Consider the following 71,036-nt stretch of genomic DNA (forward strand, 5'->3'; position numbering starts at 1 on the left):
TGGGCTTGTACGAGGTGAGAAGAAGGAGGAGGAAGGTAGGCTCGGACCACCTTGGTCCGAGGAGAAGATTACAAGGTCCGATCGGACCTTGGTTGAAAAGGAGAGGCTCGGACCACTTTGGTCCAAGGAGAAGGGCACCATGTCCGATCGGACATGCCCATAGGAGAGGTGCCTTGGACCATTTTGGTCCGAGGATATGATATGGAAAACATGGCTCGGACCACCTTGGTCCGAGGAGAAAACTACAAGGTCTGATCGGACCTTGATTGAAGGAAATGGGCTCGGGCTTGACCGAGGTGAGATGCAAAAGAGGGTGGTTCGGACCACCTTAAGCTAAGAAAACCATTGTGTCCGATCGGACAATTCATGGAGGAGCTTACCTCGGGCTTGTCCGAGGTAAGGAGCATAGGAGGTGGGCTCGGACCACCTTGGTCCGAGGAGAGCCATGCATATACCACCTTTGACCCACGAAAAACTTGAAGGAGTAATCAACATGCATGTGAGACTACGTCAAACTTCCCGAAACGACTTTAGTGAGAATTGGTCTAAGCATCCGGGAATCTCTCACTCCTCACTCGAATTTAGGATCATTTGTATTTTAAACATTTATTTTGTAATATAAATATAAGGTGAATAATAAAATATCCCTATCTAAAGGGATATCAATTGAGAATCCCAGGTCTATAAATAGAGGGTTGGGAGGATCGTAAAAGGACTTTTGGAAAAATTAAGAGTTAACCTGTGTTCTAGAGAGAGAAAGTGTTTTTCCCTGAGAGAACCCTTTTTTGTATTCTGGAATATTTGCACTGAAGAAACTCAGTTGACACTGGTTCATCTGATCTTGAGTGTGAATACAGTAATAAAATCTCTAAGTTGATTAGGCTATTACCGATAATCGGGGCTGAACCACTATAAAATCTCGTGTTATTTACTTTCATTGATAAAAACTGTCTGTTGTCGTTTATAATTCTCTTGAAGGCTTGTCGTATTTGACGTTCTTACGTCGTTGGCTAAAATCACAGTCAACACCTGGTGTTGGCTGAAAGAAGATAGTGAAAAACAGAGCATGTTTAAGAGTTCTCCCATACCTTCTTCTCTTCACCTTTCTTTGTGATTTTTGAACCAATTGAAAGGATTCAAGCTTGGGAAGCAAGCCTTGGAAGTTTGGGAGTGTGTTCCACCATTGAAGAGCATCATAAGCTGAGCTTGGGGTAAGTTTCTAACCATAGATTTCTCTGGTTTGCCCTGTTTTGGTTTGGTTTTGCAGCTGAGATTTCTAGGGTGAATTCTTGGTTTTGTTGGGAGTTTTGGCTAGGGTTCCTATGCCTGTGATGTTTGGGATGTGTTAGGATGGTTTTTGGGTTCATTTGGCATTAAGAATGGGATTTGGAAGCTTGGGAATCAGGTTGGAATCGAAGGAAATGAAGAAGGTCGGTTCAGGGTAGTTTGGGTCTGGAGGTAGCGCTATAGCGCCCACCCTAGGGCGCTACAGTGCTCCTCAGGAGGCTTTTTGGCATGTTGGTGGTTCTGAGTATAGCGCCGGGGCGCTAGGGGTTGAGTGTTGTAGCGCTACCCTGCTCCTTCCAAGTCCCGTTTTGAGTGTTTTTAAGGGTTTTTGACTTAGGGTTTCAATCCTTAAGGCCCGGGATCGAATCTACTCATCGTGTGGGCGTGTTTCGAGGTCCCGAGAGTGGTGCTTAGGTTAAGACCCTATTATTGTGGATTCTCATTAATGGAGGTTATAATTGGTTATGATTAGGTAACCGCTAAGGAACTAAAAGATCGATCGTTCTCAGGGGTCGTCCTTACTGTACTTCTCGCTCGAACCTGAGGTAAGAGAACTGCACCCTGTGTATATGTGACATGCGAGTTTAGTATTGAGGCATGTTGATTGATGTATGTGGACATGGATTGCATACTAAATTCTAGCGAATGTTGATTACTGTATATGGCACTGACTAGTCAGGGACACTGACCTAAGAGTCAGAAACGGCATGAGCGTCCTAAACGCAGGGCCGAATGAAGATTAGATCTAATCGATATCAGTGTTGAATGGCTCTAAGGCATTAACACTGGACCGACTCTAAGGTCGATGAACTTATAAGCGCTTGGCTAGTCTGAGACTAGTTATACAGAGCCAGGGCATATGGCCCCGGTGACTGCTTGTCACATGGCTAGGGAACGCTATTCCATAGATATGACTCTAGAGTCATGAGGGAGGTTATGTTGGTGACTAATCACCATGCACCTGTCCTGTTAAAGCTAGTCAGATGCTCACTTATCTATTAAGCCCTGATGATCCTATCGTCACATGGCTAAAGGGTGTTGTCCCCATATTAGTGACTTTTGCGGCTGTCACCTATTTGTTTGGACTATTGGTCCTGAATGATTATTACGGTCATTGTTGATATTATATCATGTTTTATTATGTTTTTCTTGTTGGGCATTGGCTCATGGGTGCTATGTGGTGCAGGTAAAGGGAAAGAAAAGCTCACCCAGCCTTGAGTGGAGAGCTTAGGTGGTGATGGGTACATATGTGGCTGCTTGACCACCACGGCCAAGGCATTCTCAGAGGAACTAGGGGGTTTACCCTATTATTGCCGCTTAGGTCGGCGGAGTTGTAAATTTGAAACAGTAATGACTATTTTGTACTGAGAACAACTTGTAAATGTTTTGATTACTAGACTTGTGTGTGAGTTTCTGGATGTGTTTCCAGAGGATTTGCCAGGGTTGCCACCACACAGAGAGATTGAGTTCGTTATAGAATTGGCCCCAGGGACGGAGCCAGTGTCTAGAGCACCATACAGAATGGCCCCAGCTGAGTTGAAAGAATTAAAGGTACAGTTGCAAGAGCTGTTGGACTTGGGTTTTATCAGACCTAGCTTTTCACCTTGGGGTGCGCCAGTTCTGTTTGTGAAGAAGAAAGATGGTTCTCTGAGGATGTGTATAGATTACAGGGAACTGAATAAGTAGACAATTAAGAAGCGGTATCCTTTGCCAAGAATAGATGATCTGTTTGATCAGTTGCAGGGTAAGACGGTATTCTCCAAGATTGACCTTCGTTCTGGTTATCATCAGTTGAGGGTTAAGGAGGGAGACATACCGAAGACCGCTTTTCGTACTAGGTATGGGCATTATGAGTTTTTAGTTATGTCATTTGGATTGACTAACGCCCCTGCTGCTTTCATGGATATGATGAACAGAGTGTTCAAGGATTATTTGGACCAGTTTGTGATCGTCTTTATCGATGATATTCTGGTATATTCTCAGACTGAGTTAGAGCATGAGCAGCATCTGAGGTTGGTTCTGCAGAGGTTGAGGGAGCACAGATTGTTTGCGAAGTTCAAGAAGTGTGAATTCTGGTTGTCTCAGGTGTCCTTTCTTGGGCGCATTGTTAGTAAGGAGGGGATTACAGTAGATCCAGCAAAGATTGAAGCGGTCAGAGACTGGCCAAGGCCAAAGAATGCTTCTGAGGTTAGAAGTTTCCTTGGGTTGGTAGGGTATTACAGACGTTTTGTGGAGGGGTTCTCAAAGATTACTACTTCGTTGACTGAGTTGACACGCAAGGGTCAGAAGTTTGTGTGGTCAGACAAATGTGAGAACAGCTTCCAGGAGTTGAAACAGAGGTTGATTACAGCTCCAGTTCTGAGTCTTCCTACAGACCAAGAGAAGTTTGTGATATACTACGATGCTTCTCATCAGGGTTTGGGCTGTGTTTTGATGCAATCAGAGAGAGTTATAGCTTATGCTTCTCGTCAGCTGAAGGAGTACGAGAAGAGGTATCCTACCCATGATTTAGAGTTGGCAGCGGTGGTTTTCGCTTTAAAGATATGGAGGCACTATCTCTATGGAGAGAAGTGTGAGATTTATACAGATCACAAGAGCTTGAAGTATTTCTTTACCCAGAAGGACTTGAACATGAGGCAGAGGCGTTGGCTAGAGTTAGTGAAAGATTATGATTGTGAGATTCTGTATCACCCAGGGAAAGCCAACGTGGTAGCTGATGCTTTAAGCCGGAAGGGTTCGGGACAGATTCATGGTATTAGGCTGATAGCCAGAGAGTTAGCTGACGATATGACCAGAGCTGGTATAGAGTTGCTGGTGGGCCAGTTGGCCAATGTTACGCTACAGTCTACGCTGCTAGAGAGGATTAAAGAGGGTCAGTTGAGTGATCCACAGCTGATCAGGATTAGAGAGGATGTCTTGGCTGGAGTATCCAGGGATTATACAGTGTCTGATTTGGGGTTGTTGAGATACAAGGGACGGATATGTGTTCCATTAGACACTGCATTGAGGCGGGAGATTCTGGATGAATCTCATACTACACCTTACTCTTTGCATCCAGGCACCACGAAGATGTATCAGGATGTGAGATCGTTGTATTGGTGGCCAGGGATGAAGAGAGATGTAGTAGAGTACGTGGCTAAGTGCTTGACTTGTCAACAGGTCAAGGCTGAGCATCAGAGGCCGGCAGGGTTATTGCAGCCTCTGGATATCCCAGAGTGGAAGTGGGAAGACATCACAATGGACTTTGTGGTGGGCTTGCCCAGGACTGTTGGTCAGCATGATTCCATTTGGGTGATAGTGGATCGCTATACCAAGTCAGCTCACTTTCTACCAGTGAGGACTACTTATACTGTTGACCAGTATGCGGATCTCTATGTGAGAGAGATCGTGCGCCTCCATGGAGCTCCTAGGTCGATTGTGTCTGATCGGGACCCTACGTTCACTTCCAAGTTTTGGAAGAGTTTACAGACAGCCATGGGTACACGACTAAAGTTCAGTACAGCTTATCATCCTCAGACAGATGGGCAATCTGAGAGAACGATCCAGATATTGGAGGACATGCTACGGGCATGTGTGCTGGACTTTGGTGGATCATGGAGTAAGTATCTGCCTTTGATAGAGTTCTCCTATAATAACAGTTATCAGTCTACCATTGGAGTTGCACCTTATGAGATGCTATATGGTAGGAAGTGTAGATCTCCCATTCATTGGGATGAGACAGGTGAAAGGAGATACTTAGGTCCTGAGGCAGTTCAGAGGACCAGTGAAGCTATTGATAAAATTAGAGCTCGGATGCTTACTTCTCAGAGTAGACAGAAGAGCTATGCAGATCCCAAACGCAGGAACGTGGAGTTTCAGGTAGGGGACTATGTTTTCCTTAGAGTCTCGCCATGGAAAGGGGTGAGAAGGTTTGGGAAGAAAGGCAAGCTGAGTCCCAGGTTTGTAGGTCCATTTGAGATCCTGGAGAGGATTGGTCAAGTGGCTTACAGGCTAGCTTTGCCTCCGGCGTTGTCGGCCGTGCATAATGTGTTTCATGTATCCGCTCTTCGGAGGTATGTATCTGATGAGAGACATGTTTTGAGTTATGAGGATCTGGAGCTTGAGCCAGATCTCTCCTTTGAGGAGCAGCCTGTTCAGATACTTGATCAGAAGGATAAGGTCCTCAGGAATAAGACAATACCTTTGGTTAAGGTATTGTGGAGGAACAGCAGGGTCGAGGAGGCGACCTGGGAGCTGGAGTCTGATATGCGGAGTCAGTATCCCGAGTTGTTCAGGTAAATTTCGAGGACGAAATTTCTGTAAGGAGGGGATAGTTGTAATGCCCCGGATTCCCTAATGTGGTTTAACGGCTGGATTTGTAGGCCGGGAGGGCCATAATTGTTTAATTTTTCCATTTAACGTGTTTATGCATGTTGATGAGAATTATGTTATAATATAATGTTAATTGTATGCATGTCGATGATATATGTGAGAGCACATTATGATGTGGGTTTGTTCGAGCTGTTCGACATGAGACGATCGTAGTTATTAATTAGCGGTTTAGTCACAACAGGTTTAAGTGTCAGGACTTAGTTTGAGTCTCGGGGTGATTTTGATGGTTAGAGCGTTACCGAGAGATAAAGGGGTAACGGGATGTGAATTATTGGTGTTTGAGATTATTGAGAATAACGGGAATTGGAGAGCGTTAATTATGATTAACGAGTTAGGAGGAAAGTACCAAAAATGCCCTTGGGAGTCTTTAGAAACCATTAATTGACCTAGGGGTAAAATGGTCATTTCACCCCTAGGATAGATATAACCTTATTTAGCTGAAAAAGGTGATGGAAAAACAGAGTATCTTTGAGAGTTCTCCCGTACCCTCTTTTTCTCTCTGTTCTTTGTGGTTTTTGAGCCAACTTTGAGGATTCTAGCTTGGGAAGCAAGCCTTGGGAGTTTGGGAGTGTGTTCCACTATTGAAGAGCTTCGTAAGCCAAGCTTTGGGTAAGTTTCTAACCATAGTTTCTCTGGTTTGCTCTGTTTTAGTTTTTTTTTGCAGCTGAAATGTTTAGGGTGAATTCATGGGTTTTATTGGGAGTTTTGGCTAGGGTTCCCATGCTTGTGATGTTTGGGATGTGTTGGGATGGTTTTTGGGTTCATTTGGCATCAAGAATAGGCTTTGGAAGCTTGGGAATCGAGTTAGAATCGAAGGAGATGAAGAAGGTCGGTTCAGGGAAGTTTTGGGCTGGAGGTAGCGCTACAGCGCCCACCCTAGGGCGCTATAGCGCTCCTCATGAGGGTTTCTGGCACTTGGGCGGTTCTGTGTTTAGCGCTGTAGCGCTAGGGGTTGAGCGTTGTAGCGCTACCCTGTTCCTTCCAAACCCCGTTTTGAGTGTTTTTAAGGGTTTTTGACTTGGGGTTTCAATCCTTAAGGCCCGGGATCGATTCTACTCACCGTGTGGGCATGTTTCAAGGTCCCGAGGATGGTGCTTAGGTTAAGACCCTATTATTGTGGATTCTCATTAATGGAGGTTATAATTGGTTGTGATTAGGTAACCGCTAAGGAGCTAAAAGACCGATCGTTCTCAGGGGTCGTCTTTATCATACTTCTCGCTCGAACTTGAGGTAAGAAAACAGTGTATGGACACAGTTGCACCCTGTACAGGTATATGACATGCATGGTTTGATATTGAGGCATGTTGTTTGTTATATGTGAACGTGGATTGCATATCAAATGCTAATGATTGCTAATCACCTGTTTAAGACACTGACTAGTCAGGGACCGACTCTAAAGTCGATGATCACGCATTGAGTGGCTCTATGGCATTAATGCGAGACCGACCTAAGGTCGAAGAAACTTACAAGCGCTTGCCTGGTCTACGACCAGATGACTATAGCCAAGGTATATGACCCCGGTGACCGTTTGTCACGTGGCTAAGGGACGTTGTCCATAGTTTCGACTCTAGAGTCGTGAGGAAGGTTATGTTGGTGACCAATCACCATGCACCTGTCCTGAACAAACTTATGAATGAAACACTTATCGATTAAGCCCTGGTGACCCTATCGTCACATGGCTAGAGGGAGCGATGCTCATTACTGTGACTTTTGGCTATTGTCACCTATTTGTTGGACTGATAGTCCTGGATGATTATTATGATCGTTGTTGATAATATACCGTATCTTATTGTGTTTTCTTGCTGGGCCTTGGCTCATGGGTGCTACGTGGTGCAGGTAAAGGAAAGGAAAAGCTTGGCCAGCCTTGAGTGGAGAGCTTGGGCGATGTAATGTACATACAGGGCCGCTTGACCGCCACGGTCGAGGAGTTCTCAGAGGGACTAAGGGTTTACCTTATTTTTGCCGCTTAGGCCGGCGGAGTTTGTAAATTTGAAACTGTAGCGACTCTTTTGTAATACGAACTACTTGTAAACATTTTAAAAGGCTCATGAGCAGTTTATTTACTTAATGAAATGTACCCTTTCCTTTTACTGGTTTTCCACCTTAACCTGATAATAACACTTAGATCACGTTTTTAGCCAAAGGACTCGGGTAGCGAGTCAAATTTCCGGTTCACCGTTCTCCGTAACTGTTCTGGGGTAGCCAGGGCGTTACAGAGACCCTCCTAGGGTGTTGTAGCCACCCTCTCGGTGAAGACCGCGAACCCATGGCCTAGTATAGCGCCTAGGACAACGTTGGCCGCTATGTGCTTATCCTAGTGGCTGTTTTGTTTATAATGTGAATTGTCATGTATGTATTGTATGCTTTGTGTTGAGTTTTCTTGATGGACTTTGGCTCACAGGTGCTCTATGGTGCAGGTAAGGGCAAGGGAAAGGTCGATCAACCATGAGTACGGAGAGCATTGGGCATGTTCGGCGTACCTGGATGCCACGGCTAGGGTCATTTTTGGAAATGTAATATACTAGTTGTTTTGTCGCCTAGATCAACCTTACTTGTATTTTTGAGTTGTAAAGTATTTACTAAACAATATTTTGAGATCCCAATTGTGCAACTTTTCCAACACTTCAATGAATGTCCAAATATTATAATTAATAATGCTAAGCAATTTTTGTTTCAGTTTAATCACACTTCTAACCAAAAACCTCGATTAGTGAGTTAGTGGCACATTTTTTTAACTCACTTAGTAACGGCTCTATGGAAGTAGGGTGTTATAGTGCCTTGAAAACTTGGTTTTTGGCGAAAACCATGCCTAACAATGCATAACTATGTTGATGTGACGGTGCATTGAAAACATGGTTTTTAGGCCAAAAAAATTGTTGCCTAACGATGATGATGCGATGGTGCATTGAAAATATAGATTTTGACCAATAAACGATGTCTAACGATGTTGATGCAATGCTAGTGGGATTGATAACTCTACAAAATAGAGTTATTTTACCACTTTTTATGTGCTAATTGTTGCTTAATTCTTGAGTTTTTAATTGATTTATTAAGTTTTTAAGTAATTTTGAATTTATTAGTCTTATTTTGATTTTATATATTTTTGTGTATTTTTATAGTTATTTTGTTGTAAAATGTTGTAGTTAATTATTTAAAATTAATATTGTTAAATTATGAGTAAAAAGATGCAACTTTGAGCTTAAGTGTTTAAGTAAATTAAATTTTAATTAATATTTTCATGGAACTTTTATTGTATATTTTATTATTGGAAATATTTAGTTTTAATTTAATTTATGTTGATTTTTGTAGAGAAATTGTTGAAATTTTTGCTCTTGAAAAAGTAAGAAAATGAAGAGAAAGGTGGCATTTTCAAGGGAATCAAGGGAACAAAGTGGTATTATTGAAATACCAAAAGTGCCAGGCCCAAGGCCCAATCCGCTCCTCACCAGCCCAGGCCCGCATCTGGCCCAGCAAGCCCCAGCAGCTTCTTCTCATTTGGGCCGCCAGCCACCAGCCGAAGCCCAACTCCCCAATCCCTTTCCAGCTGTGCACCTCCAATTCTCCTTCATTATCAATCCATTTCGGCCAGCTCTCTCCAGCCAATTAACTCCAGCTGCATCAATCAAGGAGCTCACCATTCAGCCCCCATGAGCCGCCTGCCCCAACTGCCAGCAACAGCCCAATTCAGCCCAGCCACCACCCCATGCATGCCTCAAATTCTTGAGCCCAACAATGTCTCATTTGTCCTTTGTCCAAAAATACCACATATTTTACTCCACTTTTTACACATTTTACCCCAAAACATCATTATTACACCCTATAATTTACCCATATTTACCATATTATAATTAATTAAATTAATTTAATCAATTTAATTAATTTAAATTGATTATTTTAATACCTCATTTTTTGCTATAAATAAGGGATTTAGGGTGTCTATTTTGGAGAGAGGTTACTATACCAAAAACTCTACACATTTCAAAACATCTCTATTCTCTTCTTCTTCTTTTTATTTTTTCTATGTATTTTTAGAGGTACAATTTGGGGGTTCATCCTCCAAATTTTCCTATTTATGTTTGTAATTTTTAGTGTGTATTTGTTATTCTAGTTATGTGTTTCTAATCTTTTTAAGATTATTAAGGTGATGATGAAACAATTTGTAACTAGATAGTGTTTATTTTGTATGTTGATTTCTTATTTTGTGAAACAAAGTTTATGGAATTTTCTTCTTCAAATATCTTCTTTCATCTTAAATATCATGTATTTTGAATTGTTAGCATATATTTACACTTTGTTCTTCATTAGTGCAAAACATAATAGTCTTTGTGTAAGATGTGTCATTAAATTGTACACATCCATGCTTAGAACAAAAATATTATGTTTTTCCTTATAAATAATGTTCATTGATTTATTTGTTATTTCATTAGATTGATTTACACTAAATGCTTTGAAATTATAATTTTGAAAAGTGAAGAAAAATCTTATCTTTTTAGAAATAATTTGTGCTTAAAATTATAAATCTATTTAGAAAATGATAGTTTGATTTATTTTAACTATCACTAAAACTTGGGAATCAATGTACTTATAAATATTATTGAACTTATATTTTGTGGATTTTAATCCTTAATAATCTTATTTTACCATCTTCATTTCTATTATTATTTTATGTTATATATATTGTCTTTAATTTCTTTATTATTATCTTTTATTTTATTTTTATTGCTACAAATTTGCATCAATCTTTGGAGCTAGGTTAGAATTTATTAATTTTGGTTTAAAATAGTTTTCTTTTCGATTTTAGACAACTCATTTGGGTTCAATCTCGTGCTTACACGAACACTATATTCCATATATGATTCAAGCGCTTGCGAGTTATAAATATTTAAAACATACCCGTTTTTGGTCAATCAGGGATGGTGCATTAAAAACATGGTTTTTGACCAAAAACGATGTTGATACAATGCTAACGGATGGTGTATGGAAAACATCTTTTTTTTTTTGTCATAACCAATGTTTTTAATGCATCATCGCACATGAATCACAATAGCATCGCATAGGCATCGTAAGACATTGTTTTTGGCAAAAAACCATGTTTTCAATGCATCATTGCAATAACATCATTAGGCATTGTTATGTATCGATTTTTTAGCCTAAAATCGTGTTTCCAAGGTACCTTCGCATCCGCATTGATAGGCATCGATTTTTGGCCAAAAACTATGTTTTTAATGCACCATCACACTAGCATCGCATCAACATTGTTGTGAATCGTTAGGCATCATTTTTGTCAAAAATTATGTTTTCAATGCACTATCACACAGGCATCGCAATAGAATCGCATCAGCATCGTTATGCATCGTTAGGCATTGTTTTTGGTCAAAAACTATGTTTTCATAGCACCATTGCACCAACATTGTTAGACATTGTATTTGGTCAAAAATTATGTTTTCAATGCACCATCGTAACAGCATCATTAGGCATCGAATTTTTTGGCCTAAAAACCGTGGGTTCAAAGCACAATCGCATCAACATTGTTACGCATCGTTAGGGATAGTTTTTTGCCAAAAATTAAGTTTTCAAGGCACCATCACAACTGCATCGTTAGACATCATTTTTCTTGAATATTTAAGAGTTCTAGATCGGAAAAAAATGCAAACAATTCCCAAAAATATTGTACACAAGTATTTGAAATATATAAATTAATGTCTTATGTCAATCTTTTCTTAAGGTTAAGTTTCAGAGTAGATTTTTCATTATTAAAACTTTTAAAATAATTAGAGAGAGTTGTTTCAATGGTGGTGGAGGTGGCGGCGTTAATGGCGACAGCATCATCGTGGTGGTGGGTGGTAGTAGTGGTGGTATCGTTTTAGAGAGAGAGGGGGGAGAGAGTTTGGAACTCTTAGGGGCAATAAAGTCTATTTTTTTTTATAAAATGATATAGTTTGGGGATGCATATTGACGTGTATTTGAATTAGTACACACTATGATTGTGAAATTTCCCTTTTAGAAAAAGGCTTTTGTGTTATTATTATCATTATTTAAACTACTATTATTAGTATATGATGAATTAGTATCACAATTTGATCCATTCAGAGCCATCAATGAAGCTAAGTGTAATAAAAGGCTTGGCTTCTTCCTCAGTGAGCTCTCTTGACCATGCTACTCTTCCTGCATACCCTGCTCCTGGTCCTGTGCACTTGTATTGCCCATAAAACACCGTCCTGCATAGCCATGCCACCCCAAAAGTATAATATATTAAAACTACGAATTGAAAGTGCCAAACATGTAAAATAAAAGGAGGAAATCTTCATGGTGGAAATGAAAAAGGAGTTAGGTAGCTTATTGTGACTTTTGTAGCCACCGATTTAAAATATATATCTATATATATGTAATACAGAACAAGAAGGTTCGAGTTATCTTAGGTTAGGTGGACACATAGGATAGGAGAGTTGAGAGTTTTTATATGGGAGTATTTTGGTGCATTACACGTAGATGTCGCTCTTGAAAAATGAGTAAAAGGACATTTTGTAGTCTGTCATGGTTAGGTCATGACTACTCAATGGCGACCGCCCATTTTTTGGTGTGTGTATCAAAATGCCCAATTGCCTTATATTTATATATTAAACTTACTTTGCAGTTTCAGCCAAGTAGATTCAGCACAAGGTGACAAACACCACAAGCCCATTCCCGTCAATTCATTTGCAGAATAATAATAAGGAATAATACTAACTCAACAACAACAAGAGTATAATGACACTTCTCTTTTATCTGGACTTAAATACTTTCCTTCCTTTCACAACCTTGAACTTGAATCAATCTATGGTGATGATATCAATTCTGATTGTAGCAAAGGGACAAGTTCTAAGAAAGAAGATAGTGTAGTCTGTAACGTGACTACTAGATCAAGTAAAGTAAAGTTAGAAAGAGAGTGAGTGAGTGCGTGAGAGTGAGAAGACTTACATTTCACGACTAGGGTCACCCCAATTATACCAGCCCTTGGGAATGATAATGTTGTCCATATATGTATAGGCAAAGACCACAGTAGAGAAAGGACCCCATGCCCTCCCGAGGTAGAGAGCTCCTGAGCCCGTGACCTTACAGTTCACGAATGAGAACCCCGTGTCTTCCATTATGCTGTTTCTTCCCTGAGCTGTTAGAGCCCCGGTCAATCGTGCCACTGCGTGCACGTGACAACCCTGCAATTTTTCAATTCGCTCTTAAAATCAGACATTTTTATCTAATCTCTATACACCATATACTATACATTACTTGTTAATAAAAAGATCACATTTCCAACGACATCTTGTTAATATAGAAATGTTGGTCCCACAAATTAATGGGCTACGCACTACTTGTATGCTAAAGCCCTGGTGACATTTTTCTATACCCATGCAATGCAATAATGGAATTCAACCAAGGGTTATTATTATACTTCATACCACTTATACCCACTCCACTTTTTGCAATGCCAATACTTAAGAATTGAATTGAAAAAGGTGTTAGGAAGGTGGGAGGGATTTCAAGTTTTTTATTTAATTACTTCAAAAAGTGAGAGCCCATTTCCGAAGATGAAGTCCACAGAGCCTTCTATGTAACAATCTTTGTAGTAATGCCTGCCGAATTGATCATACAAGGTGTCTTGTGCTCCTAAGAATTTGCAACCCAAGAAGGTAGCTGTGTCTGCCGATATTCTAAATGCAACTGCCTGCTTCCCAATGGCTCCTGGTGCTGGCACCGGTGTAGTGTTCTGTTTCCACATTATACAATTAGAGTTAACAAATATAAATAAACAATGTTATTAGCACTATGTGTCATGTGATGCGATTATGTGATTAGTTAAAAGTACATATAGGTAAAAAGAAATATCACCTTGAAAGTAATGTTTTTGGCGATGAAATAAGGAGAATTCACAGCAAAAGTTGCAGAAGCATAGGTTCCCATGGGCTGCCCTCTTGGTCCTGGTGTTTGAGCAGTGTCTCCCCATTGAACAATTGTTTTGTCTGCTCCTGCTCCTTCTATGGTAATAAACGATTTAAATGGCGGTATATTCACTTTCTCCCTGAAATTTACCACATTTTCTTAGTCCACAATTCACACACAAAAATAATAATAATAATAATAATAATAGTAATAGTAATAATAATAATATATTATTATCTATATAGTGAGAGGAAGAATTCCCAAGATCTTTTTCTATTTTTTTTAATAGAAGGAAAACAAAACCATAACGTAACACAAGAAAATAAATTAAAACAATTTCCTGCATCACATTGAACGAAACGAGCATACTGTTGAGTATAGACAAAACCCGAAATCCAGAGCTGAGTAGAACAGAATAAATACCAAGATGAGCAGAGCCAAAAGAAAGATACAAACAGAGTAAACGACAGAGTTCATGTGAGAAACTTAAGAAATAATCAATTATGAAAAACTTTTTCTTTCTTTTTTTTATTGACTTAGCACTCACGTGTAAACTCCTGCATGGACCTTAATGACCACTCTGACCAGATTGATGAACGGAAGAGAATCAATGGCGTCCTGAATCGACGTGAAGTCTCCGGCGGCCTGATTCTTGGCCACGTGTAGTGTAAAAGAAGGGAAGAGCTTGTTCTTTGCTGTCTTGAAAATTGAATGTTTAAGGTGTCCAACAAACTTGATCCACTTCATGAATTGCTGCTCTGAGAATTGGGCTCGAGTCATATTCGAGGGTAGTGGCTTGTAAGTAGGTTTCTTTGGTCGAATTCCCTTGGTATGGCTTAGTGTTTGAACACAATTTAAGAGAAAAAGAATGACAATGAAATATAATATTCTATGGAGTTTAGACATTTTGAATGAGAGGAAGAAAAAGAGAGAATGGAAGGTAGAGGGAATTTGAAGTAGCATATAGAAAATGGCTCTCATTCATGGTTTATATACAAGTTAGTTTGTACTTGCCTACTTGGGGTGTGTTTAGTTGGAAAGTGATGCTGATTTGGAGAACCAACAAACAGAGAAAGAAGTCACGGGTGTTTCTGAATCTGAATATAGAGAGAGAGAGAAAGAAAGAAAGAAAATAGGGAAACAATCTAAGCCACAAGACATGTTACACTTTTTGCTTATTTAATCGTTGTTTATAAGGTACTTTGCACTTTTTAGTTGTTGTTGTTCTCACTTGATTGGTGTTGTTGGTGTTGCCCGTGAGTGTTCTCTCTTTTCTGTTTGTGTGTGACTGTGAATATATTCGTGTTAAGATACTAGTATTATTATGTTAATTGTTATGTTTCAGCAATTTCTCAATATAATAATGTTAATAATATTGTGTAATATCCCCTCCGGTTACCTACTTCCCATCATGGCCCTCAAGTCACTAGGCCTCAAAACAAATCACAACCAGATATTTTGAATGGTTGAGATTAGCTTGGCCTCTTCCATTTTCAAACTAGTACTAGTACTAGTTCATGGAGCAAAGATAGTATAACCAGTACCAGGCCCACTTGCAAGGAACAGACAAAAAGAACCAGAAATTAGTAGGATAGCTCTTAGCAATATCTACTTGTGTGGGGAATTTTGCTGATGTGAAAGAGATCCTACTATAAGGATTTCTTCTTCTTCTCTAATCTTCTTCTTCTTTTTTTCTTTTTTTTAATATTGGTTTTTGATTGAATAAAGATCAATATCTATTCCATACACCCTTTTGTGCTTTTTGTTAGTGTGTCATTCCATTTTCAGGCTTTCTTGACGTGCTTCCCCCACCCCACCTCCACCACCGTCCTCCACAGGCAGCATAGCTTTTGTTGTGGAAAAAAAATAAAAAATTGTAATTATTTGACTAAAAAGCAAATCCACGTGTCGAATTCCCCCTGACACAAGTTGGCAGTCATGCAGCTAGAAGAGAATGATTGTTAAATATTTATTGTAATATATGTTGATGAATTTATGAGTGTAAACAATAGAATGATTTAGTTTCACTTATAGTTCATTTTTGGAAGGACTTAACCAAAATGTCAATAAAGTATTAATCCACTAAGGGCAAACATCAATTGGGTTCCTTAAACTCAAACTTCAGTATCACTTAAGTTCTCAATTTTTTTAATTTATAGCAATTTGATCCTCCATCTTTATTTTTTTTCTCACATAGGTCCCAATATTATATTTAATTAAATAAACTCTAATTTATAAGGGTAAAATGAGATTTTAACAAAAACTCAATAACATAACTCCTATTTTTTTCTCTTTAAGCCCGTTTTAATTAATTAAGTAATTAATTAATTACTACTAAATATATTATTTTGGTAAATTGGCCTAAATATTTTCTTCAAATATTAAGAAATATTAAAAAAAATTCTATTATACCCCTAAAATATTTAATATATCACTTAAATATTAATTCGTTTATTATTTTTAATAAAAATATTTATATACTTTAAATTTTAGAAGCATGAATTATTGTTGACGTCATTTTTCGTCAACTTAATTATGTAGAGGAATTAAACAATTGAACAGAAAGAAAAAAAAAATTATGTGGTTCAGCAGTTAAAATTTGCATACATCCACGAGTCACTTTTATTAACTTGCCTGTGTTAGAGCTTTAGGAATGAGCAATTTCACACAACGTTTTTCAGTACAAAGTTGTGTGTGAGTACAAATGACCATATCCAGACTATTTATAGGCCTGGTTACAAAAATATCTTCTCACAAATTTAGAGAAGTTATAACATATATTCAAATCTAAATTCAAATGAATATTTGAATAATAATAATAATACAACTTAAATGAACTATTTAAATAAAGATCTCATAAAAAAATAGGGATTCAATTAACGGTTTAACCTAATCTCAAAGAAATAGGGATTTCCTAACAACTTTTTCGTGTGTATGTTTAACGCATCTTCGAGCTTAAACATTGCTTCTACGCACTTTTGAGATCACGTAATTTCGAGTTCACCGTTCCAGTTGTTGTCACCTCATTGCTTGACTAGTTTTTCAAACTCATCCTTTTGGGGGAGACTTCTGCCTTAGAGCCGACGTGGCACTGGAACTTTTTGTTTATTTGTGCAAGTATAATGTCAATACTTTTTAACTTAGAGCATACAACTTACGAACTTACATTTCAATGGTATTTATTTATTCTCGAAATTTGGGTGTAACAATTATTAAGGGTGTTTCTATCTATATCCTAGTTTTTTCTCACTATACATATTTCTATTTAAACTCCTCATGAAAAGTAATAAAAAATTTAACAATTCATAAGGAGTTTAAATAAAAATGTGTGTAGTGAGAAAAAAGAATGTATAAATAGACACACCCTTAATAAGTTTAAAGTATGTAATTTTTTTATTAAAAAAAATAAAATAATTACTATAAAAATGATATAATAAATTATTTATAGGTATAATAGAAAATAAATTTTATTATTTTATAATATTTGATAAGAATATTTTGATCAATTTATTAAAATAATATATTTTGTGATAATTAATTAATTAAAATAAAATTTAAGAGAAAAAAATGGGTGATATATTATTTTTTGGTTAAAATCAATTTTTACCCTTATAAATAAATTTTTAATTAATAAAATATAACATAAATAACATTTTGGGATTTATGTGAGCTAAAAAAAAATAAAAGTTGAAGATCTAATTACTAAAAAAAAATAGGAAACTAAGTGATACAACTAATGAAGTTTAGGAATCATGTGCTATTTACACACGTAATAATGGTGTTAATATTGTTGGTTCCCGTGAGCAACAAAATCCAAACAGAATCAAGCAGGTGGTCAATCCAACCAGCTGGTCCAGTAAGTTTGAACCACATGAGCTATCTGTCAAAATTTATTCGCAAATGAAATGAATCGTCCATTGTTTTTTCTATGTACCTAATAATTTTTGCTCTAAAACTAGAGAATTATTGTGCTCAAAGGAAACAAACAAAAAAAAAAAGAGTGACGATAGAGAGGGATTTTTCATTCTCATTCTGATTCTATTCCAACCAGATGCAGAAACCACAAATCACAGGTGAAACCAAGAGAATGAGATACACAAGTTAGTCCCAAGAAAACAATATGCATACGGGTTTAGTTAAGTTCACATCAAAGTTAGAATTTTTTTTTAGGATGGACCAACTTTTTTATGGACTGCCCTTGTCTTTTTATTAAGCTAAGTTTCACGGAAAAGGTTTATATAAAAAGCTAGCAAGACTTTCTGAATCCCAATCAGGTGGCGTGGACACACATAATAAATTTTAAGGAAAACGATTTGTTATTTTTTTTAATTAAGTGATAGTTAATATACAATTTAATACCTTATCTTCTTAATATTTTATACGATCCATCTCCTCTCTATCATTAAGGTATAAATTTTGAAGCTTTGAACTTGTCATCATCAATCAACTACCCCAAATTTGGAAGAAAAAAAACATCAGAGATAATAACAAATATATCTTGTTGTATCTTGAATGATATAGGATATTGATAAATTAACTACCTTGTAATTTTTGGTGAAGTATCTTTATTATTGTCTAGAATATTTGTCATTATATCGAATCATATTATCTAAAAAAGAACCGACTTTAACCAGCAAAAAAGCAAAGCAGTTGTCTCTTTCGCTTACATGCTACCATGGATTTTCAGAGCTCATTTAGTGACAAAAACCAATAATAAACTCGCCTCGAAACAGTAGATTAGTCTCAAAAAAAAAAAGAAGACAGAAACCATAACACTGATCACATTAGAAAAAACAAAATTAAAAAAAAATGCTAAAAACAGCAGCTTTACTAGCCATAGCCAGCTCATTCGTCGTCTTCCTCCTCTCCCCAGTTCCCAAATCCACATACCACTCCCTGTACACTTCACTATCCGATAATGCCTCCATATCCCACCACCTCTACACCCTCACGCGCCGACCCCACATCGCCGGTTCCGCCGCCAACGCTGAAGCCGCCGCCTACGTCCATTCCATCTTCACATCCTCCGACATTCCCACCCACATAACCTCCTACCGTGTCGCCCTGAGCTATCCCGTTTCGCGGTTCCTGAAGTTGATCCCTCCTCCGCCGGAGCCACCCGTTGAGTTCGAGCTCCGACAGGAAGTTTACGACGACGACCCTTACGCTGACGCGGCGAAAGAAGTAGTTCCAACTTTCCATGCCTACGCCAAGTCCGGCACTGCCGTCGGACTAGTGGTCTACGTCAACTACGGCCGCGTGGAAGATTACGCGACCCTGAGGGAGATGGGCGTGAGCGTGAACGGCTCTATCGTCTTGGCAAGGTACGGAGAAATATTTAGAGGCGATATTATACGGAACGCGTACAAGGCTGGGGCTATAGGGGCGTTAGTTTACACTGATAGGAAGGACTACGGCGGCGGCGGAGGAGAAGCTCGGTGGTTTCCCGACGATCGGTGGATGCCGCCAAGTGGGGTCCAAATGGGTACTACGTATAATGCACTGGGGGACCCTACCACGCCCGGGTGGGCGAGTACAGAGGAATGTGAAAGGATTTCGGAGGCTGAGGTTGAGGAAAGTGGTGAAGTTCCGATGATACCTTCGTTGCCAGTGTCTGGTAAAGATGGTGAGTTGATACTTATGTCGATCGGTGGCCAGGTGGCGAACGATGATTGGCAAGGAAGCAAGGACGCCCCAGTTTACAGGGTTGGACCTGGTCCGGGGATTGTGAACTTGAGTTACACAGTAAGTTGTGTGTGTATATTTACATATATATATATATGAGAAATTTGCAGAATTGTATCGAACCGTTGAGCTAAATTGGAGTGTGGGTATGCATTTTCAGGGGGAGCTAGTGATTGGGACAATTGAGAATGTTATTGGTGTGATTGAAGGAGCAGAAGAGCCTGATCGGTATGTTTTTGATAATTTATTCATCCAGAAAATTGTTTGACTTTATAAGAAATAGAGAAGGTCAAACGAATTTTACATTATTAAAGTTGGCTGAATTGGATTTTTTTTTTTTTTTTGGTAGATTTGTGATCCTGGGTAATCATCGAGATGCCTGGACATTTGGTGCTGTTGATCCAAATAGTGGAACGGCAGCTTTACTAGAGGTTTGGGATCTCAATTCTCAACGCATACAAACCGGCCAAGTATTATATTACCACTTCTCAATCTGTACTAAGTTTCATTCTTGTATAAGTAGGTAGCCCAGAGACTGGGGAAGCTGCAGAAAAGAGGGTGGAAGCCTAGACGAACAATCATATTGTGCAACTGGGATGCTGAGGAATATGGCCTGGTCTCTCTCTCTCTCTCTCTTTATAACAGATGAAATGCTTAGTGTGTAATTTAGGTATGGACTACATGGACTCCAAGCCTCCATTCGGGTCTTAGTGTGAGACCCTGATCAGTGATCAAGTTAGTTAATCAGTTTTAAGTTGAGACTGTTCTTGGCAAATCTCACTCTTCGCCATTAACCAGTGTATCGTGACTGTTCTTTGCAAAGGGTATTAGACATGAAAGATTCTAAGCTAAATGTTTATTTGCAGCTAGGATCAACTGAGTGGGTAGAAGAGAACAGGGAGTTGCTAGCTTCAAGAGCTGTGGCTTACTTGAATGTTGACTGTGCTGTATCTGAACCAAGATTCTATGCCTCTGCAACTCCGCAGCTTGATGAATTACTCATACAAGCTACTCAGCAGGTATTGTCACGTTAATACTACCAAGCATAGTTATGTAAGTATGTATTCCTCATTCTAGTGTAACTAACATCACCCTTTCTAATGTTTGTTTACAAGTTTTGGAGTATTAATTCTTCTTGTTTTTGCAAATTCTTATGCTAATCTCAATTATATTCTAAACTGATTTTTTTTTCCCTGAAGGTTCAAGACCCAGATAACTCATCGAGGACCGTCTACGATTTATGGCTTTCTTCAAGCAATCCTGTAAAGGTAAGTAATTGCATGCCCTTGGTATAAATTGAAACAGTTCAGTAGGACTTGGCGCCTGATTTCTCAGTTGTTAACACAACATTAGTAATTCAAGAGATCATGTTAGAGACCCTTTTAGTTGGTTTTCATTTCATCAACCAAGTTTTAAAACCTTGATGTAAACTACCAACTCTTATAAAACTTGTTCTGGTCACATAAAGATTGGGAGGTTAGGAGGAGGAGGGTCAGATTTCGCAGCCTTTGTTCAACACATAGGAATTCCAGCAACTGTGATGGCTTTTGACAACGGTATGGATAATGTAATCGTTTTGACTAGTGTTTAACCAAGTACACATCAATCTGATATATAACTGACTTGAAAAATTGCAGGATTCCCTGTCTATCATTCATTGTACGATGACTTTACTTGGATGAAAAAGTTTGGGGATCCTATGTTTCAAAGGCATGTTGCAGGTCAGGCATGAAAACACCTTTGGTTCTTTCATGCAACAATATAGTATAGCATCTAAAGCAACATATTATCTTCACTTGTTGATCCAAGAAAAAATTCATTTCAATGCATAGAATAAGAGAAGATATAACATTTTATTGTTGTATAATCAATGTTTGCATTAAGTTTTGAATAATATAAATACATCTGAAATGGTTCAATTGATACTGAGAAACAGTGGCAAGTGTGTGGGGTTTGGTAGCTCTTTGGCTAGCTGACGCGGAGGTCTTACCTTTCAATTATCTATCCTATGCAGAAGAGCTTCAGGTATAAATGGACTAGTTATTATCTAGTTATGCACAATCCATACTATTAGTATAAAAGCTTTCAGCAAAATTATCGCAATGATCGAATTTCTGAACTTAGAAATACACAAAGGAATTGGAGATTGGGATCAAAGGTGACAAGGATATCAGCTTAACTCCTCTGTTTAAGTCAATAGAGGAGCTGAGAAAAGCTGCCACCATAATAAACAACCAGAGAAAGGTACTACTGATTGAACTTTTATGATAGTGCATGAAATGGTCCTTGTCACGTATTGAAAATGTGATTACTCTCTAGGCAGTAGTAGAAAACAAAGGTTGGAAATCCATATGGAAGAAAGACCAATCCAAGCTGAGAGAGCTTAATGACAGACTCATGATGGCTGAACGAGCATTTACAGACCGAGATGGACTTTTAGAAAGGTCGTGGTATAAGCATTTGGTAAGTTTCTTCCATATTTGCCCTTCCACATTTCCAATTAGGGCATTTACTTAAAGAAGAAAAAAATTGACCCTTTTTTTTGCGTGGCAGATCTATGGACCTTCGAAGTATGATGACTATGGATCTAAATTCTTTCCCGGCATTGATGATGCTGTTGAAATGGCTAACAAATTGAACACATCGGAGTCGTGGAAACTAGCTCAACATGAAATTTGGAGGGTCTCCAGAGCTGTCAAACATGCCTCGCTAGTTCTTAACGGTGTACTAACATGAGAAAATATATTTATAGCAGTTTGATTCACATAACTAAATGGTTTACATTCACAATTTCTTCAGAAGTTCAAGTTTGATGAACATATGGTCAAGAATTATTCTTTTTATAAGGTACATTATAATCAAATTTAGAGTTCTAGTTTTGTTTTCTGTTTTTAATTTGAGGCAGAGAGAGAAGCGCTTCAGCAGTTTTTCAGTTCTTTTTCATGATACTTGGGTTAATAAAATCCATACAGTGAAGTTACATCGCAGAAGGTTGAGGAAAAAAATAAAAAAGGAATAATAATAAAAACAATCATGAAATAGTGAGAGGTAAGTGGTGTGATTAGAGCTATGGTTTAACAATATGTTTGCTTCTTCGGTAGACAATACTGAAATAACACCCCAAATAGAGTATAGTGTGAGGAATAATCAAGTAAGATGCACTTTCACAACGGATACAAAATGTATCGGAATGGCGTAACGCTCCCACAAATGAGGCAATATAATGAGTTTTTCTTTTTTAAATCTAAAACCTAAATCCTTCCAAACTGTACAAAAATGAAATGGTTAAGAGCTAAATAAAATATGCCCGGAGTTGGATCCTACCATCTATGTAATATGAAGTGGATTCGAACCTAATCAAAGCTTTATTAGAAGAGATATATATGTACAACTTCAACTGACTAAATTATATACACGAGATCAAATGGGGCATTTATAGCTTGTTCATTCACTTCCAGACCTTGATAGCTCCATCTCTACTGCTTGATATCAAGAGTCTCTGATTCAGTTTAACAGACGCCAATGAGAGAATGGAATCGCGATGACAGCCCGCAGGATCGGTAGCAGCAGCAGCTAGAACCGTCTTGGCTGCATTCTTACCTGCTGCCGGAAGTCGTCTCTTCTTCTCCTACTCGATAGAATAGAAAGAACGTCAGCATCATGCATTGTTAGTGAATAAGCTCAACTGCTCAAGGAAACTATTAAATAGAAAAATATCAATTTTCTTAAGAAATCAAATTAAAGATAAACAACCTAACAAAAACAAAACATGGAATAAAATTGTAATTTGTATAGTTGGAATGAAAAATGCTAACAGTGGTTCCTCACCTCAAACAAACTTATAGTCTCCAGAACTCAACCCAATATATGTGAATAATTGAAAACTGGACATATGCGTAAAGAAAGACATCACTAGATATGAGCTGTACCCTATTAACAGTGGATTGTGTATGTACTACATGTGAATTACTTTATCACCAGATTCAGCAGGTTTCTTACACAACTTATCAAATAAAAGGAAAAGATTACTGACTCAACAAACTTAAAAAAGTTCCTAAAGTAAGGATCCCTAATTACTAACATACCTGTACAATTTGCGCCCCAAAATTAGAACTTGTTTTATAGAATTCATCATTTACAACTTCATTTCCATTTGGCCCACAAATAGAGTAACTTCGATCAGGGCTGCAAATTTTGGAATTTTGAATGAAAATCAAGAATTCTTTTATTTAAGCAAAACGGAAGCAACAATTCAGATCAAATCAAACCAAACCTGCAATGATCCCATCGACGAATCTTCAGATCAGTACCCCCAGTTAACAAATCACCCCCAGGTAAGGGAATCAATGAACGAATACCAGGAAGACGTGGTGGGGGTTCTTGCAATTCATTAACTCTGTACTTGGGGTTGACATTACGCCTCACATCTGGTTTAGAATTTCCCCTGTTTAGTGGTTTGCCCAAGGCCCAAAGAATGTCCGACATTTCAGCATCGCTGTCGTAGTTTGCTACCTTCAAGACCTGTAAAGTAAACAAAAATAAAATAATAATATTATTATATGAAGTGTCGCCATCTTAATTCTCACGAAGAAAGATATAAAAAAAATTCTATATACCTGGTGGCAAATTCCATCCTCTGCATTCCAAAGGGAAACTTCGTTGCAACCTGCAGCAACATAAACAAGGGGCCTTACAGCAGTAGATGTAGACGCATTTGGAGGAGGAACAAAAAGGCACATCTTCTCTATGGGGCACACAAGAGGATACTGCCAAGAGTTCACAGGTATCAGGAATCTGAGATCCCAAAGAGTAAGTGCACCCCTTGAAGATCCTGAGACAAACCAATTACCACAAGGACCTGTGACCAAAGAAGATACATAGCCATTTTCAGGAACTGAGTTTAAAGTCCAGGCATTTGAACTTGTTCTTGTATCCCAGAGATGGATTCCACAATTTTGGCTGCTGTACATAACTGTCTGACTGGCTGTGTTATCATTGGAGTGGTTCAAAAGGCTAAGTATGGCACCTTCCTTGATATCCTTCTTTTTGATATCAGCAATACCTGAATATTTCTCAACAACATTTCCAAGACCCCTGGAGATGTAATCAACAGAAAATAAATGGATCATACCATCACATGCTCCTACTACAACTTGAGCAGAACCCCGGAGCATTGTGGCACAGAGGGCTCGGCTTCCCCCCAAGTGATAAGTTAACCTTGACCTGAATGAAATGTCCTTCTCTAACTTCCTAGAATCCCATACCTTGACCGTAGAATCATCAGATGCACTCACAAAAAAGCTATGATCAGTTGAAATAGCTATGTCATTGACAGCAGAGCGATGCTCCTGAAGATGAGCAACCAATACCCCACGAGGCCTCCACCCTGAGTCTGAAATTGATGATGTTCGTGTAAAAGATGGCAATCCCGTTAGTTCAGTCTGAGAGGAGGCAACTTCCAAAGAGACAGAACCTCCTTTTGCAGAACTAGATAATCCCATATCTTGAAACTTGGTACTGACATAAGATGTTTGATCATTTTCCCGGCCATCTGGTTCATGTACAACTCTGTAGAACTGTTTAGATCCACTGCTTATGCTGAAGGACCCTGACACGAGCTTAGGTGCAGGAACTGAATTAGCCAAGCTAAATGATTTATTTGAAGGATCCATCCAAGGTAAGGATGATGCACCAAATCCACCAGAGTTCACTTGTAAAGGAGAATCAGATGCTGCAGAAGGAATTCCCACTGCCCGTTTGTCCATGCTAAAGGAGTACAAGGGTATTCCCTCTGCTGGTTTATCTCCCATAAAACTATTCGCACCACTTCCTTGTGGCATCATGAAGCCTGAAAATTGCAACTTTTCAGAGCTCAATGGATCATAAAGTTCAACTGCACTAGAAGAATTGTGTATTAAGCTTCCCATAGTTCTCAACTTAGCCTCACCATCATCATATTCACTCCGCTCCGCTTGTTGCATCGAATTGAAAGCAGGTACTGGACTATCATACTTTTGTTGCTTGTCAGACCAGCTCTTTGCAGGATTAAAATCTGCAACCACTTTTTGAAGTAAATCCAAAGTTTCCCATTGTTTTGATTGTGGTGACGAATTGTACCATATCTTTCTTTGTCTTTCCAGCATGTCTGAACTCCTTGCATTTTCTAAGACTTGGTAAAATATTTGTCTCGAGACTGGAGGCTTTAAGCATGAAAATAAAGCTTTTTCAGAAGCTAGTGATGATGGTTGTCTCCGTAGGAACGGCCGGATAACAGGGGCAAGAAAAACATATGAATCTACTGCACCTAAACTTTCACTACTAGCACCGATGAAAGTGACAGCTAACCTTCGTACCCATTGACTAGGATAACATATCAATGGAAAGGCACGCTCTATCATTTCAAGGAGTATCCTCTTCCTTAGAAAGCTTCTTTTGCATAGAATGGCCAAACAATCCAATGCATTGACAATGACAGCCTCTGTAGTATCAATTAAAGCCTGCTCAATGTAGGGTAGAAGATACTCCTCTACACTTCTTTGACCCACAAAGAAGCAGACATACACAATTTGTCCATAGAATACTGCTCTTAGTTGTTCATCCCGGTCATTCAGAAAAGCAGGGAGGATAGGTAAGAGAAAATCATTACTCTGTCTCTGGCCAAAGAAGCAGCATAGGTTGCTAATGTCCTGAAGGAGTGCTCTCCTGATATTTGGAGTTTGCTTTGGACCCATAACAAGTTCCTGAACAACCTCAGCTATAGACTTCCTCAATTGAGCAAGTTGTGCATCACTATTTACCCTCTGTAGACGACCAGAAGTTTTAGTAGATGATTGAATTGACTTCTGTACTGTTTTCAATTCATCAAGAACCCCAGCCTCACTCAAGCTTATAGAATGAATTAAGAAACCATAAGCAGTCAGTGCCAATTGAGCAATATTGCTTGCATAACATATTCTCACACTTTCCTCTGGATCATCAGGAAGCATGGAAAGCATGGGAAGAATGTATTCAGGAAATATTTTCGCATCACTAGGAGGAAAATCTCGGACTAGAGGCAGAATGTCACACAAAGTTTCCAAGGCTGCACAACGTACAATTGCTGCTGAATCAGAAAGCATTGCAATGACATATGGAAGCACTCGTTGCAAGCGATCCTCATCATCAATGTATAATGCAGAACACTTTAGAAAGAGTATTGCCCTCCTCCTTAAATGTGGTAACTTGACATTGCGTATGCAGGAACATAGAAGAGAGGTAATTAGAACCATGCCCTCACAAGTCATACCATCTTCCGGTAGTGGCAAAAAAGGCACGTCAAAGGTATCTGTTTGGCTATCATGCTTGGACATTAACAAATTCAAATCATCCAATGTAATCTTTTTCATAAAGGGATGATCATTTCTCCTGAATGAACTGGAAATGGTTTGAAGTAGCTCACCAGGAGATTGCATGCCGTAGTTCCTAAGATTTTGGGAAAATTCAGAACTACGAACATCTTCAAGAATGGGCTTACTACCAGAATAGTGATTACTTGTTTTTACATCTCTCAGCAGGGAATTGATACCACCAAGAAGTTCAAACTGTTCACAATTTAAGCCTTTATCTACTTCATCCCTCTTTAAGGACAATTCCTTTTCCAAATTTGGATTCTTATTTGCAATCATCTCTTGAGATTGTATACCGCTTTCAGTGTTTCCTTTTGGAATCATAGCCAGTCCTGTACCATTCCCTTCAGCAGACCTAGTGTTCATCATTTGCTTAAGAATCTCATGGAAAAAGCTTTGGCACAAAACAACCTACAAAAACCATTTACGAAGCACTAAAGTATTTTTACACAACTGAAATTATACGAAATATACAAGTCTCAAAAATATGTTACAAAGTTATTTACCCTCATATCAGAATTAAGAGGATTCCAGAAGCAGTAGAAGTTATGCAGAAACGGAGAGAAGTAGCTTGGAAATACAACGGTCATATATTCCTGAAGATACATATCAGCAGAAAGTCGTGACTCTGGTTCCAACTGAATCATATGAAGTATCATTTTGCGGATTCCAGAATCAGGGATCTGCAATCAAAGGGTAAACAGATTAAAAATTTATAAGAAAATAGTGAAAGAGAACCAGAAACAGATGTGACTTTCATAGTTATGTCCACACCAACTGGAGTGAATTAGAATAAGCCAAATCTAAGACAATAAGATGCATGAGTAGTAAAGTACAGCACAACATCGAAAATTAATGTTCTTCAAAAAAAACATTTTAGATGGAGAGGAGAGAGAAGTACCTTTTCAAGAAGTTGACTGGGATCGTGTTGCCCTCTGCGATAAGCAAGAAGTTGAGAGAGTTCAAATAGTGGCTGACCCTCAAGAAAAAGCTCCGCAATTACACACCTAAAAATGGCAACATAACTGAATTAACACATTGAATGACATGATTTAAGTCATAAGAGGACCCTTCATCAAAAAAAAAAAAGTCATAAGAGAACCACAATTATATAGTATCCAAGACACACGAAACATAATGAAAGTAAAGTGTGTGTCAATCCACATAAATGCAACAGAAATAGATTGACATTTAACTCCCTGACATTGAACTTCATACAATCCATGTCATTGTGTGGGAACAACCTAAAAGCTAAAGAAGCAAACAATCATTAATGCTTCTTGTGACATCATATAATTCTTGTAGAGGTATATAGTATGTGGTGGTTGAATCTCAATACGTTTTCTCATCTTTAGCTAAAAACATTCACTAGAAGGTTCTAAGCCAAATCTAGCTACGAGATCTGAAGACTTATCTTGACCGCAAATCTCAAAAGTCAAAAACATATAGATGAAAACTAATGTGATAACTCACCCAACGGCAAAGATGTCCATAGATGGCCTTAAAGGTGCATCCTGTGCGACCTGCATCTCACCTCCATGCTCATAAAATCTCTGAAATTTGAAGAATTGTGAAACCAATTAACAACTGACATCTCTTAGAATGAAAAAGTAAACATGCAAACCACAATTCTCCCTCATGGTACTTACTCTGATTTCATAAAAAAAGGAATCAAATACAAATTTCTATAATTATCCACTGTCCCCACATATAAAATTGCTAAAAAATTGAAGAATAAGAAAACGAAAGTACAGTCTAGATGCTTGATTATACATAGAATATAAAAGGACTTTCACCAGAACAGTTGCCTCAAGAAATGTCAGCAAAACGCTGTCTCAAGACTTTCATGAATACGCAACTACATGACATTGACTTAAAAACTACATGTTGATGTAAATAAGTACGTCAAAACACAAATAAATAGAAGGAAGATCCTCCAATAAATAACGGCAACTAACATAATCACAAGGTTCACTTCTCAGTTCTCACTAACGAACAGATTTTATAGGCCCAAAAGTCCTTCAACTAGCATATATGAACAAAAAAATAAGTAAGTCGATAAAAGAAAACATGAGAACCAACCTCGGGAGCAAGATAACAAAGCCTTCTTCCTCCGGTATCAAAGAAAAATGAGAAATCAGACGGGTCGTCATAGGGAATATAAGTTGGTTTGAATGATGCAAAGTCCGCAAGGTAAAGCCAGTTCCAGGAAGTGACCAGCACATTCTCGCACTTAATATCACCTACAAATTCAAAAATTGAACACAATTACATAAACATGAAGATGGTATACTATTACTACCAATAGAAATTCTCTAATCAACTCAGCTCACCATGGCAAACTCCTTTCTCGTGGCATTGTTTCACAGCGAGAAGTAGCTGCACGATCACAAGTATATAAGATGTTTCAAGGAACCATACAAAGACATAGTCACTACATCCACAGCACAAATTAGATAGTAAATAGATACCTGAAATGCCAACCATCTCTTCTCTACGCGACTGAGAAAAGGACGCGTACTTAATCGATCATGCAGGTTATTGAAGAAGTACTGCCTCAAAAGATAGGCTGCCTTATCAGTTTCTTGCCAGAACTGCCAAAAACAACCACCTTTAGGCTTTAGCAATTCAAAAATAGCAACCAATTATGAACAAAATCATAATCTCGTTCAACTTCCTTCCAGTATAACCAAACCAAAACCGAAACTGCAACGATGAATTGTCCATTCGGGTACTTCTAATTACATAGAACACGTATAAATCAACGACCCCCGAAAAAGCCCAACTTTCCGTTCTTTTCCTACAATTTTCTCTGTTGCCAATCACAATACATCCGAAAATCAAACAATAAGAAAGGAATTGAACCTGAAATGGCCAGACGTGAGGGAATTCAAGGCCGCGTAATATCTCCTTGATGTGAAAGAGGCGGCGTTCGTACTCCCGAAGATCGATATTGTCCCCACGCTTGAAATATACCTTGACGAGTACCAAACCCTCGTCATGCTTGCAGAGAATCGACTTGAAGAAGCGACCACGACCTAGAACCTCTTTGAGGACTAAATTGTAGGAGGAGGGAAGGTCGTGGAGGTAGTACTCAGAAGCCGAGACTTGGGTCGTACGAGCAATCTTGTTACCCATGTTTTAGCGGCCAATTTTCGCATTATTCGCCGGTTCGTTCCGCTCTCAGATGACCGCAGTCGCCAGTGTTTAACTTTCAAGCGTCAGCCAAGAGAGACGAGAACAGGGGAAGACGATAATCAAGCTGGCTGGATGGGTGCCTTTGCTTCTGGTTGGGTCATCTATAGTTTTGGGCCTCCTTCGGAGTTTCGAAACGGGACTTCAAACGTTTTTCCTTAGGTTTTCTCCTTCCGGACTGGATTCACGTTTCTATACACCTGGCGTTACGTGATTGGCTTCAGCTCAGCCTGGGCCGGTGGGCCCATCCAGAGACCAGCTTATGCCTTAGGTGGACCACGTTCTCAATTTTTATTTTTTCCTCTGGTTTATATTTGGATTTTTTTTTTTTTTTCCTTGTGGAATTTGCACTTTATAGCATTTCTCTTTTTTTTGTTGCCATCATTTGATTTTTTTTTTTTATGTGCATATGGTTTTTTTTTAAATTTAAATGTATAGAATTTTTTTTCCAAATGTAACTAAGAAAATAAGCTATAGTTTATATGTTAATTAAGTTGTATTACAGAAAAATATAAAAGTTAATTAATTATAAAGGCCATATAAAAACATAGTTTGTAAAACTTATATGTAAACAAATTATTAATATGGGAAAGTTATATTTACTAAAATCGATTATTAAAGAACCTTATTTATAAAAATTTCTTTTTTTTAAGAATTATATTTGGATTTCTTTTTAAAGACTTATTTGTAAAAAAATCTTTAATTTAACTTAATTTTTGCACTTAGGTCTCTATCCTTCAATTTTTTGTATTTAAATTCTTATTCACACAAAAAAAAATTGTAAGATTAATCGGAATTTTTTGTTAAAAATTAGAGTTTTGTGGAAAAAAATATATATATAATTTTGCACTTAGTTCAGAATTTAAATCTTTACATTAATTTTTTTATTTCATTATAAATCTAAAGAGTTTAACTTTATTTCTTTTAAAATATTTGTAATTAATTTTAAACACTCAGTCTAAACTGAGTGATATGTTGCTAAAGTTACATCAATCAATGTGCATTTTCTTTTTTGATAATTTTTTAGTGTCTTTAACATACTTTAGAGTACTCTCAATGAATGTTCTACTCTATCTTTTAAAATATCTCCCCAAAACACACATTTTTTTATTTTACCTATAAGTTTTACATTATATCATACATTAGTTTCTCTATATATTTTTCTACATCATTTAAATATTATATTTTTAAGCATATTTTATTAATTAAAGTAAAATAAAATAATTGAAAAAGAAATAATAAATATATATACTAAATGGGAGAGAGAAAACTAAAAATAATAATATTAAAATATTATATAAAGGATATATAAATGTAGATATAAATTAATTGGAGTTTGTACATAACAATTATAAATATATATATAAAGGAACTGACAGAATATGTTTTTGTGAGTTTTAGCTAAATATTATAGATAAATTGTATTATAAAATACATCAGCAAAACATATTTTCTTATAATTTACCTCAAACTTTTACATTATATCATACATTAGTTTTTCTATTTTTTTTCTATATCATTTAAATATTATATTTTAAAAAATATTTTATTCATTTTAATAAATAAAATAATTAAATATAATAGTATTACACTCATATATATACAAAAATTTATAAAAAAATAATAAAATATTTATAGCTCGATGAATAGTGTTTCACTACATATAGAGAAATACTATTTATTTAGATAAAAAAAATATAAGTTTACATCACCCATTAAAAGACTATTTAATAATTTTTTCTTTATATTATAAAAAATTAGACATTTTACCTACTCCATTGAGAGTGCACTTACATTTCTGTTATTTTCTTTACAAAAAAAAGATTACATTTTAAATGAATAAATATAATTAAACTATTTTTGTAACTTTTTCATTACCATCCCTAATTTTTGGGTCTTAAACATAAAATTTTCTATGTATACCTCTCAATTTTAGAAGGGAAATTTCACTTTTTATACATACTAATAGGTATAATTACAAAAAAATCTTAGCATTATTAACTTTTTCAAATGCAGCATGCTAAGCTTTTCCCTCCTACCCAAAATACCCTTCCCATTCAATCTCAGCCTTCTCTCTCTCAGTCTCGGTTTCTCTCTCTCTCAGTCTCACAAAAATCCCCCAAAAACCATCGAACCCCCACCTCCGTCGAGCCGCCATCTCCGTCGAGTCGTCGAGCCCGCATCTCCGTCGAGCTCCCACCTTCTCCGTCGAGCCCCCACCTTCTCCCATTTCTCCGGTGATCTCGAGCCCACTGCAAACTCCTATTTTTCTGTCAAACCCGAGACCCACGGAGCATATTTCCTTCAAAGTTTAAAAAACTAAGGTAAAATCTTGAACCCAAGTCCATATTTGCTTTATATCGTTGTTGAATCTGTGATTTGTGGAATGGGTTGTCCGATTTTGTGGGAAATTTTTTCTGGGTTTGAACCAGTGGCTCGATAGGTTCGATTATGGTTCGATAGTAAGCTCGATAAGGTAGTTTGAACAGTTCGATGATGGATCGATTATGGCTCGATATGAGCTCGATAGGAGCTCGATAAGAGCTCGGTAGGATATGTTGTATTATATTACAAGGGCTCGATAGGTTCAATAATGGTTCGATATGAGACTAGACTGTAGCTCGATGGTTATTTATCTAGACAGACAGATTTTTCTTAGCTCGATAGGCTCGACACTGGCTCGATAGGCTCGATAAATTTAGGTTGTTGATATTTCTCGATGGAACTCGATAGTTGCTCGATAGGGTATGTTGCAGCTCGATTATAGCTCGATAGAGCTCGATGACAACTTATTTCAGTGTTTTTATGAAAAAAAAATTATTCTGTTTTCTTACAAAAAAAAATTCATGTGTTGTTATAGATGCCTAAGTTGCTTGTTCCGTTCAGTGATCACTTTCCTGGTCGAGTGACATATCGGGGTAGTAGTACTTTAAATCACATTAAGACCAGGTTTTTGGAGCTCGGGCTGCTTGAAAGGGCTAAGGAATCCCCTTTCAAGCAATTCTTTTTGGCTTTGGAGTTTAATTTCTCCGGAGTCTTGGTGCATCAACTGTTGCTGAGGAAAATCGCCAGCAACAACGAAGATGAGGTGCATTTTTTCTTGGGGTCGAAGTCTTGTAGATTCAGCATGGGAGAGTTTTCCCTGGTGACGGGGTTGGATTTCAGTGCCTTCCCGTCACCAGAAGAGTTGGAAGGGCGTAATCTCAGCGATCGGTTGATAAAGGAGTATTTCAACGATGCTGAGAAAGTAAAGCTGTCACAGGTGGACCATGCTTTCAAGACTTGTACGGTTGTGGAAGATGTGTACAAGCTTGGTCTATGTCTGTTTGTTGAGGGGGTTCTGAATGCCATTGAGGGCAAGCTGCACATTTGGCGAGATATTCTAAAAATTGTTGAGAATGTAGAGTACTTCTTCAGCTATCCATGGGGGAAGTACTCTTATAGGAGGTTATTGCATTCTTGTAAGAAGGACATGGTGAAGCAAAAGGCTAACTATGATGCCAAGAAGGATGCCAAGGTGCAGCAAGAGTCCAAATACAATATGTATGGTTATGCCCCCGCCTTACAGTACTGGGCATATGAGGCTATCCAACAGCTTGCGGTGGAGCTTGTTGTGAGCTCGGGAAACATGTTCCCGAGGATGCTTAGCTGGTTGCATCGGAGGAACAAGGATTTCACCAAGTCCGTCATCGCACCGATATTATTGAAGAAGAATGTAAGTTATGTTGTTTTTTTTTTATCTATATGCTTATCTTTTATCATTATTTGAGTTAACCAAATGTTTTATGTTGTTTGCAGTTAATTGTTCTTCCGATGTTGAAGCCTCGGCCAGCAGAAAAAGACTATTACTTGTCTTTGACTGAGGGAGATCTTCCCCTTTATCCTGGGCTTGGCCAGGATCCCTCGGAGACTGATGAGGAGGAGCATGCGACTTTTGAGAAAATGACAGAGAAAGTTTCTCAGGCTGCCGAGGCAGCCAAGATATTTGTTGATGCTGCCCCGGGGGAGGAGGTTGTAGGTTCCACCCCTCCTATTGCCCCAGCCTCAGCCCCAGCCTCAACCTGTGCCCCAATATCAGCCCCAGCCTCAGCCCCAGCATCAACCTGTGCCCCAACATCAGCCCCAGCCTCAGCGTCAGCCCCAACACCAGCCTCAGCCTCAACCCCTGAGCTGGCCGACTTTATTGAGCGGTTGGACAGAGTCGAGGGTCGACAGGAGACCCTCTTGAAGAACCAGTCAGTGATCTTGGACGTACTCAGTCAGATCCTGACATTTGTTAAGGAGAAATCGAGGGGCTCCAATGAAGATTCAGACTCAGAGTCATTGGATATTCTGCTAGACTATGTTGATGATCCAACGACGCCTCCTACCATCATTGTGACACCTGATGCTGAGACTCCGGGAGTCGTTATTGTCAAACCTGAGGATGTTGCTGGGGTTCAGTTTCAGAGGGCTAGACGCCAAAGACGCAAGCCAGATTGGTTTGAGGACTATACGGATCCCACGAGGAAAAGACCTTGCACTGATGCAACTGCACCAGCAGACGAGGCTACACAAGAGGCTACACATGTGTTGGACCCTCTCAAGAAGCCAGATCCCAAACAGTATAGGACAATGTGCAAGTGGCTTCTTGGAGACATGCCCAACAAGACCCCGCGGGATGTAAAGACTGGGAGTCACGGTCCAGCGTGGTTTCTGATGTTGAAGACACCCCAATCCTGGCTCAATGATGGGGTAAGCCATTTATACCTAGTTATGGACTGTTTTCAATTTTACATGTTTTGTTTTTACTGACTCAATGTGAGCTCGATGGAGCTCGATAGGTAGTTCGATAGGGATGTTAAAATAGGTTGTTTTTTTTACTGTTTTATACTGGCTCGATGTGAGATCGATATGAGTTCGATAGTAGTTCGATATGTATGTTAAAATAGGGTTTTTTTACTGTTTTAGACTGGCTCGATGTGAGCTCGATATGAGTTCGATAGTAGTTCGATAGGGATGTTAAAAGCTCGATGTGAGTTCGATATGAGTTCGATAGTGAAAATTCCCTTAACAAAGTGGCTCGATGTGAGCTCGATGGAGCTCGATAGGGATGTTAAAATAGGTTGTCTTTACTATTTCATGATGGCTCGATGTGAGCTCGATGGAGCTCGATAGGGAGTTCGATAGGGATGTTAAAATAGGTTGTATTTACTGGCTCGATAGTAGTTCGATGGTAGTTCGATAGGGATGTTAAAGTAGGTTGTTTTTTACTGTTTCAGACTGGCTCGATGTGAGCTCGATATGAGCTCGATGTGAGCTCGATAGTAGTTCGATGGTAGTTCGATAAGGATGTTAAAGTAGGTTGTTTTTTACTGTTTCAGACTGGCTCGATGTGAGCTCGATATGAGCTCGATGTGAGCTCGATATGAGCTCGATGTGAGCTCGATATGAGCTCGATGTGAGCTCGATATGAGTTCAATGTGAGCTCGATGGAGCTCGACATCAGCATTTTATGATGGTTTTTGCTAATTTTTTTATCGTAGTCTCTTTTGCAGCATATTGATGCGGCAGAACACATGCTTCGTATGCGTCGCAAGTATTTTCCCAATATATATCGACAGAATGTAGTTGTGATGAACAGTTATTTCTCACAAGTGATACCTGCCCGATATGATCAGTTCAAGAAAACAGCCGACAAAACAAAGTATTATTGGGATGCTGACATTATGTCCATGTTGACCGGCATCGAGCAGCAGTTTCTGGCATCTTGGGGAGTAGTTGAGGATGTATATTGGTGCCAGAACTATGGACAACAACATTGGTTTGCCATTGAGGCTTCCATTTCTAGTTGGACTCTGACTGTTTACGATTCAGACAACTCGGTGATTAGTGACGCAAAGCTTGAGGATATTATGAGTCCATGGTGCTTTATGCTACCTTCTCTGTTAATGCAGAGTAAACTGTTTACTGATAGCTTGATGTTGAAGATTCCATCAGCAGGAAATAGGCCGCATCAGTTCACATTGCGTCGCAAACAGAAACACGAGCTCCCTCAGTCAAAGAGAAGGTAACAAACATCATCTTCATACTAATTTTGTTTCTAACTAAATTTATAGTAATGTGCACTTAATATTTATTTATTTTTTACAGTGGGGATTGTGGTGTGTATGCTATCAAGTATATTGAGCATCTAATGGTTGGTCTTCCATTGGAAGCTATCTGCGATGAAAATATGGAGGTGTTCAGGAACAAGTGGACCACAGACTTGTGGTATCAAAATTTGTTACCTTGGTGATTGTATATATACAGGGTCTTTACATGTACAGTTTGTTGTTCACATTTTTTTATAACTTTCATGGGTTTTTATCGAGCTAATATCAAGCTACATCGAACTGTTATTGAATTATCAAAATTTGTTACCTTCATAAAAAGAGTTTATTAATACAACAAGTTCAAATGGGAAAAAAGAGTTTAAAGCCTAGCTTTTCCATAAACATAACTTTTCAGAAAAATCAAATAAAAAGAGTTTATTAATACAACAAGTTCAAATGGGAAAAAAAAGTTTAAAGCCTAGCTTTGCATGTAGCCCTGTTGTGGCCAAGACCACCACACATGCTACACTTGCGCTGACTGGGAATGATTTCTCCATTCGATGGAGTGCGGTTTGTCTTCCTTCTTCCCACCTTATTCTTCTTCGGTCGACCAACTGGCTGTTTTTCAACGGGAACCCCAACTTGCATTTTCTCTATGTTCTCGGGAACTTCCCAATCATCCTCATTGCCAGTTGGGTAAATTGTTTCTTTGTAAGACACTCTCCACATCTCAGTAGTGTAATATGGTGAACACAGTGAGTAAATGTTGACATTGCGCAACATGGCCGCAGCCACACCATGAACACAAGGGTAACCCATTATTTGAAACTGACCACAAGAGCATGATTTGGTCATCAAATTCACCTCACCATCACCTTCTGGGTCTACCACATGAAATTCAAACTGTCCAAGAGGATGGACTTTCAAGTACCTTGCATCATCCGCAATGCCTGAGACATCTTTCTCATATGTTGTTGCTAATTTGGATGTGCACTTCTCTACCTCCTCACGACGCGCGGCAAACCATGAATGAATTGTGAAATGAATGAATTCCACAAAAGTAGTGACTGGGAAGGTTCTTGCGTGTTGTTGAAACTTTCAGCGTAGTTGCTTGTCCTTACATTGTATCGATTCCCAGGAAAGTATACACGAGTCCACTTATCGAAGCCAATACCCTCGAGATATTGAGCTATGGCAGGATCCATTTGCTTTATATTGTTAAAGAACCTGTGAAATTTTGACTTCCGAAATGCATATGCCGCATTCCACATCTCCTTGTGACAGTGATCGGTCTTGAACTTAGCGATTACATTCATACTTATGTGATGGTAGCAGGCGCCGTGGTAGGCATCAGGGAAGACCAACTCAAGAGCATGAATAATGCTAGCATGCCTGTCTGATACAAAAGACAGATTATCAACAACTCCAATGGCTTCCTTCAATTTCATCATGAAATACTTCCAAGAAGCATGATTCTCACTGTCAACAATCGCGAATGCAATTGGATAAATGTGGTTATTCGCATCCAATGCGATAGCACACAACATGTGGCCACCGTACCTTGACTTTAAGAAAGTTCCGTCCACACATATAACAGGACGACATGATGTCAATTCCCTTCTACAAACTTCGAGTGAGAAGAAACAGTAAAGAAAGCGACCGTCATTTGTGACAAAATCAGTAATTGTACCTGGATTCTTTTGCTGCAGCATGTACAGGTAAGAAGGTAACTTGGAGTACGATTCTTCAGGTGTCCCCCTAACATAACCGAGTGCCTTCTCTCTGCATCTCCAAGCCTTAATATAACTCATATTGTTCCCAAAATTATTCTTCATATCCTCCTTTATGCTGTTTGGTGGATAGCTAGTGCCATCAGTAGCATATTTGTTCTTGATAAGGTGCCCAATGACAGAAGGTTCTGCTTGACGGTGGTCTTTTTGTCGCAATTCTAGTGAGCAAGTATGTACACTATTATAAACAGTGATCTCAAACATCTCTGATCGCGCTACTTTTTTCCCTCTTATTCTCCAACCACAATCAGGATCCTTGCAGGTGATATACAACACATCAGTACCAGACTTCTTAACCATAAACTCAAAATTATTCTTCATTGCAAAGAGAGCCGCTTTGGTTTTCAATTCCATCTTGTTCTCAAATGTCTTCCAAAGATGTAATTCCCCCAACGCTATACCGGATGAGGGTGATTCAGAACGACTACAAGCTATGATATCTTCTTTTGTAAACATGGGAGCACTCCATTTTCTGTGATCTTCTGTTGAACATATTGAAATGTTCCCTGTATAGTTATATTCTGTTCCACCAGGACGACTAGAGCTGGTGCCAGGTGTTCGGCGTCCTTGACTTGGTGGGTTCGTCCGTGCAATATGACGTATTGGTTGTTCTTGTGCTTCTTCTACTTGCAAATGTTCAGCTAATAGATCATCATCCACCGGATTGTCTCCTAAGTCCTCATTGTGTTCGACTACCGGATCGTCATTCACATAGGGGTTGTACTCATACTGGTTGTCCCTCAGGTCACCAATAGGAAATCCTAAAGTACTGGCTGCTCCCTCAGGTCCGGGAGTGGAATATGGGTCTGCAATGACAATCTTTTTAACAGGAGTGACACACAAGGCCAACCTTTCTTTTGATGTTACTCCTATGAATGCACGGACACCAAGATCACTTTCAACATGAACGGGTGTAAACGGTTGGTCGCCACAAGTGTAAGGAACCTCCAATTTCAACTCATACATCTGTTTATCAACTTTAAGTTCCTTGTGCAATATGTCAAGAAGTTGCAAGTACGTTACAGTATCCTCCATCGGTATCACCGTGCATTGAGGGTCCTTGAAAATCCACTTATTCCCTTGTAATTCCCAAACACCATTGTAGGATACAAAAACGTAGACAATAGAGCCTGTGTTGGAAAAAAAAAACATTAACATTGTCAGGAAAACTGTCATTTTTCCAGAAATGCAATAAAAAATAACATTATCGAGCTTTATCGAGCTATTATCGAGTTGGAATCGAGCTACCATTTCTCAAAACAGAACATAAACCTAACCAAACCCTCCATCGAACCCCTATCGAGTTAGCATCGAGCTACCATTTCTCAAAACAGAACATAAACCTAACCAAACCCTCCATCGAACCCCTATCGAGCTATTATCGAGTTAGCATCGAGCTATCATTTCTCAAAACCGACCATAAAACCTAACCAAACCCTCCATCGAACCCTATCGAGCTCATATCGAGCTACTATCGAGCTCATATCGAGCTCAAATATTGTACATCCATTCGAACCCTTATCGAACCCTTATCGAGTTTCCATCGAGCACAATCGAGCACTAAACCCGAACCTATCGAGCTCACATCGAGCTCTTACAAAGACCTTCTTCTACATACCATCGAATCGTTATCAAGCTGCTATCGAGCAAAAAAATTGCAGAAAACCCAGAAAAACACAGATCGCGGAATCTCTCAAAAAATCCTGAAAAATACACCAATATAGGCTCAGATCTGTTCAAAATAGCCAAAAAAAATGTAAACAAATAATACCCAACACATAAAATGTAAAATCTCATTACCCATGGTTTTTCTCCTCCAAAAACTCTCAAAATAGATGTTGCCTTTGATATTAACGACTTCACAGAAACAATGGAGATGACTAACAATGATTTTGACAAGAAAATTATACAAAACTGTAGGTTTTATGGAGATTTCGTGAGAATTAGAGAGAGAGAGAGGGAGGAGAGTGGAAGAGAAGGTTTTGTGAATTTTTGATATAATGGGAGGGGTATTTTGGGTATGAGAGGAAAGTTTAGCATTAAATTGAAAATATTATTAGTGTTGAGATTTTTTGGTAATATTAGACATTATTAGACATAAATAATGAAATTTCCCTTTTAGAATAGGGGTGAGAAAAAGATTTAAAAAAAAGAACTATTTAGATCAGCTTTATTCTTTCAACTGGTCGTATTGAGAAAAAAAAACTTCATAACAAAGAATAGTTGCAAGGTATGATTTTGTCTATTCTTAAGTGTTGAATATCAAAATTCAGAACACATGCAAGGTATGATATCATATCTCTTCATTTTCTTCCGTACCTCTTACCGATAGATAATAAAAAAATTTAATTTTAACAATTTTTTTATTGAATACTTCAAATATTTAATCAAATATACTTTTAAAACTAATTAAAAAAAATTATTAATTATATTAATATAAATTCAAATATTATAAAATATCATTACATATTTATTAATTATAAATTCAAGTGTTAAAAATATCACTATTATTATAATAATATTTAATACTAAATTAGAAATTTATTAATTATATCCATATAAATTCAAATATTATTATAATAATATATAACATGTAATATATATAATCTTAATTTTTATAAAATTTTGCTAGAATAAATATTTAGTAATTATATTAATATAAATTCAAATATTATAAAATATGGTAGTGACTACAACGCGTTCATTTTTTTGACAACATCGATTCATTTTTTTTTGACACATAGATAGATATAATTCCAATTTTTTTATATGACAATATACATTATAATTATTTAGAACATCCTGCAAATTTTTAAGAAATTCAGAATAGTTTATGAAGCCGAAAACAATGTTCAAACTGTCAAATTTTACACGAGTATACACAAAAATAAAGCACGCATGCAATAGACAGTTTAAACTATGTTTTTGGTACCATAATTTATTCAAAATTTCTTGAGAATTAGTAGAATAATCTAGATAGCTACAATGTACACTATCATATAAAAAATTTGGGATTATATATATATCCAGATGCCGAAAATAGAAAAATGATGCATTGGTGTTATAAAAAAAGTAAATACGTTATAGTCGCTTCCGTTTATATTATTATAATAATATTTAATAATTATATTAATATAAATTCACATGTTATAAAATTGAAACGCCCTGGTTACCCCAGAACAGTTACGGTGAACCGGAAATTTGACCCGCTACCCGAGTCCTTTGGTTAAAAACGTGATCTAAGTGTTAATATCAGGTTAAGGTGAAAAACCAGCAAAAAGGAAAGGGTGCATTTTATTAAGTAAACAAACTGCTCATGAGCCTTTCAAAATATTTACAAGTGGTTTGTAATACAAAAGAGTCACTACAGTTCCAAATTTACAAACTCCGCCGACCTAAGCGGCAAAAATAGGGTAAATCCCTAGTCCCTCTGAGAACTCCTTGACCGTGGCGGTCAAGCGGCCCTGTATGTACACCACATTGCCCAAGCTCTCCACTCAAGGCTGGTCAAGCTTTTCCTTTCCTTTACCTGCACCACATAGCACCCATGAGCCAAGGCCCAGCAAGAAAACATAATAAAACATGATGTAATATCAACAACGATCATAATAACCATTCAGGACTATCAGTCCAACAAATAGGTGACAATAGCCAAAAGTCACAGTAATGAGCATCGCTCCCTCTAGCCATGTGACGATAGGGTCACCAGGGCTTAACTGATAGGTGATTTCTTTCATAAGCATGTTCAGGACAGGTGCATGGTGATTGGTCACCAACATAACCTTCCTCACGACTCTAGGGTCGAAACTATGGACAACGTCCCCTAGCCACGTGACAAACGGTCACCGGGGTCATATACCTTGGCTATAGTCATCTGGTCGTAGACCAAGCAAGCGCTTATAAGTTCTTCGACCTTAGGGCCGGTCCCGCATTAATGCCATAAAGCCATTCAATGCGTGATCATCGACTTTAGAGTCGGTCCCTGACTAGTCAGTGTCTCAAGCAGGTAATCAACATTCATTAGCATTTAATATGCAATCCACGTTCACATATATCAACCAACATGCCTCAATATCAAACCGTGCATGTCATATACCTGTACAGGGTGCAACTGTGTTCATACACTGCTTTCTTACCTCAAGTTCGAGCGAGAAGTATGATAAAGACGACCCCTGAGAACGATCGACCTTTGAGTTCCTTAGCGGTTACCTAATCACAACCAATTATAACCTCCATTAATGAGAATCCACAATAATAGGGTCTTAACCTAAGCACCACCCTCGGGACCTCGAAACATGCCCACACGGTGAGTAGATTCGATCCCGGGCCTTAAGGATTGAAACCCCAAGTCAAAAACCCTTAAAAACACTCAAAACGGGGTTTGGAAGGAACAGGGTAGCGCTACAGCGCTCAACCCCTAGCGCCACAGCGCTCTACTCAGAACCTCCCAAAAGCCAAAAAGCCTCCTGAGGAGCGCTATAGCGCCCTAGGGTGGGCGCTGTAGCGCTACCTCCAGCCCAAAACACCCCTGAACCGACCTTCTTCATCTCCTTCGTTTCTAACTCGATCTCAAATCTTCCAAAGCCTATTCTTGATGCCAAATAAACCCAAAAACCATCCCAACACATCCCAAACATCACAAGCATGGGAACCTTAGCCAAAACTCCCAACAAAACCCATGAATTCATCCTAGTAATCTCAGCTGTAAAGTAAAACCAAAACAGAGCAAACTAGAGAAACCATGGTTAGAAACTTACCCAAAGCTTGGCTTATGAAGTTCTTCAATAGTGGAACACACTCCCAAACTCCCAAGGCTTGCTTCCCAAGCTTAAATCCTCAAAATTGGTTCAAAAACCACAAAGAACAGTAAGGAGAAGAAGGTACGGGAGAACTCCTTTTTGCATACTCTGTTTTCACTACTTTCTTCAGCCAACAAGGGTTATATCTATCCTAGGGGTGAAATGACCATTTTACCCCTAGGTCAATTAATACTTCCTAAAGGCTCCCAAGGGCATTTTTGGTACTTTCCTCCTAACTCGTTAATCATAATTAACGCTCTCCAATTCCCGTTATTCTTGAAAATCATAAACACCAATAATTCACACCCCGTTACCCTTTATCTCCCGGTAACGCTCTAATCATCAAAACCACCCCGAGACTCAACCCAAGTCCCGACGCTTAATCCCGCTGTGACTAAACCGCTAATCAATAATCTACGATCGTCTCATGTCGAATAGCTCGAGCAAACCCACATCATAATGTGGTCTCAACACATAACATCGATATGCATACAAGTAACATTATATTATAATATAATTCTCATAAACATGCATAAACACATTTAATGGCGTAATTAAGCAATTATGGCCCTCCCGGCCTACAAATCCAGCCGCTAAACCACATTAGGAAATCCGGGGCATTACAAAAATAATATTATTATACTAATATATAATACATAATAAATATATATAAGTGTCATATGTATATAAATAATATGACTATGTAACTAAATAAGAAGTTAGAATAACATTTATCTTCTATAAAAAATAAATAAGTTTATTCTCCAATCATTGGTGTGATTTGAATAATATTATGAATGTTTTGTATCTTAAATAAGTTAGTTTGTGATCTAAAATATTATCGTATTATTTAAAAATATATATTTGGTTTAATTTTTCCTTTAATATGTTTATATATCATTCTATCATTTATAATATTATTTATTTATTTAAAATTTACAAAGCAATCATAAATTTTATAAATAATACTAAAAAAAAATATGTATAACATATTACTTGCACCTAGTATATAAATAGATATATTAATAGATGAAATTTTCCTAAAACATCTTTTATGTTATACATACTTGTTGGTTGGGATCTCTTCAAATCCATTTAAATACAACACTCTTATCATTTATACTTATCAGTTTCCTTTATTTTTAGAGTACATAGTTCTAGCAAATGTCATTCTCATCTCTCTACCCTTATATCTCTCTTTTATTATTCTTCTTCTAATTATAAATGCTCACTCCTAATATTACTGGAAATATTTACATTACTAAAATCATTGTGTATTAGCCTTTAATGCAGCCAAAGATAAAGAACTCTACCATTGATATATATTTTGGTGATTTAATTGAATCAAAGTTCATCTTGATTTTATGTTATTATGTTTTATCTTATGTTATATTTTGTTCCTTTTTGTTGTTTTATTAAGTTATTGAGCTTTTGATTCTAGTAGTAATTGTAGTTAGTTTCTTTGCTTTACCATTTGTTATTGTATTTGACGGCTGTCTTGTTTCCTTTATAGCTGGGTTTGCCTTCCTATTACATTGAATACAACAGAATATATCTTTCTACACAATATCTCTCACATTAGGAATCATTTACAGATAAGTTTTTTTTTTTTAAATAGAGAAATTATATTATTTTGAATATTAATTTCATTAGTTCTATTAATATTTAGTATGTTAATTTATTTTTTTATTTATTTTGTAGATTAGTTTTCTAATTTTTTTTGTTTGTTGATTATTTGTTAGTGGCGATGTGATAGTACTTATAATTAGTTATTTTTTCGTGATTACAAATTTTTTAATCTATTGAGTATTATATATGGATTATTATTGTGCATAGTGGATTGAAAATCTTGTTTTTTTAGGGTTTTCCTTTATACATTACTGAAATAAATTTATCATTGCTGTGAAAAAAAACACAAAAAAACCTCTGGGGTCATTAACTTAAATAATTAAGCATTAAATGCTGCAAATCCGGTTAATTGATTAAAATTAGAATCAGTGGGAAGATAAGACCAGTTCATGAGTAACGGCGGAAAATAAGCACACAGCTCAATACTCCTCCAACTTCCCACCAGTTTACTTGAAATTGATTTCCAAATTTTTACGAAACAAGAGAAGACTGATCATAGAAATTTTTACAAGTAACAGATCTAATCATTCTCTACAAAAAGAGTCTGTAAAAGTTATCTTGTTTTTATTAATAAAACGATATTTACATATCTCATTCGAGAAGAAATCAAGATAGAAGATCAAAGATCCATTAACAATTCAATCAGAATCAGACGGTGGTGGTAGTGGTGGAAACGATCTCTTCTTCGGGATCTTCAAAGTTGGGATCCTTAGCGTCCATAACTTCCTTCTGGAAACCCATCTCGGACTGAGAATAGCCATCACCGGCCCAAGTGAACTTTCCGCCATGGCCACCTTTTTTAGGCGATCCATTGATTCCGGTGCCCGATTTCCTGTCCTTCTTCACCTCCGACTTCCCATTTCCCTTCGAACCCTTTCCTGCGTTCTTCATCTTCTTCTCCTTCTCCGTCTCCTTCTCGGTAAGTACTAAGTTAGTAGTGATGTGCTCTGGGTTTAAGGGATCGGTGCTATATATAGTACCAAAACTAGGGGCCAAACTGTAATTTCGATAAAACTATTTTCTGGGTACGTACTATAGTTTAATTGGATGAAAGAGCAATCGGATAAGAACAACATTTATTAAATTAATTTTTATTGTGGGATTCTACGGTGGTAAGTAACTAGGTCTGTCTTGGTGACGTGTCGTTATCGAGCAATGGTTTCATTCAGATTGGTTATCGTTTTATGATCCGGTGCGTCCTTGTCCTGAGTTCACCCACACAGGGTAAATTCTCAGCAGATAAGATAAACATATGTCATGTTAGGGCTTGGTCGGCCTGGTGGGTCACCGAACTGGATTATATTTGGGCCTAGTGGGCCTCAAGTGTAAGTAACAACATGAAATCCGGACGAAGATTTGTGGACTTTTGAATCTGTCGGACAAATAATTTTTTTATATAATAATATTCAAAGAAAAAGACAATAAATGTGAAAATATAAAATGTAAGATTTAATCAAATCCAATTTCATATTTTTATTTTCCAAATCTTGATTGATTTTTTATCCGCAATTGAAATCAATTTCAATTATTATTTCACATCTCGACATAATAAATTAATTTTACTTGCAACTACTACTTCGGTTGATGGATTTAAATAAAAAATAGTTTAATAAACAATGTTAAAATTTTATCATGAAGCAACTCAGTAATATATTATTTAAAAAAAAAAAAAACTAACTAATATTTGTTGTTGGTCGCGGAAACTATTATATATAATAATTAATAATTTTTATTCATGATTTTAGTGCTGCATCTGGTATATAAAATCAACTAACAACTCTTGTTTTTAGTTTAGACTAGTGAAACTATTGTATATAACTGTATAATATTGTTCGTAATTTTCATGTTGAGATTAATATATAAAATTAAGGGAATTTAAAAAAAATGTGATTTTTATGTTATTATTGTGTACAAATATGATAATTATATTTTTGTTAATTTGTATGAGAAAATTTTTTAAAGAAAAAAATAAAATATGAGAAACTCAATTACTATCTAATTAAATATGAAAACTAAATTTAAAATCAAAATACATCAGTTAAACAGGAGTATTATTTTAAAATTAACATTTCACTATTTTCTCTCTCAAACCTCAACCATACAAATCATTTCTCTCTTCAAATTCAGCCACACAAACTCATTCTCTCTCCAAAACTCAGCCGCACCACCCCCTCCAGCTCCGGCCAGCGCAATCCCCTCTAGCTCCGGCGACCCCATCCAGCACCGACGACCCTCCGTTCGAGAGCCCCAACTGTTCGAGACCCCAGCTCCACCATTCGAACCCGGGTGCGAATTCACACCTCCTTCGCGGCGTAACTTCAAGCCCATCCCCTCATCTGCATCTTCGTCGTCAATCCTGAGATCCATTGCCATCCCTCTACAACCCGACCCCGAACCCATCACTCCAAGCCGAGAACCAAGAACTCGAAAGCTCCACCCTAGCCTCGTCGCACCCAAGCAAGTCCTTGCCCCGACTACCGACCATTTTCATATCTGAATTTTTTTCAGATATGATCTATTTTAGAGGTGATGCAAGGAGATGGTCAGAGTGGAGGGTCCGCAATGAGAGGCAGGCAGCGGCTAGGGTTCTTGGTGAGGGAAGAGAAGAAGATGGGAGAGAGAGAAATAGGGTGTATTTGTCTTTTTTTTCTTTCTATCTTCAGGTCTGTGGTAACTGATTACCTTCTCGTTCTTTGTGTGTATATTTTTGGGGTAACTGGTTACCATCCCGTTCTTTGTGTATATATTTCTGAGGGTAACTGGTTACCTTCACATTCTGATGTGTATGTATATTTTTGGATTTTTTATGGTAATTGGTTACCTATGTTACTAAAATCATAGTTACTTATTCTTCATTTTTTAATGAAGTGTTCTTCCTCTTTTTCCTTCAAATATGATGTTTCTTTTCATATTTAATACGAGTAACCTGTCACTTCTCTTTGGTAATTGGTTACCCCTCTTATGGCAGAAGATTACTCCTCTCAGGGTAATTTATTACTCCTCCTTATACATGTTATTTAACGTAGCTCTATGATTTTTTTTTTTATATATTTGTCAAAGATCAATCAAGTAACTAGTTATTTTACCCATAATTTGAAGAAAAAAAATATATATACAATCTAAAAAAAAGGAAAAAATATTTATAATAAATAAAAAATAAACACAATTCATATTACAAAAAAAAATATTGCAAAACAACTAAAGAAAAATTTAATATAAAATTAGTTATATAAAAAATACAAATAATATTAAAAAATAATAATCAAATTACAAACATACAATTCCAAATTAATAAAACTTGATTAAGAGTAAAATTATGGCATAAATCAAATTTTATACAAAAATATGAAAAAATAAACCCATAAAAGTAAAAATTCTTTAAAAAAAAATCATAAATAACTTTTATTTTCAAAAAAACTATATTTTTACACACTATTAAAAATCTCATATAAAATATAATTTCTATAATTTTGTGTTAGTTTCAGTTGTTAGAATTGATATATATTAGTCAAATTTTGTTGATGAATCTTTTTAACTGAACCAATAACTTTGATCGCCCATTTGGTTCATATTTGTTTTTTTTTCCTAGTCCAAGCCGTTGAAATTGATGTATATAACAATTAGTAATATTTGTTAATGATTTTTATGTTGAAAATTTATATATTAAATCAACCACTAACATTTGTTGCTAATTTAGGTTGTTGAAACTCATGTATATATATTATTATAATTAATAGATATATGGTTTAAATTACCATAAAATAAATAAAGTTTTTTATCAACATGTATGTAACATCTCAAAATTCTTAATAAAACTTAGTTCTTTTATTAGGGGTAAAAGAGTATTATTGGATTATTATGTATTTATATGTGAAATAATTGAATATTTATGTGATTATATGAATTGCATGTGTTATATTATTACATGGTTGATATTGCATATTTAAGTGTATTAAATGTGCATAGAATACCTGCTTTTATTTAAAGAGGCATATTTGTAATTTTGACTCACTAAGGGTATATTGGTGATTATATGATATTATATGATTGTGACCACATTATTATATTGATATATTTGAGATGTTCGGCAAGAGTCGGTCCTTTTGAGTAAGATAGCGATTTAGTCACAACGGAAATTTATACTCAGCTCGGGACGAGCCAAGGGGTATTTTTGGTAATTCGATAAGTTACCGGGACTCATTGAAGTATGAGTCGTGTTTTGGAAAAATAGTGATATTCTGGGATTGGCGGAATTAATTGGGAATTTTAAGTGTAATACGAGACGAGAGTGTAAAATGTAAATTTTGGCTCAGTTATCAACTCATAAAATAGAGCACTCTCTCTCACTCCTCCCTCACGTTTTCTCTTTCTCTCTCTCTAAGTTTTTTTGAAGTCTTGGAAGAGAAACCTTAAATCCTAAGTTGGGAAGTGTATTTGGGAAATTGGGAGTTGTTTAGGGTACCAACAACTAAAAGGATTCGAGCTTGTTGCAAGGAATCAATAGGTAAGCTTTATTTTTCCTTGGTTTGGTTTCTTTTTTTAAGTGTTCATGGGGGAGGTTTTAAATTTGGGTTCAAGTTAAGTTTTAAGGTCATCTATAGTATTTATGAGCTGCAAGGACCATTATTATGGTAAAAAATGTGTTTTGGGAAGGTTTTGGGGTCAGTTATGATTGTTGGAATCGCTGGTTTTCGAGTTCGCAAGGTCATGTCGCGGCGCTGTTCTTGGAGCGTTGTTGCCCTCATGAACTCAGAGAGGCAAGGGGTGCCTCGAACCGCCTTGGCGGCGCAACGCTAGGTGGGTTGCGCCGCTGTAACGACCCAAATTTTCTAATAAGGGTTAGGGCCTTGATTAAGGGGCCATGATGGCAAATCTTGGAGTTATATGATTATGTGGTATTCATGTGTATCATTATGTGATTATGTGAGTTATATTATAATATGACTAGATATGCATGTTTAGGTGTATTAAATATGCATGTGGGCCAATTTCTGTTTAATTGGGCAATTTTCATATTTTGGTCATTTTTGGCATATTTGGCATATATGTGGTATATGTGTGGCGCTTCATTATTATTTGGTTATGCTAGGGTTACTCAACACGAGACGATCCTAGGAAGCAAGCTAGTGGGAAAGTCACAACGGGATTTATACTTGACTCGGAGTGAGTCAAGGGGTATTTAGCATATTACCGAGATATTGGGTAATAGGAATAAATATTTGATGATAAATTGGGAGTTAGTAAGATTAAGGGGAAATTATGGGAGTTTTGACTATTTTAACCCCAGAAGCGTTTTTGGGAACCCAAGCATTAGGAATTGCTTGAGTTTACTTAAGCTTGAAGTAGCCTGTTAGAAACATAAAAAGAATGTTCAGTTCGTTCTCTCTCTCTCCTGTTCCTTTTTTGACACCAATCGCATTTTTGAAGGAAACTTGAGTTTTAGGACTCGAATTCAGGCAAGGATTAAGGCATAGCGATTCTAGGAAAGATTAGAAGCTTATTAGCGGTAGGATTTAGCTGGGAAACAACTCAATTGGAGGTAATCCAAGTTTTAAGTTCTAAGTTTTTAACATTTTTAAGCTTGGATTGGATTTTGTGTTTTGATGAGTTTTTGAATGAGTTGAAGCTTGGGTTTTATTGGTATTGGATAATTAGGATTTTGGGAACTTTGATTTTTGGATTTGGAGATGTTTGGATAGGTTTTTGGAAGGTTTTTAAATGGAGAAAATGGAGGTTTCAGCTGGGTTCATGGTTGGGCCGTGACCCTGTTCTTAGGCACCACGAACCAGGCTTGATGAAGAAGGTGAAGGTTGTTGATGGGCAGGCGGGCCGCGGCACAAGGTTTGGGGGCCGCAACGCTTTAGGGAAATTTTGTCCAGATTTTATTTTTAGTCGTGGGAACTTAACTTAAGGGACTAGGATCGATCCTACCACCCAGTTGAGTGGGATTCGACGTTCCGGAGGCTTGGGTTGGGTCTGGAAGTATTTATTTACTAATTCTTGATGAGGTTTTGTATTATGGTTGTGACTAGGTTATCGCTAGGGGCTTGGAAACGAGATCGTGCTTGTGGCTTGTTTATTGGTAACCTGTGCTTGAACCAAAGGTAAGAAAACTACACCCAGTATGTGAGATACATGGTTATTGATGAGGCATGTTGAGTGATCTATATATGGATATTGATTGCATTGTAAATGCATAGTAGCACATGTGATTAGGGCATGACATGAATATTGAATATGAGGTTGATCAGAGCTTGAGTCTTTGTAAATGTCCATGATCATAATTATGCTAGTGAATGTTGAGTAAGCATGTTGAATGCCTTATATTTGGATATTTGACATATGATATACACCTGGGTGCATTGCTTACTTGTGACTGGAACTGACCTATGAGTCAGGAATCGACAATGGTGTTAGTATTGACTGTGAAGTTGTGACTCATTAGTCAAGTTCGTCATTAGTACTGAGCATTGGTCGTATGAAATTGACCTATGAGTCAAGAGCGGCATAAGCGTAATGAACGCAGAGCCGAAAGATTAGATCTAATCGACATAAGCATGAAATGCTTGACCGACCCTAAGTTCGATAAAAACTAAAAGTGCTTGTCTAGTCTAAAGGCTAGTTACTTAGAGTCAGGGCCAAAAGGCTCAGGTGACTGTAACGTAACATGGCTTAGGGTGCAGAGTCCAAGTTCGTGACTCCATAGTCACTTATCTAGTTAGGGTGTGGAACCCAACTTCGTGACTCCATAGTCACTTATTTGATTAGGGTGTGGAACCCAAGTTCATGACTCTATAGTCAATTATCTAGTTAGGGTGTGGAACCCAAGTTCGTGACTCTATAGTCACTTATCTGGTTAGGGTATGGAACCCAAGTTAATGACTCCATAGTCACTTATGTGAATGGTTTGCAAGCCCCAGCATGATTACCAAAATCATTATTGATTTTCACGTAGGATTGACTTGATAATCATCCATACAGGAGGGCAGGGTCCACAATCTTTTATTTGGACTTGCTTGCATGCACGAATATGACTATTATTTCCAGGCATGTTATTAATTGTTCATGAGCATATTGAGTTTTCTTGTTGAGCTTATTGAGTTTTCTTGCTGAGCTTTGGCTCACAGGTGCTATGTGGTACAAGTAAAGGCAAAAGAAAGTTGGACCATCATTGAGTTGGAGAGTTTAGGTGACGATGTGTACATATACAGCTGCTCGACCGCCACGGCCGAGAGTTTAAAGAGGAACTAGGGATAAACCCTATTTTACCGCTTAGGTCGGCTGGTTGTAAATATTTTATTGTAATTAACCTTTAAAATATATATTTTGGAATCCCAATGTATATAGTAAACGTTTTAGTGAAACATTGTATCTTTAACCAAAAAATTTAACCCTAAACAATTAATCACATTTAGTTATACGATTATGGCCAAATGACTTGTCTAGCGAGTTTAGCACTGTTTAAAATGCACACCGTAACGATCCCTGGGTAGTAGGGCGTTACAACTGCAACGCGTGTCCAGTAGTTTTGAGGTCGGGGCTCTCTGCCTAGTTCAGTGTCGCAACCCTTTTGGGGGTGTGTCGCGGCTCAAATTGGGAAAAGTGGCCAAATTGTTTTTTGGGTTGTGGGAACCCAAACTTAAAGGCTCAGGAATGGTTCTACTACCTAATTTAATAGAATTAAAGGCCGCGGAGGCTAGGACTCGGTCCAGAAGCATTTATTAGTTCGTTTCTTAATAGTTATTCCTTATTATGGTTGTGACTAGGGTGAACTGTTAGGCTCGGGAGGAAATGACCACACTCGGGGATCTTCATACGCTATTCACTCAAGACCTGAGGTAATAAAACTGCACCTAGGTTGTTGTTAGAGCTCGAGCCCTAATTATTGAACATGGCTATAACCATGCTTAGTATATTGTATTAAACATGTTTGACTGCGCTATGCATACTTGTGTTAAGTAATGATTGCTTATCTGTTATGTCTGATTGAAAAGATCATCTTATGAGTCAAGGGTTATTTGTTATATCTGATTGAAAGGCTTGGCTTATAAGTCGAGGGTTTATCGATTATATTTGACTAAAAAGCTCGAATTATAAGTCGGGGATTTATCTATTGTATCTAATTAAAATGCTCAACTTATAAGTCGATGGCTTAAAAGACTCGACTTATAAGTCGAGGGTTTATCGATTATATTTGACTAAAAAGCTTGACTTATAAAACGGGGATTTATCTATTATATCTGATTAAAAGATTCAACTTATAAGTTGATGGCTTAAAAGACTCGGCCTATAAGCCGAGGGCTTAAAGGCTCGACTTATGGGTCGAGGGTAGAAATAGTGTGCGGAATGCAGGCCGATGTGGTTAAGCTAACCTAGAAGCGTGATATACACTATGGCCACCTGAAATATAAAGTGCCAGGTACGCTTGGCCAGCCCTAAGACTGGTTATACAGGGACTAGGGCAATGGGCCCGATATGGCTTTATAGTCACTTATCTAGAGATAGGGCAATCAGCCGATGTGGCTCTATAGTCACTTATCTGTAGAATAGGGCAATGTGCCCTGGTGTGGCTCTACAGTCACTTATCTCGATTGAATGCATGCACGAGTAGTGTTATTACTACTAGGCATGCTAACTATAATTTTGTGATCTGATGATTTACTGCTTATGAGCATGAATATGTTTTCTTGCTGAGCCTCGGCTTACGGGTGCTATATGGTGCAAGAAAAAGAAAAGTTGGACCAGCCATGAGTTGGAGAGTTTCAGGAGCAAGGTGTACATATGTGGCTTGCTCGACCCCACGATCGAGGGTATTTGTTGGAACTAGGATTGGACCTTGATTTTTCCGCTTAGGTTGGCCTTTTGTATTAATTGGATCTGTACAATTTAAACATTTTTTTGGGATCCCGTGTAATGACTTAGTTCCTTTTTAATGAAAAGTTACTTTTTGACCAAAATTTTTAGTACCTAGATTTGGTGTTAGTTTCAATTACATGTTTTAAGTCCAAATGACTCGTTTAGCGAGTTAAACACTATTTTAATTAGACAATACAATGGTCCTAGATTAAGAGGACACTACAATATATATTTTAAAATAATTTTTCTTGAAGAAAAAAAACTCTTTTTCAATAATTATAATATATTCCAATCAAATAGTTTAAATTGTGATTGTAATATAATGATTATTTGTTAGTATGAAGTAAAAAAAAAGTGTAACAAAAGCGATTAGTGCTTTGTTTCGACTTCCGATCATTCAAATTTAACTGAAATTGAAAATGTTTGGTTTTTAGTTTTTTTGGGCTTACAAACTCTTTTACCAAACATTTTTATTGTACAATTTTAGACCATCCACAATGATAGATGTATATAGTGTGCTATATTTAATATAAAAAATCAATATATTACATATTTAGTATAATTTTTAGCATTATGCTCCAATACACAATTATAAAAACTATTGTAAAATTTAATATTTTATTTATATTAATTTGATATTTATTGAAAATATACAAAAAGTAATAATTTTTCTTTATATTTTATTGTTGATTGTATAAGATAATAATAGAATAATAAGTTAAAAAATATAACATTTAATGCAAATAGATAAAAAATAATACTAAAATAATATAAATAACATAAGAGTAAATAAAAAAGTGTATTATTTATGATGATGCAAAATATACACCATGTTATATTATATGTCAAGTTTAGCCAAATTTTTAGCATGTGTCAAATTTGACACAACATTAAAACAATTTTTTTGTAAAATAAGTTATATTTTAGCAATGCATTATCAATTTAACACTCCATTAAAAATGATGTTATAGAGAACACACATTTTAGCTATTTTAAAAATTGTACCAAACACGTCCATAATATATACTTGACATGGTGAGCAAGAATTGAATACAAGATAATTAATATCAAAGAATAGATAATAAAATTCAGAAAGTTGCAAATGCGATATGACTAATTAGTTTTATTATTTAATCTAATATGTACCATTTGTGAATGTTGGTTAAAAATCTTAGCAATAATTTTATCGATAATTGTGGGTGGTTGTTTTTGAAGAAAAAGAGTGAAAGTTGAACGAAATAGAATATATTTAAAACAATTTGAAAAATATAAAAAGTAAATAGAGAATTTTACATATATTATGTTTTATTATAAAAAATGTATATATTTACAATTTTGATATAAAAATAATAAAATTTTAATTATTTTATGATCTTTCGTAAATATATAAGTAATTTTTTTTTTTAAAATAACATTTTTATTTTTGAAAAAAAAATGTTATTAGATAGTAAATATAATATAATATAATTTGGTATAAAGTTACTTGTTTTTTCTTAAAAAAATTCAAATAAATAAATCGGTACAGACATAAGTGTGAAAATAGTTGAGTATTTTTTCTTCCAAATAAAAAATAAAATATGTTTAATAGACTAAAACTCCATTGCATAGTATATAAATAATAAAAGAAAAGGACTTTCTGTTGTTGCCGTGTACTCCAAGTCAATGACAGACAGAGTCAAAGTCCACACAAATTTACTTGTCAAGGTCGTCCTGAGAATTGAGAATTCCACCAAGTAAATCTGGATCAGTTTGGAATTTTTTTTCTTTATGGGCTAAGAGCAGCTGCTGTTATAGTACCATAACTGATTGCTATACTATTCTTGTTATTTCATGTGTTTGGAGAAAATGTAATGAGAGAATAAAACATCACAAGACAATATTACAAGTCAACACTCAAAATACAATAGGATAATAGTGATGTAAAAGATGATTTAAAATTATAACCCTGAACAAAAAAGATACAGACTATATAGTGGAGATAGATGAAAAGAATAACTCAATGCATAAACTACAAGCAGAATACAATAGAAATATGAAATGAAGATGTTTAAGGAGTATTTTGGAAACTAGAAATATAATAAGAAAAGAAAGCTAGAAAGATTGGATCGAAGATAAACAAGTATGGTTTCTTCGTGGTTGTGGCGTTAATGAGCCTTAGTCCACGAGTCTATTGTATTAGATTTTAGAAAGCTTTTGACAATATAGTTTTCTACTAGTTTCAGCTGAGTAATTGCTTACAAGAGAGAAATTGGGATCCCCCGCTACAGTGCACAACTGGTCCTATCTATAGGCAATCAGGTGCAATGGGCTTGGGCTGGACTAATCCGGACCCAATAGGGATGTACTCATGATTTGCTCGCTAATGGAAGCATAATACAAATGATGTTGCTAAATAAAACATAGTAATCAGGGCCCATTGGGTCGGCTTAGGCATGGCCAAGCATTACAGCTGTCAATAGTACATAATATTAGACTGGTCCGCGTGGGTTTCCATAGGGATCCTGGGGACAGGATCTGTCAGAATAATGGCAGTATAGTATCCTAGTAGCAGCATACATTCCGTATGTAACCTCTTCTGCAGGTTAGTTGAGGAAACCAACTTTTGTGTTTCTTGGGGACGTGTCAGCATCAGGGAAGATCAATCTTTCCCTATCCGGACATCTGGTCCGGGTTCCTTTACTAATGTCTCGGTTCATTTACTAGAGTCCTGGTTTGCTCACCAGGACGGGTTCATCCATGGCGAGGTCTATTCCCAGACTAGTGAGTACCATCTCTATTGACGTCCCGACGAATACAGATAGGTTGGGACCGGGAAGATGAATTGGATCTGCATCTTGGTCTCGGCTCCTTTGTTATGGTCGATCGCGCCTACCGAACATTGTTGGGCTCATTGACGGTTGGGCCACTAGGACTTTCTTCTTCCTTGTTCATCGGGCTTAGGATGGATATGGATCTCTTTGGGGGAGCCCATGGACCCATTATGTCATGCCACGTGTCAAGGGGAAAATAGGGATAACAGAAAGAATAAAGAAATTCCCGCTCACACAACCAAAGTAAAGAGCATATAGGGATTACTGTACTTGAACAAGTTTCAAGAACTTTGTCCAAAAAAATTATTTTTCCATTTATCAAGCACTATAGGAACTTTCTCTAGTTTATGAAATAACTTTTAGGATTTATCAAGTCTTTAGATTCTTAGTCCAGTGCTATAGGATAAGAATGCAATGCTCTCACATACTCAAATAGTCCTCTTTATAGAGTTCTCGCTCTCATTTGAATTTGAATGAGTACCATAAACCCATTGACTTTACCAATCATCAATAAGGTTTTGATGAATTTAAATAGGAGAGTTTAGAGTTATTTGAACAGCTAGAACAAATCAAAATGATTCAAAACTGTTATCCCCATTTCCTGGAAGGGCTTTGGGCCTTCGCCCTGGCCCACGGTCAGAGGACCGACTCGGCATTTGGGCCTGGCCCAAGGTCCCTTGGCTCGAATATCACCCAAGGGGACTGGTACGGACAGGGACCCTAGCTTAGGCCCGTTTAGAGGGGTTCGGGACGTCCCTCCGGATTTATCTTCAGCTTGAACGGTCCCGGCGATGTCCAGAGCGCTCGGACCGTCGCGACCTACACATTCCTGTCCCGGAGCCTGGTATGGTCCGGGCCCGAGGTAAATGGAGCGGGCCAAAGGTAAACAGACCTGGGTCACCTCCTCCCCAATTGAAGGGCCAGGCGTCCAGGATCCTGAAACCGCCTCATTTCGCGTGGGCATTGTCCCCCACTTTTCGCCTGCAGAAAAGGTCGCCTCAGGATTGCCCACTAGTGTGTCAGGACTGCGCAGCCAAGTACTCTGACCGGTCTTGTCTCCTGAATCAGCCTCGTGACTCGAATTGGTCAGAGCCAAAGCGCTGTTTTGTCGAGCGAAGGCTTGTGTCTCAGGTCAACCAATTAGGCCTTAGCTGGTCTGAATTTTGTGTATTGTATACCTTTTTGTACTGGGCCTCCACTAGAAAGGCCCCTTGTACCCATTTCTCTGATGGGCCCGGGTCGGATCCGCCCCAGACCCGGGGTTCCCCTCAGCTTATAAATATAAGCTGTAGAACAACGTACCAGGGGGGAAAAGAAAAAGAAAAGAAAAGGTAGAAACTCTGTTCAGATATAGTTAGAAAACTCCATTGTAAAAGCTTCTTATAGCTCTAATATACAGACTCGTGGACTAAGGCTAGTTAACGTCCCAACCACGTAAAAACCTCGTGTCGATCTTCTACTTTCATTATTAGTATCAGTAAATATATTGTTCATTAATATAGTTGCCGAAAATCTCAGTTAACAGTTTGGTGCTTTCATTGAGAGCTGAAGGAAGCTAGCGCCAACATCAGGCCTTTACCACGATGGTGAACACGCGTCACACCACCTTCGACCCTACCAACCCAGAGCAAGGTAACGGAGACCCGCTGCCTTCTCATCATATTCCTCAAGACCTGCCTGAAGACGTGACTCCTCAGACGTCTCACCAAGATGAGTCGCAAGACTACGAGGGTGAGGCAGAATACGAAGTAGAAAACGAAGAAGAGTACTGCGAGGAGGAGAACGAGGGGGAGTATCACGATGAAGCCGCGGACCCCGGGATCCCTCGCGACGATCAGCAAGACTCGGAGGTGATTAGACTAAGGCAGCAGATCCTGGATCAGGAAGCCAGGATGGCTGAACAGGCGGAGGCACATCGCCGGGTGCAAGAGTCTCTGCGAGCCCTGCAAGCACTGATGGCCGCGCGGAGCCCGGCAGCCAACCCCATGGCTGGCCCGCAACCAGAAACGCAACAACCCGCTCCCCAAGAGCAAGCCAGGGGCCCCAGGGGTGCTAGTCCGATCCGTCCCCCAGAGCCTTTTCCCGACGCAGCCCAGGTAGTTCCGGACAAGGAGCGACGGAGGACCCGGGAGAAGACCACCCCTGTCGAGAAAGCCGGGGCACGTTCTCGGCCGTTACCTAGGAAAGACAAGGTGCGCCCCGTCCCAGGACGAGGCCACCCAATCGATCCGCAAGGAGCGCGGCCACAGAACGGGCAGCCCCGGCACCCCCCAGGGCCAAGCGGGCGGGAAAGGTCTTTGCACCCGAGTGCTTCGGTCAACAAGAACTGCCGGGACCGATCTCGCCGCGAGGATCGTCACGCTCTCAGCTCTGGGGATGACATTTCCCGGGTAGATTTACGTGACGGACTGAATGCCCGGAAAGAGCGGGTCCGCAAGGAAAAAATCCTCCCTCGAGACGGCGACCTCAGGAACGACATCAACGACAGGAGGAACGAGAGAATCCCCCTGGAGGATAGCACGGCCAAACAGCTCATGGAGCAAATGGCCGCATTAAAAAAGGTCACTGATCGCTTGGTCCGCAAGCAGGAAGGCGCGGACACTGACTCTGACGAAGAGGATAAAGAGCCGTGCGCGAGGCACATCCTAGACGCCGAATCTAGGTACCCGCTGATCGAAAAGCTGACTTTCTGCCTATTGATGGCATCCCGGAAGCTTCGACCCTACTTCCAGGCTCACGCCATAAACCAACCATCCCCTGCGGCAGGTGTTGCAGAAACCTGAGTTGTCGGGGAGACTCCTGAAGTGGGCAATGGAGCTGAGCCAGTTTGATATATCTTACGTGCCCCGGGTGTCCATTAAGGGACAGGCCCTGGCCGATTTCATCGTTGAATGCTCCGAGATCCCCCCAGAAGAGAGTGTCCCCGCAGCCCCCGCGGCGCCCGTTTGGAAAGTCTTCGTGGACTGAGCCTCGAACGAGAACGGGGCCGGAGCCGGGATCATCTTGGTGTCACCGCAGGGGCACCAGCTACAAAATGCCCTCCATTTCCAGTTCAAAGCCTCGAACAACGAAGCGGAGCATGAAGCTGTCCTAGCCGGCCTACGTCTAGCCCGGGAAGTAGGGGCAACGAACCTCGAAATTTACAGTGATTCTCAGCTGGTAGTCAGACAGATTTCAGGGGAGTATCAAACCAAGGGAGAAAGAATGGCGGCATACGTGACTCAAACGAGGAAGATGCTCCAAACGTTCGCGGCGCATTCCATCCGCTAGATTCCCCGGGAGAAGAGCGTGTTCGCGGATACATTAGCGAAGCTGGCAACCGACGCAGAAGCCGAACTGGTTCCCGTCAACCATCTCCCCATCCCAAGCATCAGGGCTCCCACCGTCAATACGGTCGACCACTCCACTTCCTGGATGGGGCCGCTGATCCGATACCTGTCCACCAGGGAGGTTCCGAACGATCGAGCCGCGGCCAGGAAACTCCTATACCAGGCCCACCGGTACGTCAAGATGGACGGGAAACTCTATCGCCGAGGTCTGTCTATGCCTTACCTCAGATGTGTGTCCGGGACTGAGCTGGGAGCCATCATGCATGAGGTCCACGAAGGCTTTTGCGGAGATCACACGGCCGGGCCCAGTGTATCCAAGAAGATTCTGCGCCAGGGATACTTCTGGCCCACCATGAAGAAAGACTGCATAGACTACGTCCGTAAGTGCGAGCAGTGCCAGAGGTACGCGAAGATCCCTCGGGCCCCCTCGACAGAGATAACCTTGATGAACAGCCCCTGGCCCTTCGCAGTGTGGGGAATCGATCTCGTGGGATCTCTCCCGACCGGGAAGGGAGGGGTGAAGTATGCCATTGTGGCTGTAGACTATTTCACGAAATGGGTCGAGGCGGAGCCCATGAACACGATCACGTCCAAGAAGGCCTTAGATTTCGTTGTCAACAACATAGTGTGTCGATATGGCCTCCCCTACAAAATCGTGTCCGACAACGGGAAGCAGTTTGACAGCTTCCACTTCACGGATTTCTACGAAAGACACGGTATAGTGAAGAGTTTCTCGGCAGTCGCCAGACCGCAAGCGAACGGGCAGGGCGAAGCCGTGAACAAAATCCTAAAAGGGACGCTGAAGAAAAAGCTCCAGGCCTGTAAGGGCAAATGGCCTGAGGAACTCCCCCGCGTACTGTGGGCCTACCGGACGACCAAGAGGACGTCAACCGGGCACACCCCCTACTCAATGGTTTATGGATGCGAAGCCGTCATCCCAATTGAAAAGACCGTCCCGTCCCATCGACGTGACACATATGATCCTACCCAGAACCACACCTTGCTCCAGGAATCGCTGGATCTTATCGAGGAGATCCGCGAAGAGTCGCAAGTGCAGTTGAAGATGTACCAGGGCAAGATCGCGCGACATTTCAACTCCAAAGTCAAGAGCTGCAAGTTCGAAACCAGCGATCTAGTCCTGCGGAGGGTCTTCCCTGCCACTCAGGATCCGGGAGTTGGGGTTCTGGGCCCTAATTGGGAAGGGCCGTATGAGATCCAGCACGAGGTCTGCCCCGGAACGTACCGCTTGAAGCGACTCGATGGTTCCGAGGTTCCGCGAGCCTGGAATGCGGAGCATCTCTGCAAATACTACCAGTAGTCCTATAACTCGTCCCAGTTTAGTATTTACGTTGTAAGCAATGTACGCCTCAGGGCTAATTCCCTTTTGAACAATGAAAACGACGTGTAAAACGTCGTAAAGGGCTATTGTCACCAAGATAATGTACGCCTTAGGGCGAATTCCTTTCCCAAGTGACCCCAGACCCATCTCCGCTCACTTGCGGGGGGTGTCATCCCAGGCAAATGCGAAAAAGAGGACCGAGCCCAAGGCCGGTCCCACCCCGGACGAACGATGTCCGGGGGTATATAATAAAAGGGACCAAGCCCAAGGCTCGTCCCGCCCCGGACAAAACGATGTCCGGGGGTATATTAAAAAAGAGGACCGAGCCCAAGGCCGGTCCCATCCCGGACAAACGATGTCCGGGGGTATATAATAAAAGGGACCAAGCCCAAGGCTCGTCCCGCCCCGGACGAAACGATGTCCGGGGGTATATTAAAAAAGAGGACCGAGCCCAAGGCCGGTCCCATCCCGGACAAACGATGTCCGGGGATATATTAAAACAGAGGACCGAGCCCAAGGCCGGTCCCATCCCGGACAAACGATGTCCGGGGGTATATAATAAAAGGGACCAAGCCCAAGGCTCATCCCGCCCTGGACGAAACGATGTCTGGGGGTATATTAAAAAAGAGGACCGAGCCCCAGGCCGGTCCCATCCCGGACGAACGATGTCCGGGGGTATATTAAAAAAGGGATCAAGCCCAAGGCTCGTCCCGCCCCGGACGAAACGACGTCCGGGGATATTAAAAAAGAGGACCGAGCCCAAGGCCGGTCCCATCCCGGACAAACGATGTCCGGGGGTATATAATAAAAGGGACCAAGCCCAAGGCTCGTCCCGCCCCGGACGAAACGATGTCCGGGGGTATATTAATGTAATGCCCCGAATTCTCCGATGAGTTTAGCGGCATGAATAGTAGGCCGGGAGGGCCATACTTGCTTAATTATGTTATTAATTGATTAAATGCATGTATATGTTGATTATATTATGATATGATGTGAAATGCATGCATATGAGTCCATATTTACAATTACAGGGGTATGATGATAATTTGGCCCGTTGAGGGTAATTTGTGTATTTGGGTGCATGATGCGATTTGTGAATGAGATTCCATTATTATGGAGATATATTCGAGCTATTTGACATGAGACGGTTATTTTTAGTGGATTAGCGGTTTTACCATAATGGGGTCAATTTTGGGGTAATGGAAATGTTCATTTGATGATAAATTGGGAATATTTGAGATCAGGGTGAAATTTTGGAGGTTTTGACTATAATGTCCCCGGGGGTGTTTTCGGGACCCCGAGCATTAGGTTTTATTTGAGGTTACTTAAGGTTGAAGTAGCTTATCAGATAGAACATATGATAAGAAAACCTTCCGTTCTCCCTTTTCAAAGTTCGTTTTACCGTTTAAGCCTTTTTGACGAAATCTTGAGTTCTAGGAGTCAGAATCGAGTGAGGATCGAGGCATAGCGATCTTAGGGAAGATTAGAAGCTTCTTAACCGAAGGATTCGACGGAAAACAACCCAATTGAAGGTAATCGAAGTTTAAGTTTTGAGTTTTTTCCGAGTTTCTGAGCTTTGAATTGAATTTGTGAATTCTTGAGTTTTCGGTTCGTTCGAGCCTTGGGTTTTGAGGGTTTTGATGCATGGGGAAGCTTGGAAACTTTGTTTTGATGATTGGGGAATGTTTAGGGATGATTTTGGAGGCTTTGAAGTATTAGAAACGCGGTTGGGAATGGCCCAGGGTGGAGCGCCGCGGCCCTGTTCTCGTGGCGCCGCGGCCCTTCTTTGAAGAAGCAGGTGGCCTTTCTGTTTCGCTGGGCGCCGCGGCCCTTGTGTGGGGCGCCACGGCGCTTGCCTCTGGAAATTCTGGGGGCCGCGGCTCAAAGTGCTAGGGCCGCAGCCCTTGCCCTGTTTTCGCCCCGTTTGCTCGTTTTGACCCCGGAAACCTAGTTTTAGGCCTCGGGAGTGTCCTTGCTACTTGGATTAGTTTGGATTGATCTCTTGGAGGTTAGATAATGGTTTGAGAACCCTTGATTATCTTGATTATTGATGGTATCCCAAATTTGTTGTGATTAGGTAACCGCTAAAGGACTAAAAGCTAAACTGTTCTCAAAGGTTGTTCTTTTGCTCATTCTAGCTCGAATCAAAGGTAAGAAAACTACACCCAAAGTGTGACATGCATGGATATTTGTGAGGCATGTTGATTGTATAAATATGGACATGGATTGAATACAGAATCGACAAAAGTGTTAGTATCAGCTGTGACTTATTTGTCAGGCTCGGCAGTGTTACTGGACACAGGTCAGGAAGCGCTGACTTACTTGTCAGAACGGCCTTAGCGTGAATCACGCAAGCCAACAGAGATTAGATCTAATCGACTGCTAGCATTGAATGACTCAAGGAGCATTAATGCCTGACCGACCCTGAGGGTCGATGAACAAACAGAGCTTGGAGGCTGGTGGCTTACCTAGCAGCCACTCTTCCGCTAGAAAAGAGAGCTTGAAGGCTAGTGGCTTACCTAGCAGCCACTCTTCCGCTAGAAAAGAGAGCTTGAAGGCTAGTGGCTTACCCATCAGCCACTCTTCCGCTACAAAACAGAGCTTGGAGGCTGGTGGCTTACCTAGCAGCCACTCTCCCGCTAGAAAAGAGAGCTTGGAGGCTAGTGGCTTACTTAACAGCCACTCTCCCGCTAAAATCATGTGTTATTCATTTGTTTGAAAGCTTTATGCTCAGTGTGATTATAATGATAATCATTTGATGATGTTATGAAAAGTATTATGTTTTCTTGCTGGGCTTTGGCTCATGGGTGCTATGTGGTGCAGGTAAAGGGAAAGAGAAGCTCACCTAGCCTTGAGTGGAGAGCTGATGTGGTGTTGTGTACATATGCGGCCGCTTGACCACCACGGCCAAGGAGTTCTCAGAGGAACTAGGGGGTTTACCCTATTTTGCCGCTTAGGTCGGCGAGATTGTAAATTTAAACCTGTAATGACCATTTTGTACTGAGAACCACTTGTAAATGTTTTGTTTAGCTCTGCAGAGCAGTTTGTAATAAAATCTCCATTTCCTTTTTATTGGTTTTGTACCTTAGAGCACGTTTTTGACCAAAGGACTCAGGCAATGGGTCAAACTTCCGGTCCACCATTCACCGTAACTGTTCTGGGGTAGCCAGGGCGTTACAATTAAAAAAGGGGACCAAGCCCAAGGCTCGTCCCACCCCGGACGAAACGACGTCTGGGGACATTAAAAAAGAGGACCGAGCCCAAGGCCGGTCCCACCCCGGACAAACGATGTCCGTGGGTATATAATAAAAGGGACCAAGCCCAAGGCTCGTCCCGCCCCAGACGAAACGATGTCCGGGGGTATATTAAAAAAGGGGACCAAGCCCAAGGCTCGTCCCGCCCCGGACGAAACGACATCCGGGGACATTAAAAAAGAGGACCGAGCCCAAGGCCGGTCCCACCCCAGACGAACGATGTCCAGGGGTATATAATAAAAGGGACCAAGCCCAAGGCTCGTCCCGTCCCGGACGAAACGATGTCCGGGGGTATATAATAAAAGGGACCAAGCCCAAGGCTCGTCCCGCCCCGGACAAAACGATGTCCGGGGGTATATTAAAAAAGGGGACCAAGCCCAAGGCTCGTCCCGCCCCGGACGAAACGACGTCCGAGGACATTAAAAAAGAGGACCGAGCCCAAGGCCGGTCCCACCCCGGACGAACGATGTCTGGGGGTATATAATAAAAGTGACCGAGCCCAAGGCCGGTCCCACCCCGGACAAATGATGTCCGGGGGTATATAATAAAAGGGACCAAGCCCAAGGCTCGTCCCGCCCCGGACGAAACGATGTCCGGGGGTATATTAAAAAAGAGGACCGAGCCCAAGGCCGGTCCCACCCCGAACGAACGATGTCCAGGGGTATATAATAAAAGGGACCGAGCCCAAGGCCGGTCCCACCCCGGACAAACGATGTCCGGGGGTATATAATAAAAGGACCAAGTCCCAAGGCTCGTCCCACCCCGGATGAAACGATGTCCGGGGGTATATTAAAAAAGGGACCAAGCCCGAGGCACGTCCCGCCCCGGACGAAACGATGTCCGGGGGTATATTAAAAAAGGGACCAAGCTCAAGGCTCGTCCTGCCCAGGTGTTGTCTAGGGAGATAAAGATATCCGGTTTACCCCGGGGTAAGGCCGGGGCCTAAAACTGAAAAGGACGAAATGCTCGGTTGAGCCGAGCCTCGGGAGCCCTGGACCGAGCTCCAAGGCTAGAGACTTGGAAAATTTAGTAGGGCCTAGTGCCGGCTGTTGGAACCAGGACTAAAACCCCTGCAATCAGATAGTCGAGGCAACAAATCGAAATCTCTACTGAACAAAAGAAAGTAGCAAGGAGCAAGGTTTTAAGTTTAATTACAAGCCAAAAACAATAAAAAAAGTACAAGGCCAGGACACGGGCCTACAACGCATCCGCCCGGAGGTCCGCATCCTCCCTCTCCTTGGCCTCGTATTCGGCACGCTTCGATTGTGGGTCAGGGAAGACGAGGAGGTTCATGTTCTTATCCTTGCACCAGGCCATATAGATGGCCTCGTCGAAGGTGACGTCCACCAAGTAATCGGCTTCCTCCTTCTCCTGACGGGTCGTCTCATGCGCCGCCTTCTCCTGAAGCAGGGAGTCGCCCAGTTCGCAGACTCGGGCTTTCAGGGCCAGGATCTCCTCCTTGTCCAGGGCAGACTGTGCCGCGGCCGTCTCCAAGAGCGTCGCCCTTTCTTCGGCGACTTTTGTTTTCCGGGACAGCTCCTCTTCCAGCCCAGCCTTGGCGCGGCCAATCTCCTCGCGCTCCGCCTTCAGGCGGGCCACTTCTTCCTGGAGATGGGCCGTTTCCCGGCTGAGGGTCTCCTTGACGGCCTCCCTCTGGTTCACGGCCGCCTCCAGCTCCAGGTTGGCCGTCTCCATCTTTATGGCAAGCTCGGCTACTAGATCAGCACTCCTCTGGGACAGTAAATCAACCTGGAGCAAAGAAAAGTTAGATAATAAAACCACCAACAAATGACGGAAGGAATATAAGTGAGGTGAACATTACCGCGGTGGCCTGGTGGCGGAGAGCCTGAGAGATGAACAGAACGTCCGGGTTGGCTATCGTGGCGTACCTCTTCAGCTGAAGGTTGGACATAGTACTCCCAACCTGATCCAGCAAATCAGCAGCCATGGGGGCGATGTCCTGGCCCAGCTTGGGGCGGAAGCCCGCCTCGGCAGCTAGCCGGTCCACAATCGGCTGGGGAGCGCTGAACTCGGCAGGACGGTCCGAGAACTCGACCTGACGACGGATTGTCAAGGCCTTGTAAGCGTCGTCCCTCCAGCACCGGCCATTTTCCCAAGTCCGGTTGATCAGCCGGGACTGTTCGTCCCTCAGGGCGGACTCCCCCTCCTCGAGGAGAGTTGGGCGGAGGGGAAAGGCAGGCGCAGCCGGGATCTCTTTCGCGGTTAGTCGACTCTCCCTGTGAGACTCCTCAACTGTTTCCGACCGTGTCATCCGGGGCCTCTTCTCGAGGTTGCCTTCCCCGGCATCGACTTCCGGGCCCCTCTTGCCTGAGCTCCGGCTTACGGCTTCGCTCCTTTCCAAATCAATGACCAGGGGCTGGTCCGACGGGACGCTGGCGGCTGGCTCCACGGCCTGGAAGGGAACCACGGCCAGAGCCTTGCCTGGACCGGGCGCTGCCCTGGGTGTTTCACTGGTGGGGAGGGGCTCCGTGCCCGCCACAACGTTTGGCCTCCTGGCCACCTTCTTGGCCGACCTCTCCTTGATGAGCCTCCTCATCTCGTTGGCCGGGTTAGACATATCGGAATCCTCTGCAAAAGTACAGGAGAAATGACTAAGTATGATAAGCCAGACAGAAAAACGCATTAGTAAAAAAGAACAGCCTGGGACGAACCCTCATCTAAGCCCCGGGCGAGACTCAATTCCCTTAAAGCGAATGAGTGTATCCGGTCTCCTACGTCATCCGGGGTTAGAAACCCCCCATACTGGAGGAACCCGGACAGGAACATTAGGATCCCTGATCCTACAGGGACGGGAGATGAAGGCCTCATCTCCCCATCAGCCCCAAACGCGGGGCCCGGTGGCTCTAGCCTATCCCTAGCTAAGTCCCCGACTTGGGGAGCATAAGTTAAGATTAAAGGGGAGTTACCTCGCCCCGATACACTAGCCCTGGGAGTCCCGGCGTTTGGTAGGGCGTCTTCGAAAAGCTCCTCCAGCTCTTCCGAGGTGGCCTCTTCCGCCGGAAGCTGATTCTTCTTACGCTGGGCTGCGGTGGCCCGCGCCGCTCTCACCACCTCGGCGATGTGGTCGAAGGCCAGCTGCTCCCGGACCTAGGCGTCCTTCTCGCACGGGATGCCCCGGAAGCTCGGGACGACAATGGTTTGGGTGGCCGCAAGCAACCCTATTAGCCGGAGGTTGCCATCATTGACATAGCCCCCAACGTCCAGCTCCTCCGCGGTCAGCTTGGCATAGAACCTCCTCCTTTCGAGGAGAAACTCGGTAAGGGGGGTTTGAATGAAGGGACCTGCGACCCGGAAGATACGATAAGAGGTGGAAGCAAAAGATGAATAAAAGAGAGGGTCCGGAGGAATACTTACCCACTCGCTGGAAGTCCAGCAGCAGTGTAGGGTTCTTGTCAATAAGGAACCCGGATGTCATGAACCAGTAATGTCGGACATCCGGGGGGTGCTTCCAGGTGCTGGTGGGAGCAGGGTAGCCACTCCGCGGCTGCAGCCTGTAAAAGCCGTCCAAGCTCTTGTCCTTAACATTGACTTGCGGAACAAACTTGTAGAAGTATAAGACTTCCGTCGGAGTAGGCTCCGCGATCTCCTTCGCGACACAGAACACCTTCCACCCAGCAAGCAAGCGGTATGCTTGCGGCAGCAGTTGGAAAGGTGTGATCCCCACATATGTCAGGAACCACATGAAGTTGTCATGAAGCGGGAGCGTAGCTCCCGCGCTAATATGTCCGGCGCTCCAAGCCTCGAATCCATCCACGGACGTATGCGCCCGTTCCTCTAGCCTAGCCATGCGATTATGGAAGAGGCCCGGAGTCGATTCGATTCCCAGCTTTGTCTCCAAGAGCAGCATCATCCGGTAGTTCCGGAACGAGTTGGCCGTTACGTCCATTTCCCACCTGTTGCCTGTGGGCGTCTTGGATCCGGGGGCGACTACAGGGGCCCTATTGACCTCTTCTTCGGAATGGAGTGTAATGCCCGTGGCCATAACTGACGATCTGGGAACAAAGAAAGAAAAAACCAAGCAGTCAGTACCTAAACCCAAAAGAGTCGGTCAAGGTACAGGGAGTATCCTAAGCACTGCTTGGAGTCCCGTCGGATCAGGCCCGGGACCCCGATTGGGAGAGAAAACTGCTAAGGTCCGTCCCTTGCCCGGGAAGCATCCGAGTACGGTGCAACCCAAACCAGGCAGCCTTCCTAGCGAATTCTAACGCACAGAGCCTAGACGCATGCATCTAGAGAGCATATGATTAGTGGTGAAAAATGCACATTTGTTGATTTTAATTGTCAAAATAAATTAAGTTTTAATTAATATTTTCATAGAATTAATATGATTTATTTTATAAATGAAAATATTTGATTAGAATTTAATTTATTGTTGTTTTGTAGGAATTAAAGTGCATTTTGGCATAGAGAAAAAGAAAGAAGAAATAAATAAATAAAACTGAAGAAATGATGAAAAGTTGGTATTTTTGTAACTTGAGGCCCAAACGAAAGCCCAGGCCCGCTGGCCTTTTTCTCCAACTTCAGCGCCATGTGGCGCCTTGTCCTCGCGCCACGTGTCCCAGCATCACTCCTGCCAGCTAGTCCACATGCGCCACGTAGCAATGCCCATTAATTCAACTTCTTTCAGGAAGACCAGGCCAACGTGACCATCATATATGCATATATGCATTGACCCACAATGTGACCATCCATCCCAGCGGCCCAAACAAAGCCCAGCACCATGCATCACTTCTCCAACAGCCTCTCACGCCCAAACCCCAAAATGAAGGCCCAATTCACCCCAGCCAGCTGCCTACGTGGCGCGCTCTCATTGGCTGGGAGTGGGTCAAAACCCACTTCTGCCACAGCCACATTCAACCCATATTTTGTGGGTATTGGGTCTTGCAAAATTACCATTTTGAGCTTTAAAGCACATCTTTTTGGGTGTTTTTGAAAAAAGGCATTTTGACCATACCCCAAAATAACTAGGTTAATATTTATATTAAGATTTGATTTTTCAAAATCATATTTTATTATTAATATTTCAGATTTATTTTGTAAACCCCAAATTGTTGTTTTATTTATTTTTAGTCCTTTTCTCCCTCTATAAATAGGGACTCTCATTTCACATTATGTATGTAATTTTTAGGTAGCAAAACTCTACCAAATTTTAGTCTCATTTCTCATATTTTCTCTCTAGAATTTCATGAGAATGTCTAGCATAATAGGCTAACCTTCTTTGGAAGGTTAGGATGATCCTATATGCACTATGACTTTGTTTGGTATTTTTGATTCACCATGTACTTAAAGTTTATATATTTGAGTGATTTATTTTCTTTCATCTCTACTTCTTCATCTTATTATCTATATTTATGTTTACTAATAGTTTATAGATTTTGTCATGCACTTTCTATGTATTATCAAATTGGTGAAAATAACATAGATAATATCTTTATCATTTTCTCCATCTCATCCATATATATTTACTTTTGCTTAAATTTATATAGAATTAGTCATGCTCTTTCTATGTATTTTATAAATAGTAAAAGTAATATTTGTGTTAGGTTTTATGTCCAATCTTTTATTGCATTATTGCCAATGGTATAATGTCATTTTTAGATTTCTCATAAGATTTATCTCATCTTTCCATGGTAAAGAATAATAATCACTTGAATACATTTTTGTGAAATATATTTGTGCTTCAATGTTAAATCTTCCAAATGAATAGTTGGGATGTGAACTATCCATTTGTGTAATCTTTGTGAATCAAAGATCCAAATAAATAAGTATGCATATTGGTGATTCTTGATCCTTCCTACTTATTACCTATTGTTACATCACACTTTATTCTATCTTTATTTCTAATCTTTAAATTTAAAAAAACAACAAAAATATCACTTATTCCATTTTTCTTCATTTTATTTATCTCTAACATTTATTTATTGATTAACTTGTTTCTTTACCTCCTTGTGGAATCGACCGCCCATCTATACTACAACTACCGCTAAGTGGAAGTCACATTTGGGCGTTAAACAGCATAAATTCACAAAGTTGGTAACAGAGATCAAAAAAAAGGGAGACTTACTGTGTGGTGTCGACCGCTGAGGCTGGTGGCTGTCCGACCGTAAGGATGGCAGAACCTCGTTCTTGAAGTGGCACAGCCGGTGCAGTAGTTCTTCGACGGGACAAACCCGAGAAGCGCCGTCAGGTTGAAGGATGAAGGCTGAGGCTCTGGGAAACAGGCGGTGGCGCAGAACTAGCAAATGGCGGAGTATTTCGTCGGCGAGGTCGGACATGCAAAGCTCTAACAAGCGTTCGGGTTTTTCCTTAAGCTGGTTCGAAAATGGAAAAGTGCCGAATGTTGTTCTCTGGGAGTCTTTATATCAGCCCCCAAATTCGGGCCCACGATCCAACGATCAGGTGCCTCTTCATCCGACGATCAAGAATCACGCAGGGGGCATTTCTGAGTCCTTTTGGTCTGGATCCTCGACGTCTCAAATCCGATGGCCCAGGAGTGGCGGATGCGAAAGGACGCCCCATCCTATGGTCCACCTCATTCCAGGGACATTAATGATGACTCCCCCCGTGCGGAAGTGACGCCTCGGGACGTGCGCTGACACCCTAGTCTAGGCCTAGCGGCCTTTGGGAGGCCTAGGCGACTCTTCGAGGCCCTTGCAGCAATTGCATGGCGACACGTGTGTCGTTTTTCTTAAAGCGGGCCAAGGGTAAACGTCCCCGGATCACGGTAAACGATCCGGGCTAAGCAACCTGCCACTGCCGCGGCCTTTCGGCCAAGCCTCCTAGATCGAGCAGGAACTGGGGAGGCAACTTGGCAAGCGCCGCGAGGGTGGTGCAACCCTCCCCCCGGCAAGCCCGGGTGAAGGCTTGGGGGGTAAATGTTATCCCCATTTCCTGGAAGGGCTTTGGGCCTTCGCCCTGGCCCACGGTCAGAGGACCGACTCGGCATTTGGGCCTGACCCAAGGTCCCTTGGCTCGAATATCACCCAAGGGGACTGGTACGGACAGGGACCCTAGCCTGGGCCCGTTTGGAGGGGTCCGGGACGTCCCTCCGGATTCATCTTCAGTTTGAACGGTCCCGGCGATCAAGGAAGATCAATCTTTCCCTATCCGGACATCTGGTCCGGGTTCCTTTACTAATGTCTCGGTTCATTTACTAGAGTCCTGGTTTGCTCACCAGGACGGGTTCATCCATGGCGAGGTCTATTCCCAGACTAGTGAGTACCATCTCTATTGACGTCCCGACGAATACAGATAGGTTGGGACCGGGAAGATGAATTGGATCTGCATCTTGGTCT

General features: G+C 40.1%; 5 protein-coding genes across 6 annotated transcripts; 3 read left to right on the forward strand and 2 right to left on the reverse strand.

Moving 5' to 3' along the window:
• Positions 1-11,642: 11,642 nt before the first annotated feature.
• On the reverse strand, positions 11,643-14,612 carry LOC133797127 (probable pectinesterase 53). Its single transcript, XM_062234933.1, has 5 exons — positions 14,123-14,612; positions 13,525-13,714; positions 13,196-13,402; positions 12,616-12,851; positions 11,643-11,876 (listed from the first exon to the last, which is right to left on the reverse strand). The coding sequence occupies exons 1-5, from the start codon at positions 14,554-14,556 to the stop codon at positions 11,729-11,731; spliced, it is 1,215 nt and encodes a 404-aa protein (XP_062090917.1). The 5' UTR covers positions 14,557-14,612; the 3' UTR covers positions 11,643-11,728.
• Positions 14,613-18,141: 3,529 nt separating this feature from the next.
• On the forward strand, positions 18,142-22,139 carry LOC133797129 (probable glutamate carboxypeptidase LAMP1). 2 transcript variants are annotated; one of them, XM_062234936.1, is made up of 12 exons: positions 18,142-19,320; positions 19,421-19,488; positions 19,610-19,691; positions 19,784-19,876; positions 20,127-20,279; positions 20,460-20,528; positions 20,729-20,816; positions 20,898-20,981; positions 21,197-21,285; positions 21,397-21,504; positions 21,580-21,723; positions 21,814-22,139. In XM_062234936.1, the coding sequence occupies exons 1-12, from the start codon at positions 18,385-18,387 to the stop codon at positions 21,994-21,996; spliced, it is 2,097 nt and encodes a 698-aa protein (XP_062090920.1). In that variant the 5' UTR covers positions 18,142-18,384; the 3' UTR covers positions 21,997-22,139. The 2 variants fall into 2 exon arrangements, with proteins under 2 accessions (XP_062090920.1, XP_062090919.1); XM_062234935.1 differs by having other exon boundaries at positions 18,148-19,320; positions 21,385-21,504.
• Positions 22,140-22,397: 258 nt separating this feature from the next.
• LOC133797128 (serine/threonine-protein kinase VPS15) lies at positions 22,398-29,960 on the reverse strand. The gene is made up of 11 exons (XM_062234934.1): positions 29,511-29,960; positions 29,117-29,239; positions 28,979-29,024; positions 28,728-28,888; positions 28,119-28,198; positions 27,547-27,652; positions 27,152-27,328; positions 23,877-27,056; positions 23,534-23,781; positions 23,346-23,445; positions 22,398-22,888 (listed from the first exon to the last, which is right to left on the reverse strand). Exons 1-11 carry the CDS (start codon positions 29,781-29,783, stop codon positions 22,709-22,711), a joined length of 4,674 nt encoding a protein of 1,557 aa, XP_062090918.1. The 5' UTR covers positions 29,784-29,960; the 3' UTR covers positions 22,398-22,708.
• Positions 29,961-31,871: 1,911 nt separating this feature from the next.
• LOC133793777 (uncharacterized) lies at positions 31,872-33,737 on the forward strand. Its single transcript, XM_062231058.1, has 2 exons — positions 31,872-32,164; positions 32,701-33,737. The coding sequence occupies exon 2, from the start codon at positions 32,701-32,703 to the stop codon at positions 33,607-33,609; it is 909 nt and encodes a 302-aa protein (XP_062087042.1). The 5' UTR covers positions 31,872-32,164; the 3' UTR covers positions 33,610-33,737.
• A 146-nt stretch (positions 33,738-33,883) lies between these two features.
• On the forward strand, positions 33,884-36,160 carry LOC133793778 (uncharacterized). The gene is made up of 2 exons (XM_062231059.1): positions 33,884-34,574; positions 35,378-36,160. Exons 1-2 carry the CDS (start codon positions 34,455-34,457, stop codon positions 35,891-35,893), a joined length of 636 nt encoding a protein of 211 aa, XP_062087043.1. The 5' UTR covers positions 33,884-34,454; the 3' UTR covers positions 35,894-36,160.
• The last annotated feature ends 34,876 nt before the right edge of the window (positions 36,161-71,036 follow it).

The sequence above is a fragment of the Humulus lupulus genome, chromosome 8 (assembly GCF_963169125.1).
Source record: "Humulus lupulus chromosome 8, drHumLupu1.1, whole genome shotgun sequence".
NCBI classification, from domain to species: domain Eukaryota; kingdom Viridiplantae; phylum Streptophyta; class Magnoliopsida; order Rosales; family Cannabaceae; genus Humulus; species Humulus lupulus.

What these genes read in the sequence shown, in the direction of transcription:
- LOC133797127 (XM_062234933.1), bottom strand. Translation starts at nt 14,556, where the DNA reads ATGAGAGCCATTTTCTATATGCTACTTCAAATTCCCTCTACCTTCCAT. An exon ending in ATGGGCTCTCACTTTTTGAA is followed by an intron (nt 12,852 to 13,195) that starts GTAATTAAATAA and finishes GAAAAATTGCAG; the next exon opens with GGTTGTCACGTGCACGCAGT. An exon ending in GGTGACCCTAGTCGTGAAAT is followed by an intron (nt 11,877 to 12,615) that starts GTAAGTCTTCTC and finishes ATGGCTATGCAG; the next exon opens with GACGGTGTTTTATGGGCAAT.
- LOC133797129 (XM_062234935.1), top strand. Translation starts at nt 18,385, where the DNA reads ATGCTAAAAACAGCAGCTTTACTAGCCATAGCCAGCTCATTCGTCGTC. An exon ending in GGAGCAGAAGAGCCTGATCG is followed by an intron (nt 19,489 to 19,609) that starts GTATGTTTTTGA and finishes TTTTTTTGGTAG; the next exon opens with ATTTGTGATCCTGGGTAATC. An exon ending in GGTCGTGGTATAAGCATTTG is followed by an intron (nt 21,724 to 21,813) that starts GTAAGTTTCTTC and finishes TTTGCGTGGCAG; the next exon opens with ATCTATGGACCTTCGAAGTA.
- LOC133797128 (XM_062234934.1), bottom strand. Translation starts at nt 29,783, where the DNA reads ATGGGTAACAAGATTGCTCGTACGACCCAAGTCTCGGCTTCTGAGTAC. An exon ending in AGAGATGGTTGGCATTTCAG is followed by an intron (nt 29,025 to 29,116) that starts GTATCTATTTAC and finishes GTGATCGTGCAG; the next exon opens with CTACTTCTCGCTGTGAAACA. An exon ending in CTCTTAATTCTGATATGAGG is followed by an intron (nt 27,057 to 27,151) that starts GTAAATAACTTT and finishes TGGTTTTTGTAG; the next exon opens with GTTGTTTTGTGCCAAAGCTT.
- LOC133793777 (XM_062231058.1), top strand. Translation starts at nt 32,701, where the DNA reads ATGCCTAAGTTGCTTGTTCCGTTCAGTGATCACTTTCCTGGTCGAGTG.
- LOC133793778 (XM_062231059.1), top strand. Translation starts at nt 34,455, where the DNA reads ATGTGCAAGTGGCTTCTTGGAGACATGCCCAACAAGACCCCGCGGGAT. An exon ending in AATCCTGGCTCAATGATGGG is followed by an intron (nt 34,575 to 35,377) that starts GTAAGCCATTTA and finishes TCTCTTTTGCAG; the next exon opens with CATATTGATGCGGCAGAACA.